Source organism: Coffea arabica, chromosome 2e, assembly GCF_036785885.1.
Source record: "Coffea arabica cultivar ET-39 chromosome 2e, Coffea Arabica ET-39 HiFi, whole genome shotgun sequence".
Lineage (NCBI taxonomy): Eukaryota > Viridiplantae > Streptophyta > Magnoliopsida > Gentianales > Rubiaceae > Coffea > Coffea arabica.
In genome coordinates, this window is record NC_092313.1 from 35,385,688 (window position 1) to 35,457,776 (window position 72,089).

At 35.9% G+C, this 72,089-nt stretch overlaps 4 protein-coding genes and 1 long non-coding RNA gene across 8 annotated transcripts; 3 read left to right on the forward strand and 2 right to left on the reverse strand.

Moving 5' to 3' along the window:
• Positions 1 to 9,982: 9,982 nt before the first annotated feature.
• LOC140036258 (uncharacterized) lies at positions 9,983 to 12,416 on the reverse strand. The gene is made up of 4 exons (XM_072077598.1): positions 12,268 to 12,416; positions 10,910 to 11,092; positions 10,683 to 10,844; positions 9,983 to 10,529 (listed from the first exon to the last, which is right to left on the reverse strand). The coding sequence occupies exons 1-4, from the start codon at positions 12,414 to 12,416 to the stop codon at positions 9,983 to 9,985; spliced, it is 1,041 nt and encodes a 346-aa protein (XP_071933699.1).
• A 17,235-nt stretch (positions 12,417 to 29,651) lies between these two features.
• On the forward strand, positions 29,652 to 32,341 carry LOC113732478 (uncharacterized). Of its 2 annotated transcripts, XR_003458765.2 has the most exons (4): positions 29,652 to 29,838; positions 30,535 to 30,775; positions 31,220 to 31,397; positions 31,924 to 32,341. It is a non-coding gene; the product is annotated as an uncharacterized lncRNA (long non-coding RNA). The 2 variants fall into 2 exon arrangements; XR_003458766.2 differs by lacking the exon at positions 31,220 to 31,397 and having other exon boundaries at positions 29,662 to 29,838.
• Positions 32,342 to 34,922: 2,581 nt separating this feature from the next.
• LOC113732479 (zinc finger BED domain-containing protein RICESLEEPER 2) lies at positions 34,923 to 39,273 on the reverse strand. 3 transcript variants are annotated; one of them, XM_027258257.2, is made up of 5 exons: positions 38,956 to 39,273; positions 35,965 to 37,683; positions 35,528 to 35,846; positions 35,302 to 35,448; positions 34,923 to 35,193 (listed from the first exon to the last, which is right to left on the reverse strand). In XM_027258257.2, exons 2-4 carry the CDS (start codon positions 37,681 to 37,683, stop codon positions 35,330 to 35,332), a joined length of 2,157 nt encoding a protein of 718 aa, XP_027114058.1. In that variant the 5' UTR covers positions 38,956 to 39,273; the 3' UTR covers positions 34,923 to 35,193; positions 35,302 to 35,329. The 3 variants fall into 3 exon arrangements, with proteins under 3 accessions (XP_027114058.1, XP_027114057.1, XP_071936565.1); XM_027258256.2 differs by lacking the exon at positions 38,956 to 39,273 and adding an exon at positions 37,889 to 38,945; XM_072080464.1 differs by lacking the exons at positions 34,923 to 35,193; positions 35,528 to 35,846; positions 38,956 to 39,273 and adding an exon at positions 37,889 to 38,946 and having other exon boundaries at positions 35,308 to 35,448.
• Positions 39,274 to 50,090: 10,817 nt separating this feature from the next.
• On the forward strand, positions 50,091 to 51,254 carry LOC113729011 (uncharacterized). The gene has a single exon (XM_027253341.2). The coding sequence runs from the start codon at positions 50,091 to 50,093 to the stop codon at positions 51,252 to 51,254; it is 1,164 nt and encodes a 387-aa protein (XP_027109142.2).
• Positions 51,255 to 65,021: 13,767 nt separating this feature from the next.
• LOC113729012 (uncharacterized) lies at positions 65,022 to 66,245 on the forward strand. The gene has a single exon (XM_027253342.1). The coding sequence runs from the start codon at positions 65,022 to 65,024 to the stop codon at positions 66,243 to 66,245; it is 1,224 nt and encodes a 407-aa protein (XP_027109143.1).
• The last annotated feature ends 5,844 nt before the right edge of the window (positions 66,246 to 72,089 follow it).

Sequence of the window (72,089 nt, forward strand, 5' to 3'; positions counted from 1 at the left end):
AAAGTTGCTAAAAAATTGAGACAGTTAGGCAAATTTCCAGGTTTAATTTACAAACTTTGGGACTTTGTTTGAGCATCGAAATGAACTTGGAATGGCACCAAAATTAGTATTATTACACTACCATATAAGGGCTATTTCTCTACCAAATTTCATAGGAAAATTCATTCGGGAAGTTGGTTAACAAAACCATCAAAGTTTCTAAATCTCCAAGGCAAAACTGCCTTGCACCACTAGTTTTCTTTTCTCAAACCTTTGGCCAATAAAATGCTTAAAAAATGTCTCATTTATGCTAACCAGGTCTAATAAGGATCCAAGATAAATTTGGTAGGTGATTTACACCAAGAATTTCGAATAGAAAGTCTCAAATCAATATTGGTTACAAATCTATCCAACATGGGAGTTTTCTCCCACAAGATCAGTTTCGAATTCTGGTCATAAATCACTCAATTCAACTCGGAATTGAGCATGGTTGATGGCATTGAAAACTAGATTCTTAAGACTACAATTTTCTAGAAGAAATCATTTTCAAAATCTGTCCACAACTAGCTCACATTTGAGCATTAATTCGCTGCTCAAAACAGAGCTCTCAGTGTAGACACGAAACAGGACAGTCATGTTTAAACGATTGGTACGGACTGCTCAGGTGGAATTAGAATGTGTATTTTATACCGTTAGAAAGATGGAAATGTCTAGTTTCCATTGCCGTAAATGGTACTCGATTATGATATCGGAGTAAAAAGTTATGGCCGAAAGAAAAGGACTGCCTGGGTAATCCGGGAAAATTTTCCAGTTTTGCTAAACCTTTGAAATCACTACAATTGACCAACCAAATCATGTTAGTTTTCAATGAAACTTTCTACACCATTCATATAACATGTATACATCACAAAAAAGTCATTAGAACCTCAAACTTTCGCATCAAAGTGCACGAACATGGTAGGGGTAAAATGGTCACTTTTGTTCGTTGCACCTTCCTTGAATTTCTACCAACAACCCAACATTAATCCACTAATTTAAGCACTAAACCAACATTAATAGCATCATCATTCATCAAATCAGTCCACCCAATCCAAGTGGGAGTTCATAGAGCCCACTCACCAATTTTCCAACAATTTAAAGCTACCCATAAGAAATTATGAACTCATAAGTATTAAACAACTTCCATAAGCTAAGATTTTGGTAGTTGATCGTTGTTTACCTTCCTTGTTGAACAAAGCAGAAAATTTCGGCCTCTTGAAGCTCAAGAAAACCATGAGATGGAGCTTCTTTCCTAGCTTAGGTTGATCACTAAGTGATTTGCAAGTTGTGTGTGAATTTTGAGATGATTTGGTGAAGAAATGAAGCAAGATGATGAAGGAAATTTGCTCCTTCTTGGCCTCCAAGTTTCGGCCAGCTCTAGAGAGAAAAGAGAGAGAGGAAATCTGATATGGAGGGCTTCTCATGGAAGCTTGGTAGGTGGTGACTTTAAGTGCACAAAAGTCAACTCTTCCTAGAGCGCGCATGCGCGCGTTTCGTGCTCGATTTCTCTCGAGTTTGTTTCACTAGTGCACTAAACCTGTAATGCACTTCCATTCATACTATTATTATTCACTCTTAATAGTCTAAAAACAAGTCTCCAAAGCCCCTCAATTAATCGCGCGCGCAAAAAAGCGTACTTCCGTTTTATGCGTGATAGAGTGAAATTTCCAATAAATTCTTATAACAATAGTATAATCAAGTAACACTTGAGTACTTAAACATAAAAATACCTATTTCAAGACTATTGTATAAGTCTTCAAATCTCCAAGTCACTGTACTCTCAAATCGAATATTATCTCCAAACGCGTATTCACTAAATCTCATTAAACGAGCTTCCGAAAATCAAATTTATTAACGGGACATTTTAAGAATATATGCAAGTCATAATTCCATATAAACGGTTCAAAAAGGGTCGAAATAAATTATTCGGAGAAAACGGGTGAATAAATAATTAATTAAGCCATTAAAATAGAATTATAAGTGAGGAAAAATTTGGGTCCTCACATTGTTGACATAGTCATACATGGTGGGGGTGATGAAGAGCAAGCTCATATGTTTGGAGATGAATGCTCCAAGTACGTGAGTTGGCGAAATAAAACCTCTGGTGGTTGGTATGGTCAGGACAATGTAACTTCTGGTTTGATAACTAGCTTGGATCCGATCCATTGTGCTAACATTTGCAAAGCGTCTCGGATCATTCAGTATTGGATTTTATGTCGAATGGATGGTGGAATCATCAATTGCTTAGTCAATGGGTCTCGGATCATATTGTTGCAGAGATTGTTAGTAAGTCAGGCCCAACGGGGGGAAGGGCAAGATTGTGCGGGATAGTAGTTGACGGAGTCAAGGGAACTTTCAATTGCTTCATCTTATCTATTGTCCTGTGGTCAGATGCTTTCTTCGTTTATGTTTGACAGGGCTTGGCATCCTTTATTGCCCGTCAAAATATCCTTTTTCATGGTGCGTGTGTTGCTAGATCGGTTGCCTTTAGTGTCGTCGTTAGGAAGGTTGAGTGTTCATGGTCCATCAAAATGCTTCTGTTGTATGGACTCACAATCCAAATCACTGGATCATATTTTTTCGGAAGAAAACATAGCTCAATATCTTTGGGCATATTTTGGGAGTGCTGCGGGTGTGGTCTACAGAGGGACGGGCGTTGGCTCTCGACTAGCTGGTTGGTGGTGTCAACCAAAACGTCATTCTCGTATGGATACGCTAAATATGGTGTTGTCCAGCGTAATCTACTGGCATATTTGGAAGGCATGGAATTTAGCAAACTTTGAAGGACGGTGCCTGCGTAGACAGACCATTTGTGATCGTATTCTGGAGGATGTAGTTGGGGTAGTCAGTGGGAATGGTGCAGGGGAGTCCGATGGGTTGGTGTCCTGGCATGCCTTTTACTCCAGTATTCATGGATGGAAACCTCGGTAATCCCATAGGGTGGTGTCTTGGGAGAGGCTTGCTCAGGGTTTGTGCAAATTGAATACGAATGGTTGTTCCCTAGGCAGCCCGAGAGTTAGTGGCGGGGATGGTGTGCTAAGGGACTCATCTGGTGCTTTGTTGTTTGGGTTCTCCATTCCATTTGGGGTGCTGACATGTATACAAGCCGAGATCAAGTCACTACATTTTGGTGTGCAGCAGTGCCTTCTACGGGGTTTCTCACATATACAGATGGAGGTGGACTCTCTAATGTTAGTGAACATCCTCCAAGTCGGGTTGCTAGTGGATTATTTGGTCTGATGTAGATGCGCTAAAGGCAGTACAAGGGTTGGAGTGGATAGTGGGATATTGTTTTCGCGAAGCAAACTAGGTGGCGGATGTTTTGTCCAAGGTTGGGGCGCATTCTTCGTCTCTTTATACCTCACAATCGAAATTACCAAGGCTCGGTAGGGGAGCCATGGTTTTAGATAGGACAGGGACTCCTTTCATACGCACTAAAGCTGTTTGCAAATAACTTCTTTGTAACTTTGGTTCCTAGTTTTCTTTGGAGATTTGGGTCTTATGCCCCACTCCACCCAAGTAATTTATGGCTTTCAATAATACAAGGGGGTGGTGTCCCTCCCCGCGCATGGGGTTAGCCAAATATATATATATATATTGTAAAATTTGCATTCATTTAGTGATTTACTTGTTAAGTGATAAATGAGTTTCTTTTGCTTGCTTATTTTAACTTTTGAGAGATTAATTTCTTGAAAATCATTGATTTCATGACTTATTAGTGAATTTGGCCAAAATCCTTGAAGAATATAAGTTAAGATATTAGTAAAGTTAAGAAAGATTTTGAAAGTTAAAAGAAGGTTAGAAAAGCTAAGGATTGATAGCAAGAAACTTAAGTGAAAGGCACTATTTGGACACTATTTAAAGTTGACTTAAAAACCTTTCTTTTGGCTAGTATATTAGCTCAAATGCAACCAAAAATTCCTTCATTTTTCTCTCCTTGATGGCCAGACCTTAGAGAGAGGAAGAGAGAGAGAGAGAGAGAAACTCCAATGCTTCTTAAAATTCTTGAAGATCCAACCTTTCCTTCCACCAATCTACTTGCACTTTTGGAAAATCTTGAGAGAAAAAGGCTCCTAGGAGTGGATCTTGCCATCTCCTTGGGTTAATTTTGCTAGGGTTTGGAACTTTGAAGAGGTAAGTGACTAATCTACTTCATTCTTTTGCTTTTCAAGGAATTTTGGACTAGATTTTGGTAGATTTATGGTATTTATGGAAAACCTATGGTGGATTTGAAAATTCTATGAAAATTTGGTACTAGATGCTTTAATGATCTTGGTATACTTAGATCTTGATATATTTGGCTAGAATTTGTCTCTTGAGATCCTAGGGTTAATGATTGATGAAACCCTTGAGAATTTGAGTGTGATTTATGGTGGATTGTTGGCAAAAATTGGGGTATATATATGTTGAATTTTCTGTTTAGATGGCCAATTATCATGGGCAATTTTCATCTTTACCTTCCATTAATTTGTGACTTGTTTGTACACTTGTGCTGGAATTTTTTTTTAGAAAATTTGATGCTACTTGACTCTATGTATGTTGGTTGAAATATGTTGAAAAATTGGTGAGAAAATGAAATGGTGATGCGGGTTATCTTATTCGAAAAAGTAAAGTTGCAAAAAATGGAAAATATGGCCTAAGCTAGCCAAATTTGAGAGATAAAACTCTAGTTTTAATTTTCTATTTTAAAAACTGTTTTGGGAGGAATTTAACTCAAAAGGTTCTATTGGACTTTGATCTTGGTATATATAATGATTTTAAATCAAAATTTTGAAGTTAAAAGGGAGAAAAGTAAGATTTCCTCCAAAGTTTAGTAGTTGGCAACTTTATGGATTGATTTGACTTTGGATCCTTGTTTTAGTGAAGTTTTGGTCAGTTTAGTTCAAGAAACCTTATTAAACTTTGATCCTTATTTGTAAGATGACTTTGGGACAAAAGTTATGAAGTAAATAATTGAAAAGTGAACCTTTGCTAACTTGTAGGAATGGAAAACCTTGTTAAATACTTTTGCCCTAATGGAAAGTTGTATTTTTACCCGAATTGTCGATTTGAAAGTCTGAATGGGTTGAACTGTCTAGGACACTAAAGTTGACTAATTTGAAAACAAAGCTTTCGTACTTAAGTGAATTGATTTGGTCAACACTAAAGGTTCACTTATATGTTGTAATTGTTTGACAAGGTTGCAATTTGGGCTTGCAGGCGATCCTTCTGTGGACGCTTAAGTGCTTTAGTGAGTGTTCTAAGTGCGTGGTAGCACTATATATATGCTTGATATGTCATTGAGTTTGAGAAAAATGATATGACTATGAACTGTCATTTTTTTAACTTGGTTATGAATGGGCGAATGTATACTTTATCACACTCGACCCTACTGAATTGTTATTACTATAAGTGAACGTGATATAATATTAATGATATGTGAGAGCCCCAAAACCCAATGGCTAGTTATTCGAGATTGAGCCGGCAAGGGTTTGGTCGACTCGATTAGCGAATCTTGGGTAGTGTATATGTGTTGGATCCATACTGTTTTGGGTATACTCGAGTAATACCAATCACTGAAATTTTGTTGGTGTGTGGGCACTGTAGGGGGTGAAAGGTGGACGGAGTGGTGTGAAGTGACGATTCTACATGGACATGAAAGTTGATTGACTGTCAACTACTTGAATTGCTGATTGATCGAGTGGTTTGCCAGTGCTCAGTATCCTTACTGATTTACATATCGATTTTTATTGATGTGCTTATATGATACCTCTTGTTTATGTTTCTTGTTGAATTAAATATGTGAAATAATTGCTTTCTTAAAGTGCATGTCTTTCTTAGACTTTATTGGGCACAAGTTCATACCTTTCCTTTTGTTTTCCTTAGCAGGTTTGGTTCATGATTCGGGAATCAACACTTAGTTTTTGTTTTAATTAGATTAAGTGATTAGGGTACTATATTATTTTGAATGGGAATTGTAAACTTAAACTCTCTTTTGTATTTTAAATTGCTTCGACAGACAACTATATGTATTAGTTGTATTTAGCGTATTTTGTAGTAACATTGGATATTGAGTTTGATTTTGTGGTTTTGTATCGAGTCTCGACGAGAGTTGGACTGGCGACCTACTGATACCTTACGGAATGTTCTTGGAAAAGGTGGGGTCGTTACAATTGGTATCAGAATCTAGGTTTCAGAGTAATTTGGGCCGAATAGGGAACCCTATAGATATGAAGTAATAGGAGTGCTAGAATGACTTGTTAAGTTGGAAATTTTTAAGTGTTAGGGTTTAAACTTGATAGGTAAGTCTAAGTTTCTTCTTCTGTTGTCATGTAGGACATGGAAGGAGGGAACAATGGTAATGAGGATCCAGCGAGGCCACGTCGAGTAATTACTTATCGAGAGAGACCTGGGGGACCTCTCTAGCGTTGGGGATCTGGGCGTCGGGTTCGACCCTGTGATTGTTGAAGGATCTACCCGTATCCTGACCGAGTAGTTCTAGCTGTAGATGATGAGAGGATGAGGTTAGTTGAAGCCAACCGTAGGGCCCAGACCGAGATTCAGAGGATGAGAGGCATCATAAGGATGCAGGCTGATGGGATTCAGGAGCTCCGGGAGGATGTACTGATGGAGTAGGAGAGAATGAATGCTTTTATAGAGCAACTGTAGGCAGTTAATGGCCATCTCACTAGGGTGGTCAGAGAGGTCAGGGACCGAGTTGGGGGTATCATTGACGAGTGTGGAGCGCTACTCCAATGGGTGATTGGCGCTAATGCACCTGTGGAGAGTCAGGGCGATGGAGCCCCTAGAGTGGGTGATACAGCTAGTTCTACTCATGGCAGAGAGTCTGCTAGTTCTGTTATAGACTAGGATAGTACACTTTGAAAGTCCTTCCTTTTTATACATAGGGGATAGTCGTTAGATAGGGTTTCTTTTGATATTTTTGTACTCTTGAAGAAGAATGGATGCTGTATTTTGTGTATTCTACCCTATCTCCCTTGATTTGAAAATTTTTATGAACTCTTTTGATCTGATGTACATGTCTATGACTTGTTATCATGAATGAAATGTTTATTTTACTTTTAATTGGTGTTATAACTTGTACATGTAATTAAATTTTGTTTATGCATGTTTAGACTTGCATTAAAACCATGGATGGTTGAGGTCGAGGTCGTGGTCGGGGACGTAAACAACCCCAAGAGCAAAGGGGTGACCAAGGATCTGCAATTGATCAAAAGCGGGGGCTAAGGGCTGAAGAAGGTGACCAAGTGGCTATGGCCATCAACCGAATGACTGACCTCTTGGAAAGGATAGTGGATAGGCAGGGTCAAGAACCCGTGATTCAACCTGGGGGTCTTGAGGGAGGAGTAGACAAAGCTTTAGAATAATTTAAAAAAAATTTTCCACCTAAGTTCATGGGAGGACTTGACCCTGAGATAGCTAAGAGTTGGTTCGAAAGGATGATCGATATCTTTGCTATCCTAAATTACACTGAAGAGCAGCAAGTGTCCTTCACCGTTTACCAATTAGAGTGAGCTAAAGTTCAGTGAGGTTCCAAATAGCAAGTTGACCATTATTTAAAAGTGAAAGTATCAAAGTAGCGAGCATAACAAGTCAAGAAAATAAGCAATAACACTTCGTATAGCCAATCATTAAGTATTCAACATTTCAAGTAAAAGGATACAGTCGCTTTTGCAACTACCTCCGCCATAGCTTGATCCAGTAGTAGTTGACATTCCGTCAACTTTCAAGTAAAGTAACCAATCCAGTAGTACACCACTTAACTCCAAACTCCGTCCACCAATCAAACCTCTTACCGGGCCCGAACTCCAAGGTAAATATTGGTGGTAATACTCGAGCATACCAATTAGTCAAGAAGATAACACTCCACTCGACAAATCTAGAGACCCAGGGTTCGTTATCTAATCGACTAAACCCTTGCCGGCTCAACTCGATTAACTAGCCACAGGGCTTCTAGAATTCCAGACAGTATGCAAGCCATATACATGTATATCAAGTCAATTGCAACCAATGAACAAGAATATATTACATTAGGGTAAGTGCGATAAAGTACACCCTTGTCCGACCAAACCAATCAAATATTATCCGATCACGTTGGTAAAGCATTTAAATCAAGCATCAAGTTCAATCATGCGCTTGGAAACACTCACCAATGGCTTAATGCATTTCAAAACCACGTTCAGGTGCAACTCGTTGATTGGAGTCCAAATCTGCGATAAAATACCATTTAACGGTTTAAAATCAATTAGGGTTCAAACTATAGGAGTTTCGCTTAAAGAAAATCAAGTAAATGAAACTCACTTACGTAGTATTCATTTTACTTATCAAACTCTAGAAAATTCATGCTCGCTCTTTTGGTTTTGATAAAGAATCGATTAAAACTTTTAAGTTCGCAAATTGGTTTAAAAGACGAGGAAAACGTATTTCTAGTGGTCACTACTTTCGCCTTTTAAAGGGTACGAGTTTTGGCAAAACATTCAGCTTATGTACTGCTACGAAGGGAAACTTGAGTACTCTAACCAATTCAAGTTCAATTCAACCACGAATCACGGTTCAAGTTCCAAATTCACTCGCTTAACCTACAGAAGAAAAATTTGGGCAGCATACCTTTTGTTTTTACTCATTTTTCCAGCCATGAAAGGCTTCAATTTTTTTCCTCAAATCAACCCAATTCAACCTCCACAAGTAAGCATATCAGTATAGCTCTTCATCTAGGCTAAAAACCATCAAAATATACCTCATTTCTAGCAATTAATCAACCAATACCAAAGTTGAAATTTTCTCACCAAAACTGAAATTTCATCTTTTAAGGGTAAAAATCACAATTATGCTCCTAATCACCTCACAAATTCCATATCCAAGCTCAATACCAACTTTTGATAGTTAAACAACGTAATCAAGGCTAAAAATTATCAAAGCCTAGCTGAAATTCCATGAATCACCACCAAACTAGAGTATCATCCAATATATTCCAAGATTCAAAACTTCTATAGCATATTTAGCAAGATTAAGGTAGAAACAAGAAGTGGATGAACTTATACCTTCCAAAAGCCTTCTTGAAAGTGAAAAACCAAGAACTTTCTCCTAAGATTTTCACCACTCCTAACTTCCTAAGCACCAAAGGGTAAGTTTAATCGGTTTGGTTTTTGTTATCTCAACTCAAACAAAGAAGAATCAAGGCTGGAATTGCAAGTTCTCTTCTTTCTTTTCCCTCTCCTTGCTCTCGGCCAACATGAAGAAATGAGGAAGAAAGTGAGCCAAAATGGAAGATAAGAAGGAAGGAAAAGATCTTGGTCAAACTCTCTTGGATGGCCGACACTTGTCGTCTCAAGATTCCTTCTTATTTTTGTTTTCTTTTCTCCCTTTCTTTGGTCAAGATTTTCGGCTGCTTTAGGGGTTAATTAGGGGCTAATTAAACCAAGAGGATTAGGGCAAGAAAGTAGTAGTCAAGTGGTATACTCAATCGGTAGCAAACGGTGCACGTCAGTTCAAGCCGATTTTTCTTAACTCTCGCGTACTTGTGTTTTAACTTATATTAACTAACTTATTAATAGCACTTCTAATCACACACTTCCTCTTATCTAATACTCATTCTTATCCATCAAATTTAGTACACACACCTCACCAATTAATCAGACTACCATAAAATGAAAAAATCCTAATTTACCCTAACTATAAAAGTAAAGGTAAAACTCTTGATTCTATTATTTATTACAACTATTGATGGAGTAATTTAGTAGTAAAGATATTATAAAGTAACTTATTCAAAATAAAAGAAAATTTTAAGAAAATATGGAGAATTTTGCAAGTCCTCACACTCTCTCTCACTTAAAAGAATTTCGACATCGAAATTCATACCTTTATTCGTAAATAGCTCAGGGTACTTATCTCGCATGTCCTTCTCCAACTCCCAGGTTGCTTCTTCCACCTCATGGTGTCTCCATAGAACCTTAACCAGTGAAATCTACTTATTTCTCAAGTCTTTCACCTTCCAATCTAGTACTCGAATGGGTCGTCCCTCGTAGGTTAAAGACTCGTCCAGTTCAATATCCTCTGGTGGTAAAACATGAGTCGGATCCGGGTGATACTCCTTAAGCAAGGAAACATGGAAAACATCATGGATTCGAGATTGACTAACTAGTAACTCTAGTCGATAGGCCACCTTTCCTGTCCGTTGGAGTATACTAAAAGGTCTTATGTATCTTGGTTGCAATTTCTTTCCCTTTCCTGCCTTGATCTTTTCCTTCAATGGAGTAATCTTAAGAAACACCTTATCTCCTAATTCAAACTCCAAATCCTTCTTTCGATGATCGGCATAGATCTTTTGTCGACTTTGAGTCGTTTGAAGCCTCTGACATATCACTTTTACCCTTTCATAGGCTTTCTCAACCCATGGTATTGTTGTCAGATCTATAATCTTCCTCTCTCCTATTTCATCCCAATAAATCAGCGATCGACACCTTTGTCCATAAAATGCTTCATATGGGGCCATTTGAATAGAAGAGTGATAACTATTATTATACACGAACTCAACCAGTGTCAGATACAAAATCCATCGTTATGTGCTCCCATTTTCATTCAGGTATCTCTAAAGGCCGTAACAGATCTGACGATTTTGATGCTCATCTTTCACTAGTTGACACATAAGGCACTTTTACACAAACTGAGCAATCTCCGCTTTCATATTGTTCCACCAATACAGACTTTTGAAGTCCTGGTACATCTTACCACTACCTGGATGCACTGTATACCTAGAGCGATGAGATTCTTCCAAAATCTCCCTTTTCAGTTCCTTATCGTTTGGTACAACAACGCGATTTCGGAACCTTAGAATCCCATTAGGATCTGGTTAAAATCAGGTAATTCTCATTTTTTTACTCTTTCCACCTACTTTTGTACTGTTGGTTCTTTCTTTTGACCCTCTTTAATTCGATCCAATATTGTCGACTTCACCTCAATATTTCCAAAAATAACTTTCTGCGGATCAAGACGAGAGTTCCATTCACAAATATTTCTAATAGGCTCCACTCTCCCACCATCAAACCTGTTAGTTGAGCCTTCCGACTTAAAGCATCTGTTACAACATTGGCCATTCTTGGATAGTAATTAATGGTACAATCGTAATCTTCTAAGAATTCCACCCACCTACGTTGTCTCAGATTTAGCTATTTCTAGGAGAATAAGTACTTAAAACTCTTATGGTCTGTGTATACCTCAAATGTCACCCCATACAAATAATGCCACCATTTTTTGAAAGCAAACACAACGACTGTAAGTTCTAAATCATGGGTTGGATAGTTCTGCTCATAAGATTTTAACTTCCGAGAAGCATAGGCAATTACATTCCTATTTTGCATTAAAACACACCCCAATCCTTCTCTCGAAGTGTCGGTATACACCGTATAGCTATCCTTCTCATTTGGCAAAATCAACACTAGAGCCATGGTCAATTGTTTCTTAAGCTCTTGAAAACTAGTTTCACACTTAGCTTCCCAAATATATTTCCCTTGTTTCTTTGTCAAATTCGTTAGGGGTCCCGCAATTCTTGATAAATTCTTTATAAATCGGCGGTAATACCCCACTAGACCCAAAAAGTTTCGAAACTTAATAGGATTCTCCGGTCGTTTCCATTTGGCAACGACTTCAACTTTAGCCGGATCTACAGTAAGTCCATCTTTTGAGATTATATGGCCTAGAAACGTCATTTTCTCTAGCCAAAACTCACACTTGCTAAACTTGGCAAACAACTGTTGCTCTTTCAGGGTTTGCAATACTATTCTCAAATATTGTTCATGCTCCTCCTTTGTCTTAGAATACACCAGAATATCATCGATAAACACTATCACAAACCGATCCAAATAAGATTTAAACACTTGATGCATTAAATCCATGAATGCCGCTGGGGCATTGGTTAAACAATAAGGCATCACTGCAAACTCGTAATGCCCATATCGGGTGTTAAAGGCAGTTTTTGGCATGCCCGCCTTCCTAATTCTCAATTGGCAATATCCTTGTCGAAAATCTAACTTAGAAAACACCACAACCGCTTGTAATTGGTCAAATAACTCGTCAATGTGGGGCAAAAGATATTTATTCTTAATGGTTGCTACATTCAACCCCTGATAATCAATGCACAACCTCAAACTTCCGTTCTTTTTCTTGACAAAAAGTACTGGAGCGCCCCAAGGTGACTCACTCTCGTGTATAAATCTCCGTTCTAGTAAGTCTTGCAATTGAAATTTTAACTACTTTAGTTCAGTGGGCACCATCCGATAAGGGGCTTTTGAGATGAGAGTAGTTCCAGGTGTTAAATCAATCTTTAACTCGATTTCTCTCTCAGGTGGCATTGACACCAATTCGCTCGGGAATACATCTGGATATTCATTTATCACCGGCATATCTTCTATACTAACCTTTTCTCCTAGGGTGCTAACTAGAAAACCTAGATACCCCCGTACCCCATTACTTAGCAATTTTTTAACTCTATTCCCGAAATAAGGGTAGATGATGCTAGAATACCCCTTACATCTAGTTTTAAAGTTACTTCACCAGGTATGCAAAACTCAACCACCTTTGTGCGACAATCTACCCGAGCATCATGACGAGCTAGCTAGTCCATCCCTATAATAACATCATACCCCTTAATGGCTAGACATATAAGGTCGACTACCAATTTTCGCTCACCAACCCAAATGTCACAGTTTCTATACACCTCATTAGCAAGTAAAAATTGGTTACCCGTACGTGTTTTCACTTCTAAGTCATCCTCTCGACCTTCACATCAATTCCACACATAAAAGTAGGGCTAACAAAAAAATGGGTTGCACCAGGGTCTATCAAAATTTTGGCCAAACGATGAAAAATAGGAATCGTACCTTCCACTACCTCCGATGGTTCAGGTACCGATTGTTGATCGAAAGCGTACATTCAGACTGGCACTCTTGGCCTGGTCCCTCCTATATTGGTTGGTTTAGGTTTTGATTTGCCAGCTGACTGAGCGTCACTAATCAATGGACAGTTGGCGATCTGGTGCTCAGTACTTCCATACTGTAAGCACTTTCGAGCCTTTCGTCAGCAATTATCCTTAGTGTGATTAGATTCTCCATAGTACCTATAAGACACTCGATGGGTGGATGTCTGGCCTCCCTGCGAGGCACCTCTCGCTTGTCCCCTTCTACCTGGGGCTCCTCTCGGAGTAACTTCCCTAGATGTACCCGACATTCTTCCACCGCCAGCTCCTCGATCCACTTTAGGAGGTGGCTTACCCCAATCATCTTGTACCTGCCCCTGACTTCTACTAGGTGCACCCCTTTTCTTTGTATGAAAGGTCTTTACCTGTGCCCTTCCAATTTCTAACCTTTGGGCTTTCTCCCGAACCTCCATGAAGGTGTTAATTTGTGCCGCCGCCAAAGCTTCTTGTATTTCAACATTTAGTCCCTGTACGAACCACCTCACCCTCCTTTGCTCCGTAACTATCAATTCGGGAGCAAACTTGGATAACTTGGTGAATTGAGTCTCATACTCAGATACACTTAGGGTTCCTTGACGGAGCTTAATAAAATCGTCCTCCCTCTTCTCCTGAACTATCGGTGGGAGATATTTGTCGTTAAACTCCCACACAAAATTCAATCAGGTCCATGCTGTCCCCACTCTCTTCCACTTGGCCCTAATTACATTCCACCAAACTCTGGCTGGTCCCTCAAATTGAAATACCGTAAAATGCACCTGTCTTTCCTCCGTATAGTTTAAGGCGGCGAAAATATTGATTATCATCTCCAGCCATCTCTCGGCTACCTCATGGTCTGGTTCTCCAAAAAATTTAGAAGGATAAAACTTTTGGAATCGTTCTAGGGTCCTATCTTCCCTTATTTAAGGGTCCCTAGGCTAATTTACAGGGGTTTGACCCTGCTGCTCTACCAATCGAGTAAGAATATTGGTCATTTGCTGAATCGTCATTGCCACCTGATTCCCTCTTTTAGCTCGGGGTCCAGGTTGTGGCTCAACCGCTGCACCTCCCCCCTCTCTCGGTTCTTGTACTGGTTCTTGTGCCTATCTAGCCCCACGCCACAGTTAGAACAGCGTTCTCGGCTAGTTTGACACCTTTGACTTCTCCTACTTTCCATACCTTTTTTGAACAATAGACTATATAGGTATAAACAAACTAAAGTAGCTATAAAGCGCAATAAAAACATTTCTAAGTCATAAAGTAAAAGCAATAAAACACGTTTAAAATAAACATTTCCTATATACATATCAAAATAAGTCACATAACAAGTTATAGAGTGCTGTACATGCCAACTTCATACAGTCAAAAGCTTATACAGCCAAGGGACATAGAACAAAAACAAGCGCTATGTATATCAGCCTAACACGTCAATATTAAAAACAAAAGATGATGTGTCACCCTAAAAAATGTTCCTAACTATCTCACATAGTCCCTCAAAACCCTAGATCCTTGGTCTAGCTAGTCACCGATTCGACCGACTCTGCCTCCTCTTCAGGTGCAGCCGGCTCCTCCTCGGGGTCCTCCTCAGGAACGCTAGGGGCGGCGTTCTCTTGACCTCCATCCGCCAAGTTCTGCACTACTTCCCCCACCAGGGCCCCACACTCAGTCAAAATATTATTGGTCCGGTCTCTTACTTCCCTTACTACTCGAGCAAGGCAACCATTAGCCTCCTGAGTCTGCTCTCGAAAGGCATTAGTTCGCTCTTACACCTCAAGAATAGAAGTTTCAAGCTCACCGATCCTAGCCGTTTGCATCCTCAATACAGCCTGCAGACGCTCAATCTCCGTCTGGCATCTACGATTGACATTACTCAATCGTCTCTTCTCGTCGGCTATAACAAAAACTACCCTATCGGGGTAGGAAAAGGTCCGCCAGCAGTCACAGTGTCGGACCCTACGTCCTGGAGCCCACCGACATATAGGCCGTCCGGGATGCTCCTGGTAGCTAAGTACTCCTCGAGGTCATTCAACAATCCCATTCTCACCATTCTCTTCCATTGCCTACAGTATAAGTAACATCACAAAAATAAGCAATTTAAACAAATAAAGCTAAGTTAAGTATCTAGTCTCTAGGGTTTCACACTTAGCCAATCATACACAAGTTATATCATGTATAAATCACTCAATCTACCAAGACCAATTCAAACCTAGGTTCTGATACCACCTGTGACGATCCCACCTCCCCCTAGGACGTACTCCAGGTTTTAGCGGACCGTCTGCCCAACTCTCGTCAAAACTCGCTCACTTACTTCCAGTAAAATAGTTTACAACCTCAAGAATAAATGAAATAACAGTTCCCAAATTTGGAACGTACATTTACATTCATTTCTATCTCAAACATTCATACAATCCCAAATATAACAAAAGATTTGAGTTCCAAATACATTCAACCCTAATCGAGCACTAGCGCGAGTACAATCGTAAAAATTCAAAAACAAGACTATGCGAGCCTGTACCAGTCTCACGCCCTCGCTCGCACCCTTTGTAAGGAAAACAAAACTAATAGAGTGAGCTAAAGTTCAGTGAGGTTTTAAATAGCAAATTGACCATTATTTAAAAGTGAAAGTATCAAAGTGCTGCGCATAACAAGTCAAGAAAATGAGCAATAACACTTCGTATAGCCAATCATTAAGTATTCAACATTTCAAGTAAAAGAATACAGTCGTTTTTACAACTAGCTCCGCCATAACTTGGTCAAATAATAGTTGACACTCCGTCAACTTTCAAGTAAAGTAACCAGTCCAGTAGTACACTACTTAACTCCAAACTCCGTCCATCAATCAAACCCCTTACCGGGCCCGAACTCCAAGGTAAACACTGGTGGTAATATTCGAGCATATCAATTAGTCGAGAAGATAACACTCCACTAGACAAAACTAGAGACCCAGGGTTCGTTATCTAATCGATTAGGCCCTTACCGGCTCGACTCGATTAACTAGCCACAGAGTTTTTGAAATTCCAGACAGTATGCAAGTCATATACATATATATCAAATCTATTGCGACCAATGAACAAGAATATATCACATTAGGGCAAGTGCAATAAAGTATACCCTTACCCGACCAAACCAATAAAATATTAGCCGATCACGTTGGTAAAGCATTTAAATCATGTGTCAAGTTCAATCATGCACTTGGAAGCACTCACCAATGGCTTAGTGCATTTCAAAACCACGTTCAGGTGCAATTCCCTGATTGGAGTCCAAATCTGCGATAAAATACCATTTAACGGTTTAAAATCAATTAGGGTTCAAAATATAAGAGTTTCGCTTAAAGAAAATCAAGTAAATGAAACTCACTTACGTACTATTCATTTTACTTATCAAACTCTAGAAAATTCATGCTCGCTCTTTTGGTTTTGATAAAGAATCGATTAAAACTTTTAAATTCGCAAATTGGTCTAAAAGACGAGAAAAACGTATTTCTAGTGGTCGCTACTTTCGCCTTTTAAAGGGTACGAGTTTTGGCAAAAAATTCAGCTTATGTACTCCTACTAAGGGAAACTTAAGTACTCTAACCAATTCAAGTTCAATTCAACCACGAATCACGGCTAAAGTTCTAAATTCACTCGCTTAACCTACGGAAGAAAATTTTGGGTAGCATACCCTTTGTTTTTACTCATTTTTCCAGCCATGAAAGGCTTCAATTTTTTCCCTCAAATCAATCCAATTCAACCACCACAAGTAAACATATCAATATAGCTCTTCATCTAGGCTAAAAACCATCCAAATATACCTCATTTCTGGCAATTAATCAATCAATACCAAAGCTGAAATTTTCTCACTAAAGCTGAAATTTCATCTTTTAAGGCTAAAAATCACAGTCATGCTCCTAATCACCTCACAAATTCCATTTCCAAGCTCAATACCAACATTTGATGGTTAAACAACATAATCAAGGCTAAAAATTATCAAACCCTAGCTGAAATTTCATGAATCACCACCAAACTAGAGTATCATCCAATATATTACAAGATTCAAAAGTTCTATGGCATATTTAGCAAGATTAAGATAGAAAGAAGAAGTGAATGAACTTATACCTTCCAAAAGCTTTCTTGAAAGTGAAGAACCAAGCATTTTCTCCCAAGATTGTCACCACTCCTAGCTTCCTAAGCACCTAGGGTTAAGTTTAATCTGTTTGATTTTTGTGATCTCAACTCAAACAAGGAAGAATCAAGGTTCGAATTGCAAGTTCTCTTCTCTCTTTTCCCTCTCCTTGCTCTCGGCCAACATAAAGAAATGAGGAAGAAAGTGAGCCAAAATGGAATGTAAGAAGGAAGGAAAAGATCTTGGTCAAACTCTCTTGGATGGCCGACACTTGTCGTCCCAAGATTCCTTCCTATTTTTGTTTTCTTTTCTCCCTTTCTTTGGTCAAGATTTTCGGCTGCTTTAGGGATTAATTAGGGGCTAATTAGCTGAAATAAAACCAAGAGAATTAGGGTAAGAAAGTAGTGGTCAAGTGGTGTACTCGATCAGTAGCAAACGGTGCACGTCGGTTCAAGTCGATTTTCCTTAACTCTCGCGTACTTGTGTTTTAACTTATGATTCACTAACTTATTAATAGCACTTCTAATCACACACTTTCTCTTATATAATACTCATTCTTATCCACCAAATTTAGTACACACACCTCACCAATTAATCACACTACCATAATACGCAAAAACCCTAACTTACCCTAACTATAAAAATAAAGGTAAAACTCTTGATTCTATTATTTATTAAAACTATTGAGGGAGTAATTTAGTAGTAAAGATATTATAAAGTAACTTATTCACAATAAAAGAAAATTTTAAAAAAATATGGAGAATTTTGCAAGTCCTCACATTGGGATAAAAGCTACAAAGTAAGTAATTGAAAAGTGGACTTTTGCTATGATTTGCTTGTTTGAAAACTTGTAGAAGTGGAAAGTCTTGTCCAAACTTTTGAAATGTTTTTACCCTAATGGAAAGTTGTATTTTTACTTGAATTGTCGATTTGAAATTCTGAATGGATTGAAGTGTCTAGGACACTAAAGTTGACTAATTTGAAAACAAAGTTTTTGTGCTTAAGTGAATTGGTTTGGTCAATACTAAAGGTTCACTTATATGTTATAATTTTCTGACAGAGTTGCAATATGAGCATGCAGGCGATCCTTTTGTGGACGCTTAAGGGCTTTGGTGAGTGTTCTAAGTGCATGGTAGCACTATATATATGCTTGATATATCAATGAGTTTGAGAAAAATGATATGACTATGAACTATCATTTTTTTTAACTTAGTTATGAACGGGCAAGTGTGTACTTTATCATATTCGACCCTACTGAATTGTTATTGGTATAAGTGAACGTGATATGATATTAATGATATATGGGGGCCCTAAAATCCAATGGCTAGTTATTCGAGATTGAGCCGGCAAGGGTTTGGTCAACTCGATTAGCGAATCTTGGGTAGTGTATATGTGTTGGATCTATACTGTTTTGGTATACTCGAGTAGTACCAATCACTAAAATTTTGTTTGTGTATGGACCCGGTAGGGTGTGAAAGGTAGACGGAGTAGTGTGAAGTGGCGATTCTATATGGACATGAAAGTTGACGGAGTGTCAACAACCTGGAATTACTTATTGATCGAGTGGTTTGCCAGTGCTCAGTATTCTTACTGATTTACATATCGATTTTTATTGATGTGCTTATATGACACCTCTTGTTTATATTTCTTGTTGACTTAAATATGTGAAATAATTGCTTTCTTAAAGTGCATGTCTTTCTTAGACTTTATTGGGCACAAGTTCATACCTTTCCTTTTGTTTTCGAGATTACATTATATCAAGAGTAATTTTAGTGAGAAAATACTCTTCAAGGAAGATTTGTACTCTTAGTTGCATAAATTTCATAGAAGCTTTTCTTGTGTGAGAAGATTACTTCAATAGTGTAGTTTTGTGAGGGTTATCCGAGTGATAGTAAAACTTTCTAGTTTGACTAAGTGTAACTTGGGACAAGGAGGAAGTGATCCTTTCTTTGTACACAAAGATTGATTGTAATTGATCAACTCGAAGAAACTTGTTCTATAAAGTGTATTCAAGTTCAAGAGGAGTTTGGAAGTGATTCTGGTTTGCTATCATTTCTCTACTGCTTACTATATTGCAAATACAAACTGTCTTTCTCTTCTACTCACAAGCAATCTTGATCCCTCATTAATTGCTACATTGTGTGGTCATCTAGAAAAGAGGGTAAGTTTCAAATTGAAGAAAAAGTGTCTTACAACTTGATTAGTTTTTAGATAACCTAATTCACCCCTCCTCTTATGTTGTTTTCGATCCTTATAATTAGTATCAGAACTTGGTCTCCTAAAGATTAAACTCAATCGGTTTTGGAGTAAAAATAACAACCAACAATGCCATATTTTTTAAGGGACAATCCGTCACTAGACCTCCAATGTTTAATGGATCCAATTATTTGAGTTGGAAGGAAAGAATGATCATTTTCTTGCAATTTATTGATATCGAGTTATGGTTCATTGTCAATGAAGGTCCATATGATGCCTCTATAATAGATGAAGTCACTCATAGACCGAAACCAAAAACTAGAAATGAGTTGACTGGTGAAGACAGAACTCACCTTACCTTGAATGCTAAAGCTATGAATGTGTTGTATAGCGTCTTAGATTCAAATGAATCCATTAGGGTCAAGGGTGTAAGTCCGCTAAAGAAATTTGAGACAAACTTAGAGAAATTCATGAAGGGAGTGAGAATGTGAGAGAACAAAAGAAATCTATTCTGGTTACCAAATATGAATCGTTCAAGATGGAATCTCATGAAAATATTGATAAGATGTATTGTAGATTCAATGATCTCATTAAGGATTTAGAGGTGCTGGAAAAGGAATACTCTCTAGGTGAGAAAAATAGAAAAATTCTGAATGCTCTATCCAAGAATTGAGAGAGTAAACTGACTGCCATTGAAGAAGCTAGAGATCTAAATTCCTTGCCTATTGAATCTCTAATTAATTCTCTAATCTCTTATGAGTTGAAACTTAAGTCCAAAGTGCAAGAACAAGAGGATGCAAAAGTAAGAAGGAGCATTGGTCTAAAGGCATCTCAAGATGAAGATGATTCTGCCTCCCTAGATGGAGAAGATGCAGAGGTTGATGACAGTGATCTAACTCTTAGCATAAAAAATTTCAAGAGAATCCTCAACAAACGAAGGTTCAGAAAAGGAGGAAACAGCAACTCATTCCCAAATCAGTTCAGCAATGCAAAAAATAAAGGGAAGCAAGAGTTCAATAAAAAGCAAACTGATAAATGCTTTGAATGCAGCCAACCTAGACACTACGTGAGTGAGTGTCCAATGAAGAAGAAGAAAGATGGAAAAGTTGAATGAAAACCAAAGTTCAACAACTTTCAAATTACATGGAATGATTGCAACTCAGATGGTGATATCGAATAGAAAGAGGAATCTGTTCAAATGACTTTCATGGCCATTGGTGATGATGAGATAACTACTTGCAACTCTCAACCAGTTAGTGATGATGAATCTAAAGATGATGTTGAGTCTTTCATTGAGAGATTGCATAATAGCTTGAAAGAATCGTATGCTAGAAACAAGGAACTAAAACAGAAAATTAATTTTTTGATTCAAGTTAATACAAATCTTTTTTAACAAAATAAAATGCTGAAAGCAGAAAATGACTGCTTGAAAAAGGATGAAAATGTTCTACTTTTTGAGTTTGATAAAAAAAAAAAACAAAGCTGTATGAGTTGCTCAAAAAGGAACAAGTTGACTTGAAAAGAAGAATGGATAGACTAGATGAGTTGCTTAAACACAAAAAATAAGACTGCTTTTCAAAAGATTGAATCAAAACCTCACTTTGACATTCACAAGAAAAGGTTGAATTCTAATGCAAACGAATTCAACATCTATAGAAGAAAGCAAGTTAGATTTGTTAAACCTGTTTCAATAGGAAATTCACTGACTATGTGTAGTTTTTGTTGCCAAATTGGTTACATGAAGAATAATTGCTATGTAAGAAAAAATATGAGAAATGGTATGAATTGCATGTGGATAGTTAGACATAATGCTAACTCTCAAGAATCCAAAAAGTAAATGGGTACCAAATATCATCTTGTGAACTCTTGCGTAGGTAAGATTGGTGAATGTCATTAAGGAATCAAAATGGTTCATAGATAGTGGATGCTCAAGGCATATGACTGGTGATCCATCACAATTCATCAAACTCAAGTTAAAATCATGTGAAAAAGTAACATTTGGAAATGATAACAAAGCCAAAATAGTTGGAGTTGGAGATGTTAGTAAGAATGATCAAACTTTTATTCAAAATGTTCTTCTAGTTGATAATCTAAGTTATAATTTGTTGAGTGTTAGTCAATTGTGTGACAAAAATCTGTTTGTACTATTTAAAAAGCATGAATGTCTTGTTCTTGATTCAAAGTTCAACATTGTTTTCAAAGGAAAAAGAGTGAATGACATTTATGTAGTTATTCTCGAAAATGTTGATTCTTCCAGCCTTAAATGTCTTAAAGCTGCAGATGAAGATTCTTGGTTGTGACATAGAAGGTTTTGTCATTTCAATATGAATTTGTTAAAAAAAATTTTCAAAAAGGAACTTGTTATAGGTTTACCAAAAATCAACTTTGAAAAAGACAAAATTTGTGATGCTTGTCAATTTGGAAAACAAGTTTCCTTCAAACCTAAGAATTGTGTTTCCACTTCAAAATCGTTGGATCTTTTGCATCTTGATTTATTTGGTCCTATAATACAGATTACTAGCCTGGGTGCTAAAAGATATTGTTTAGTCATTGTTGATGATTATTCTAGATACACTTGGGTGATATTTCTTGCTCACAAGAATGATGCTTTCAAAAACTTTGTTTCATTATTTGCAAAAGTTCAAAATCTGATTGGATTGAAAATCATCAAGATCAGAAGTGACAATGGCTCAGAATTTCATTTTTGTGGCTTTCTAGAATTTTGTGATAACAATGGTATTACACATGAATTTTCAATTACAAAAACTCCTCAACAAAATGGAGTTGTTGAAAGAAAGAATAGAACTCTTCAAGAGGCAGCAAGAACCATGTTAAGTGAATGCAACTTGCCAAAATATTTTTGGACTGAAGTCATAAATATAGCTTGCTATACTATGAATAGAGTTCTCTTGAGACCAATTTTAAACAAAATCTCTTATGAGTTAATGTTTGATAAAAAGCCTATTGTTAGATATTTCAAAGTTTTTGGTTGCAAATTCTTCATTTTAAACATCAAGGAACATCTTGGAAAGTTTGATAAAAAATCTGATGAAGGAATCTTCTTGGGTTATTGTAAAAATAAAAGAGGTTTAAGAGTCTATAATCGAAGGACTCTCGTTATAGAGGAAGCTATCCATGTCACTTTTGATGAATCTAATGGTGATATTTCCAAAAGTTGTGGTAAGAATGATGATGCAGGTGTTCAAGAAGAACTAAAGAAACTCACAATTAATGATCAAGACAATACTTCACCAGAAAATGATTCAAAGGGAGATGATTCTCAAGTTAGTCTAGCACTGGAAGATAATGACAGGGATGTTAATACACCTAACGATCTTCCAAGAGTTTGAAAATTTGTTCAAAACCATCCTAAGGAGCTCATCATTGGTGATCCATCCGAGAAGGTCAGAACTCGCTCGTCCTCTAAACAATTGATGGATAATTTTGCATTAGTTTCACATTTTGAACCCAAAAATGTTGTTGATGCCTTGAAAGATGAAAACTGGATTTTACCTATGGAAGATGAATAAATCAATTTGAAAGGAACATGGTTTGGACATTAGTTGAAAGACCTCAAGATCATCCTATCATTGGCACAAAATGGGTTTTTAGAAACAAAATGAATGACAAAGGTGAAATAGTAAGGAATAGGCTAGACTTGTGGCGAAAGGGTATACTCAAGAAGAAGGAATAGATTTTGATGAAACATTTGCACCTGTAGCCAGACTAGAATCAATTAGAATGTTTTTGGCCTTTGCATGTTTCAAGAATTTCAAACTATTTCAAATGCATGTTAAAAGTGCTTTCTTAAATAGCTTTATTAACCAAGAAGTATATGTTGACCAACGTCCCGGTTTTGAAAATGAGATTCATGTGTTCAAACTCTCAAAAGTTTTGTATAGATTAAAACAAGCTCCAAGAGTATGATATGAACGTTTAAATGGTTTTTTGGTTAAAAGTGGTTTTAAAAGAGGCATTGTAGATACCACTCTTTTCACTAAACAAAATTCAAGTGATCTTTTAATTGTGCAAATCTATGTGGATGATATTATATTTGGTGCTACTAATGAGAGATTGTGCAAGGATTTTTCCACAATTATGCAAAAAGAATTTGAAATGAGTATGATGGAGGAATTAAATTTCTTCCTTGGGCTCCAAGTGATTCAAACCCAAGAAGAAACATTCATTAATCAAGCTAAATATACAAAGGAGCTGCTCAAAAGATTTGGAATTAAAATTCAAAGCAAGTTGGAACACCTATGTGCACATCTACCAAACTTGACAAGGATGAAAAAGGTATAAAAGTTAATGAAAAGAAGTATAGAAGTATGATTGGTAGTTTGCTTTACTTAACTGCTAGTAGATCTGATATTGTGTTTGCTGTTTGCTTGTGTGCTCATTTTCAATCTTGTCCAAAGGAATCTCACTTAAATGCAGTGAAAAGAATTTTTAGATATCTAAAAGGAACCTTAAATTACGGCCTTTGGTATCCTAAATGTCATGAGTTCCCTTTATATGGTTTTTCAGATGCTGATTTTGACGGTTGTAAGATAGATAGAAAAAGTACAACTGAAACATGTCATTTTCTTGGTAATTGCTTGATGTTTTGGCTTAGTAAGAAATAAAATTCTATTTCCTTGTCTACAACCGAAGCGGTATATATTGCCCCCGAAGCTTGTTGTGCTCAATTATTGTGGATGAAAAACATATTGAATGATTTTGGATTAATGTATGACTGTGTGCCTATGTATTGTGATAACACTAGTGCCATAAATTTGATAAAAAATCTCATTCAACATTATAGGACAAAACATATAGATATAAAGCATCATTTCATTCGCGATCTTGTCCAAAAGAGTGAAATTCGTGTTCACTATATCTGCTCAAAAGATCAAATTGCTGATATTCTCACAAAGCCTTATCACTGGATCAATTTGTATTTTGAGGACAAAATTGGGAGTTTCAAAAAAAATATTCTAAAAATTCTCTGGTCATTCTTTATCGGACATCCGATGAGTTAGAACGGACGTCCGACAGTGTTCTTGATCACTTTTCCAGAAAGTTCTATTTCGGACGATTGTGTCAGACGCTTCACTTCGTTCGGCCGTCTGACACTCAAAAATTGCGTCTTATAAGATAGTCCATTTCTTCAGTCAGTTTATTTTTTCTTACAATTGTCTCGGACACAACTCTTTATCCTCTCCAAATTTTAAATTCAAAATTCATCTCTCTTCTGAACAAGTTCCGAGAAATTGATTTGTCCAAAACCATTACATTACTTTTGCCCATTCATTACCCCTCATAACTTTCTCTAACTGTCAACTACCCCATAAATTTTAATTCTCACCCGTAACCCTAACCACTCAAAATTTACTCTTTTTGGACGATTCAAGCATTTGTTGTAGTTCATTCGCACTCTAAGTTACTCTTATACACATTTGCATCATACTCCGCAATATAAACATCCTGCATTTCATCATGGTAAGAATTAGAGGAGGGTCTATCAGTGCCGGATGTACTACAAGGTTCAAGTTGAGGGATGAAGACATTGACATTGTTGAGCCATCCACCACCAAATCTCCAAAGAGAGGAACAAAAAAACATGGTGGAAAAGGGAAAGGTTCGGCCCAAAAGAAACATTCAGAGGAACGGCAAACTGCTTCCGTTGAGCAAACTGAGGAACAGCCCACTGTACTGCCCCCTGTCAGTGATAGTGAAGAGGAACTAGAGCAGCCTACTAATGTTGATGCATCCGTCACGAAATCACCCAGAAAAGGGACTGAACCTCAGAGTAAAAAGGGGAAACGGTCTGCTAAAAAGAAGGGGACTGCTCAAACTAAGGAAAGGCAAACTGCTGATCCTTCTGTTGAGCAAATTGAGGAACAGCAGACTACTGAACAAAATGCTGTGAATCAGCAAGCCACTTAGACTTCCACCAGGAAGTCACCAAGAACAAGGTTTGGTGGACAGACCGACGTACATGATGCTCCACGAAATGGAAAGAGGAAACGAACTGCCAGGGAGCAACCTGAGGCTCAGATTGCAGAGGAACCTACCCCACTACCAAAGTTCATTGATAATGATGCCAGGGATAGATTCGAATTGGTCTCTCAGAAGGGCTTCATCACCCAAAGGATAATTGTTCCTCCGGAATTTCATAAGCTTGACCTTGAACCTGTTCTTAAGCTCTTTGAATTCTAAAAATGGACTCACATTTTGAGCATTCCCAATACTTATTACCCTGACATGCTTCATCAATTCTTTGCCAACTTTAGGAAAGGTAGATCACACACTGATCTAGTTTCACGTGTCAATTCTGTTGATATAAAATTAAACCCTGACATTGTTAACACTATTCTGAAAACCAAAATTGAAGATGATTTTAAAGGAAAAATTGTAAATTTTTTCTCATATGAAGAATTTCCTTCTACCTATCATCATTTTCATGTTGCAAAACTGATGGTTTATTTTCAAACTCATTTTAATACTCCTACTGAAACAAGATTGGAGGATCTTAGTCTTCAAAATTTGATCATCTTCTCTATAATTTCAAATCTGTTGTTCCTACTGATGGTTATAGGACAGATGCCAACAAAATGGACCTTTACCTGTTTTACTGCTTTCTTGAAAAAATTCGAATTGATTTCGGCTTTGTTATATGCAAATTCTTACTCAAAATCAGCACTGATAGCCGTAGAAAACTTTTCTATGAAAAATTTCTGACCCCAATCTTTGCTCATTTCAAAATTCGTTTTACTGGCAAATCACCAAAAAAAAGTGCATCCACTGTTTTTTCAAAGGCATATTTTGAAAGAAAATATTTAAAGTTTTTTATGGTAAATGGTGCTACAAGGAAACTGTTTTGGAGTCTAGGAGAAAGAATTATCATGAAACACCTGTCTCCCCTAGGACTGCTCGAGATCAGTCCATGTATGTCTCACCCTTCACTATCCATCCTAGAAGGTCAGCCACTAAGCCCTCTTCATCTAACTCTGAGGTCATTTTTTTGCTTGAGGACCTCAAACAACACATCCTACTCCTTGAAGATGATCTGATGATGACCATGTCACCCGACCAACAAGCCACCTTCATTGACAAAAGGAATTTGCTTGTGTCTCCGGCTCCTCAAGACAATGAGAATGTACACCAAAAGGAACCTAAAACTGAGCCAACTGAGCAAACTCCTCGTACTGAAACCACTTCAGAGTTTCGTGCTTCCAGTTCTCATCCACAAGACAAGGGAAAGACTCCAGCAGCTGAAGAGGAAACTGAAGAGGATGATGATGAGGAAACTGAAGAGGAAGAAGTGGATCCTGCTCAGTTTCGCCTAACAAGGAGGAGGCCTGGATCGTTTAAAATCACCATTTAGGCACTTCTAGGCAAATTGCACTTCATGATTAGGATGGTAATTCATAATAGACTTTTGCATTTTTTACATTTTAAACATTTCACATGCTCTGTATTAAGGATTCTATTTCCTTTCCTCCGCTAGTTTGTAAAACTATTTGGTTATCTTTTATATTCTGAATGATGTTGCTTTTGTGGATTATCCTTCATTTGGTTAACTCTTAATTCCGTTTGGTCTCTGATTTCTGATATTGACTGCCAATATTGATGATATTCATAATGTTGACGATCTTGACTGCTGACAGTGATAATTGCTGATATCACTGTTGAGTTTCGCGTTTCTAGTTGTTGATAATTGCTGATAATATTGATGATGTTGGGTTTCTAGTTGTTGGATACTGGTTTCTGGTTGATCTAATGTTGACAAAAAGGGGGAGAAATGGATATGCAATCTGGTGATAAGTGTAAACTATATGTGAAGGGAAATCATTCTGAGGAGAAGTGTCCAGTGATCTATACGTGAGAGAAAATTATTCTCAGGGGGAGTTTTTTGCCTCAAATTATTTTTCCTCCATCCATTATTTTGTCATCATCAAAAAAGGGGAGATTGTTTATCTCAGTCCGTAGCTTTTGATGATTACAAAACAAATGAATGTTACTAATATCTTCCTAATAGACTTTTTCAGAAATATAACAAAACAGGTTCAAAGACTAAGCACAAAGAATACAGAAGCGGCTGTCGGACGCACAAAAAGACTGGATCAGACGTCCGACATTCATTGCGCAACTTCGGACGCATGAAGAACTCCACTCTCGGACATCTGAAGATATTAAGTTACTTCTTCTAAACTCACTGACTTTAATCGAACGCACATCATCAGAGCACAGGACGTTCGACAAACATTGCGACACTTCGGACGCAAAACTTTGGAGGCACTGGACGTCCGAAAAGAACTGAAGAAGAATTTTCAGTTTCACTCCCTACCGTCGGCCGCATACACTAAAGATACCGGACGTCCGAAATAATTCAAGAAATTTTATTGAGATCACTGCCTGCGTTCGGACGCAAGAAATAGGTCCACCGGACGTCCGACATTACCAACGGCTAGTTGACTCTTCAACTGCCTTCTATCCATTGAAAGCATTTATTGAAAAATTTTTTGGTCTCATATAAATAGAACAAAGTCAACCACTTAAAAACAAATTTGCACATTGAGATTACATTATATCAAGAGTAATTTTAGTGAGAAAATACTCTTCAAGAAAGATTTGTACTCTTAGTTGTATAAATTTCACAGAAGCTTTTCTTGTGTGAGAAGATTACTTCAATAGTGTAGCTTTGTGAGGGTTATCCGAGTGATAGTAAAACTTTCTAACTTGACCAAGTGTGACTTGGGGTAAGGAGGAAGTGATCATTTCTTTGTACACAAAGATTGATTGTAATTGATCAACTCGAAAAAACTTGTTCTATAAAGCGTATTCAAGCTCAAGAGGAGTTTGGAAGTATTCTGGTTTGCTATCCTTTCTCTACTGCTTACTATATTGCAAATACAAATTGTCTTTCTCTTCTACTCACAAGCAATTTTGATCCCTCATTAATTGTTACATTGTGTGGTCATCTAGAAAAGAGGGTAAGTTTCAAATTGAAGAAAAAGAGTCTTACAACTTGATTAGTTTTTAGATAACCTAATTCACCCCCCCCTCTTAGATTGTCTTCGATTCTTATATCACTGAGCGCAAGCTCATACCTTTCCTTTTGTTTTTCTTAGCAGAGTTGGTTCGTGATTCGAGAATTAGCATTTTACTTTTGTTTTAGTTAGACTAAGTGATTAGGATACTATATTATTTTAAATGGAAATTGTAAGTTTAAACTCTCTTTTGTATTTTAAGTTGTCTTGACAGACAACTGTATGTATTAGTTGTATTTAGCGTATTTTGTAGTAAAATTGGATATTGAGTTTGATTTTGTGGTTTGTTATCGAGTCCCGTCGAGAATTGGGCAGGCGATTCGCTGATACCTTAGGGTACGTCCTTGGGAGAGGTGGGGTCGTCACACAAGTGGTACATCTTTAATCTATATATTTAGAGCATTGATATCGTTCACTGCTTTTGTTGGTCTTTGTTAATAGGCCCGACAAACCCAAAAGATTTCAGCCGTAATTAATTTTATTCGCCATATTAGAATTGATTGGCCCTTCAAAAAGGTGGCCTTTATCGAAAAAAAAAAGAAAAAAGAGTGTGACCTTTATTTAGTTCTTTGGGACCCAATGGGTTAATCTTAACTTAATTAACTTATAATCTGGTTGGGTGGATGTGTTGTCTAAACCATGGCTCTTGGATTAGGTTTAATGGACTAATGATAGATTTCAATCCTAAGATAAATTTCAATTAAACTCTAATTACATTTTCGCTATTGTTATCTACAATAATATTTCTTGCACATTGCCACTCTTGCCATTGCACATCATTTTTGTTTTTCTTTTGCTTTTTTGTTCATGCCAAATCAAACAAGTCAGGCCCTTATGTTTATGGGTGTTCATTGGTTGATAATTAGGAGCTCGATAAAACAAATTGGTAATTTGAAAATTAATTTTTTAAGACCAATATCTGATAACCGTTTAAATCTTAGTTTGATAAATTGGATCGGAGTTCTCCTGTAATTCGCTAATATCTGAAATGTGAAATATCAATAGTGAGTTAAAATATTTTAATTTTCTCTAAAAAATTGTCGTAACAAAATAATATCTTATATGTTTTTCCAATAAAATTCAATCAACTCGAACAAACATGATATGGAAAAAAAAGGTTCATAATCCCAAGGCCCAACTAGTAATCTCAATTCTTAAACAACATTGAGATAAATAAGAACTTCAAATTTAATTGTTAAGCTAAACTCCAACGTATCAACTTCCATTAAAAATTTACTTCCAAGTATAGTTAGAATTAAGTTAACTAATTAGTATTTAGTGATAGAATTAAAATTGAAATTCTAAGTGGGCGTAGCATAGCCTGAAGTTTGCTAGTTTAAGATACTTGGAGTCGTACTCCTAAGTCACACACTCACGCTTGGACTTCAATTGTTTGTTCCATTAAAACCATGGTGTGCCATTATTAAAAGAAATTTCACTTATTTATTGTAGCTCCACTGTCCCAATTTGGGGAAGAATAAAGAAACGAGGACGCCACAGTCCTCTACAGCTCCACTTTCCCAAATGAAATCTTTCTTGGTAAATTTCTAGTTGTTTTTACTGTTCTCAAGTCATCTGTGAGTCCCTTTACCCTTTCTGTTCTTTTGGTAAGCTTTGATCAAGAAACAGAGAAGAAAAGCATGTTGAATTCTGTTTCTTGATTAAAATTAGGATTTTCTCTGTTTTGTTTTTTTCAATTGATAAGCAGCCTAGTGTTAGTTTGAGTTAGTGTTGGTTAAATTCGAGTTTAGTTACTTTTATGTTGGTAAGGAAGTTGAGGTTTTGGAAAGGGAAATATGAGTTTCAATTGTTTCAGGGATATGAGAAAGGGAGTTTCAATACCGTATTTCCTCTGTTTTCTGAGGGGATACCAAAAATGGGTTTTCGGGGTCATTCATGATTAAATTCTGTTTTCTTTTTAATACATTTTGCTATTATTTTGATGTAATCAGAGTAGAAAAGGTAAGGGAATAAAGAAGCAAGATGCAGCTATGGAGGGACTCATCCAATTTTGCCACGTCTTTAATGTTTCTTGAAAGAAACTAAGTAGTGGGGTTCTTGTAGTTAGAAAGAGATGAGTGGAAATTTCTTTCTTTCTGTTTTTTCCCTCTGGGGCAATTCTTTTTCTCAGGTCACTAAAGCTGAAGAGCTGAAGTTCTTGTCTTTTAGTGTTCAAATTTTTATTGAACAGTTAAGGTATGACATTTTGTTCATTTCAATTTTGGGTTTTGACAGGTGAATTGTAGGGTAATTTGATTTTTGTTATTGAGATTATAAGTTAAAAGAAGGATGGCTTACCAAAGGAGGGGATCAGACCTCCAACCACAGAGGCATATTCTGCGGACACAGGCTGCTGGTAATCTAGGGGAGTCTATGATGGACAGTGAGGTGGTGCCATGTTCACTGGTAGAGACTGCACCAATTCTCCGTGTTGCCAGTGAGGTTGAGCCAATTAATCCCGGGGTTGCTTATCTCTGTGAGTCCATGACCATTTCAGTATCCTTGTGTTGGTTGTTATTACACAAATATGTGTGTATGACATCTAAGCAATCCATCATCTAAAAACCATTGGTGGATATCAACTAATTGGCTCTAAGAGCTGAGTTCATGTCTAGATGAATTTTAATACTGAAGGTTGTACGGCTGTTCAGCTGATAATGTTGTACCAACGTGGCACGAGAGGAAAATATGAGTTTAAATGGTATTAATTTACTGACTGTTATGCTACGCTTCTTAATCTCAAGCTAGTGTTTCAGTCTTCTCAAGTCATATAGGCATCAAATTCTAGTTAAATGTTGTGGTATTAATGCTATTGCCCTCCCTTTTTGTGACTATAGGAAGGATGATAAGTTGTCTAGACATGCTAATGTTTATATGGTTTCCTCGAATTCAGTTGTTACAAAATTTTGTCTTTTTGTAGTTGACTAGTACTCAAGATTTTGAGGCCATGTATTTACACCATAATACATACTCTAATGGCCTTGCTGGGGGACTCAGGTCGATTCTATGCCTTTGAGAAAGGTCACCGTTTGGATCCAACATCAAATGGATGACGAGTCCATCAGTTCGAAACAGCCTTGATTCAACGTTTGGAAAGGGTAATGTCAAATTTTCATGAGTTAGGCGGTTGTTTTTCTAGGTTCTAATATGATAAGTTTTAACTAATGAGAGAAAGTGAATCGGGGGGAGGGTTGTGTTGGGTGGTCCGGTGGGAGGCATTGTAAAGAAGAGGTGTTGGGTTCAAGGCCTCCCACTTACAAAAAAAAAAGAAAAATAAATAAATAAAAATAAAAAATAAAAAAAGAAAGAGAAAGTGAATAGTTCAGGTTGTCATTTAACATTTGTGGCTATATGTGATGCTTTGGTATAAACTGAAAAGAATGATCAGAAGTTTAGTCTGAATTCAAATGAATAAATTGTGTCTAGTTACTCAGTGTAACTTTAGAATATTCTAGTGCTTGTATTAGCAAGAGGACTTTGTTATCAGACTAATCCACCATATTTGGATTACTCAAACATATTCTTGCTACTTGTCTTCACCCAAAGATGAATGAGCCATTTCTATTCCTACATTTTCCAAGAAGTTTGCCTGAGGAAATTCATATAATTTGGATATTTTGATAGGAAAATGATACAACATTAGCTGGAAGGACAAAGAGTGATGCTCCAGAAATGCAGAGTTTCTATCAGCACTACTACAGGAAGTATATTCAGGCGTTGCAGAATGCTGCTGATAAAGCTGATCAGTAGGTTATCTGCAGTTGTGGGCATTAATTTCTTAATAGCTAAGTGCAGATTCCTTGCTTAATGATTCTTTATGATCTCCTAATCTGTCCAGTGCCCAACTCACAAAAGCATACCAAACTGTTGTACTTTTTGAGGTCTTGAGGGCCGTTAATTTGACAGAATCAGTTGAAGTGGCCGATGAGATGCTCTACTTTCTTTCCTTGTAGGTCATAGATAATCTTGATTGTACAGGAAAGTATACTGGCAATTTGCAGACGAAGTCTTTTCTATGCATCTGCTTGAGGAGGTTTCATCCTGTTAGTTGCTTCAATTCTCCTTGTACATTTCTTCTGCAAAAGAAAAAGAAAAACAGAGGCAATTAAAATAGTTACTCAATCAGTTAATGACAAGTTCCTTTGCTCACGCCTAAAGCAAGCATCTCAATTCATACCCAAAATAGAGTTCCTTTAGTCATAACAATTTGGTTGCTGATTTCTAATTCAATCAATCCGAATTTTAACATGTAACAATTTTGAAGTTTGAAAAGCTCAATATGACCACGCGCATTGAATTTTTGGCCCAATCCTTGATCAATTTGGTCTTGAACATGTATCTCGACCATCCAACAGCAAAATAATGCTAATTAAGACAGTAATGAAGCTAAAAATATATTTGAGTGGAGGTACAAATTAACCATAATTTTTTAAAATCTTTGTAAATCCCACACCCCTTCTCAATTTATACTTTACACAATTAATTAAATGGTAAATTGACATGGGTAAAAATTTAAAATAATTGTAGGATAGGTTAAAGGGTTAAGTGAGGGATAGGATAAGAGTTCACAACAAATTAAAATTCTTATCTAAACCACCAAATAGTGGGTGGTTATTAGGGTTTAGAACTTTTATCAAAACAATAGAGAGAAAATAACACCGTTCCTATTTCTAATTTGTTTGCCTCCTCTTAAAGCAAGAAACAACTAAGAATAGAAGAGAGGGAGAAGACATCATCGTCGGATAAGCAAACAATTAAGTATCTAGATTTGTAAGTTCCGAATGTACGTTAAAATTCTTTTCTCTTAAGTCGTATTAGTTCCATGAACTATTTTTAGAGATTTTATGTATATGCACATTATGATATATTTATGCCTGTACGAGAAATTTAGGAAGATTTATATTTGCATTGATAGAAATAGGGTGTTAAATCTTAGCTATCGGGTAGAATAAAGTTTAAATCTTCATTTTGTTGAAAAGTTAAAAAAAGAAAGAAAGAAAGAAAGAAGAGGAAGCTGCTCGCGGCGCTGTTGCTGAAACCTCTAAAATGTGAAGCTTCAACAACGCGAGACAGAAACAAAAAAAAAAATTAGTAGTCAAGAATTGTGGCGCTGCCAAAGCTGGACCAAAAGCTTTGGCAACGTCAGGTGAAGACAAGAAACGAAAGGGCCAGGCAAGGACCTGGCCAAGGAAAAAAAAAAAGGGTCGCAGCAGCTATTTTTTTGTTGTTGCTGTTGATGGGTTAGGTCCAGAGATGGTTAGGTATGTATGTGGGCTTGTTTAATTGGAAGTTGGGTCAAGGGCAAAGGAGTATTGGGCTAAAGGCTGGAAGAAATAAGAAAATGCTTGGGTCAGAACCTTGGATCGTTATTTAGGTCCCGAAAAAAAAAGAATATAATGGCAAGTATATTTGGGTTAGAAATATAGTATGGGTTTGGTAAATATTTGATAGATAAATTTTAGAAATAACTAGGCCATCTTTTATGGACTAACATAGGAATTAAATTTCAAACCCAACCTAAAGATAATTTTGGAGTTTAAAGATTTAGTCATTTAAGCTTATACTTAATTAATTTAGTCTAAGATATTTAAATGGAAATCTAAAACATCTTAATCTAACCTTGTTAGATAAATTTATATAATGTAAGATAAGTACTAGATTGTTAAACGAAACGCTTAAAATCATAATAATAATAATAATAATAATAATAACAACAACAATATAGATGTGGATGAAATAAATTAAAGAAATAAATGAAAATATAAATACAAGTGGAATAAACTAAAACAATAATTATAATAATAAGTCAATATATATATATACATATATACATTAAAAAAAATAACACCTACACATGCGTAAAAATGAAAGTAAAACAAAAGATAATAGTAGCCAATTAGGAAACCTATGCATTTGATAGGTATGACACAAGTTTAAAGGATCTAAGGTAGTTTCACTCGAGCAGCCAGACAAAGATAGGTGGTACTTACCCTTTTGAGATTTCAAAAGTGCAAAGTGCAATTTTTGTTATCAATCATATTTTGATGTGTTAACTTCGAATATATTTTATTAAATGATTTACTTGAATATTTATGTGAGTTCTATTTTTACTATACAAAGATGGACCATGTGACTTATTTGAAACATTTTGATATGTTATTATATACCAAATGAGATGTATCTTTTATGAAATCAAGAACTATGCATGTGACGTGTGAAATGAATTTATATTAAGTAAAATTCAAAACAGTCATGGAATAGATAGTAGGGGCTATAGTCCTACCTAGTGGTCATGGTAGCCTGGTGTAGAATCCGGCCGATTGACAAGGTCATGGTAGTTTGGTATAGAATTCGATCGATTGACCCATGTATGTAATTAGGGGTGGCAATCAGGTCCAAATCAGGTTGGCGGGTCGGGTCCTGACCCGACCCGCCAAAAAATATATTGACCTGAACCTGACCCGTCAACCCGTGACGGGTCAGGCATGCTGACCTGAACCTGAAAGTTTCAGGTTGGCGGGTCAAACGGGTTGACCCGCCAACCTGAAATTTAATTCCCATTCACTGATTAACCTGCTGTGATTTTTAATAGAATCAACTCCAAACTAAATTAAGACATCATAAGAGTAAAAATAATATAATACATCATCTATCCAAATTTAACAGCTCTAATTTCACACAAGTCAAACAAATTCAACTAGAACAATCTAAACAAAAGTCTACCAACCAAAGTTACAAGTTTAGAGTCAATATATTACAATTCACATGATATTAAATCACAACAAAAGTGATGCTCCAAGGCCAACCAATGTTCTGCCGGTCTGCCTTCATCATCAGCAACAACAACATTCATAATTTGCGTCCTCCAAGCAGCATTCATAGCAACCACTCCAGCTAGGAGAATTATGACCAACACCAAAGAGAAAGAGAGAATTACTTGGATATTAAACCACGTATTAAATCTTATGAAATATTTTTAATCAAATTTAAAAATTAACTCACCATGCATCAAGTATCAATGTATCATGGATTAGAGATTAATAATATTAGAATTTGAATCCTCAATTATTGTTGCATCAACCTCATCCTTGTTGATGTTGAGAGACATGATATTTTGAGTTAAATCCTCCAAATTCATATTTAGAGATCCTACATTATAAGAATGAAAAAAATATATGAGTAACAATACCATAATAGTAAAATATGCAAAAAAAAAAATTGTATTTACCTTCACTTTTATCTCCAAACAACCAGTCCTTAGTGCAAACTAAAGCCTCAACAATTTGGGGTGAAAGTGAACTACGAAATTGATCCAAAATTCTACCACCAAGGCTAAATGCAGATTCAGAAGCAACGGTCGATACTGGAACACATAGAATGTCCCTTGCTAATTTACTCAAATCTGGAAATCGAAATTGTTGAGCTTTCCAATAATCAAGAACATTAATATGTGAGGATCGTTTAGCTCTTGGCTCATCTAAATACATTTCCAATTGACTTTTTTGTGCACTAGAGGCAAATTCAAAAGTGTCAAATTGATCAAATTCCTACATAAGTTACAAGCAGAGATATATTAGATACGATAATAAAACAAAATAGTTAAAAATCATCATCACAATAATAATTTTAGAACGCAATAAAGTTACAAAATTTTAATTTTCATACCTCTAAAACATCAAATGATTGGTTGTCTTCTTGGTCCTTGGCTCCATGAGAATAGACTTCATTGCTGCCTCGAGAGCATGAAGATGATGCACCAGATATGTTGAAAGTCCTCACATACTCATTATAGACATCAAAAAGTGCATTCCTGATCTTGACTAATTCATTAGACCCCGGGCCATATAACTTATTATAACTAAATTCAATAAATTGAAATTTATACCGAGGATCAAATACCACAGCAATTGCCAACAAGAGATTGAACTCGGACCAATATTTGTTAAACTTCACAAACATTTGGGAACCAATCCTCTTCATAAAATCATCCGAACTCTTGCATTCCTCGGACAGCTTCAATTGAATTTTAAAAACTTGAGGAAAGTACAAGTTACTAGTTGGATACTTGGACCCCGAAAAAGCATTAGTTGCCTCATAGAAAACTTGAAGAAAGCTACAAATTTTTTCAACTCTTCCCCATTCTTCAAGAGATGGACAGCACCGAAAATTTGAATCACTTAGTTGTAAGTGACAAAATGCAAGGCGATAATAAAGTGCACTGGACAGCATCCTATATGTGGAGTTCCACCTAGTAGGAACATCTTGAACTAAAGCCTTCTTGGAATCAAGAGAAGTTTGTGTTACACATTCGGTGAACCTTAACTTCCTTGTTTGAGAACCCTTGACATATTTGACACATTCTCTTATTAACTCCACAGATTTATCAATTTCTTTCAAACCATCTTGCACAATCAAGTTGAGAATATGTGCACAACATCGCACATGAAACAACACACCATCACAAACCAGAGAATTTTTCAACTTAAGCTGATTCTTAAGTATTGCAACACAAGAATCATTTGCAGAAGCATTGTCTAATGTGATGGAAAATAATTTCTTTTCAATACCCCAACTACTAGCCAAGCTGTAAATTTTTTCAGCTAAGGCAACACCATTATGAGGAGGAGGCATATAAGAAAAATTCAGAATTTTTTTCTGTAGCAGCCAATTGCTATCAATGTAATGTGCAGTCAAACTTAAGTATCCATCAGTAACAATAGATGTCCATGCATCAGAAGTTAAACATATTCGACTAGGACATCCACGCAATTCACTACCAAGTCTATTAATTTCCCTTGCATGCAATTTTTTAATGTCCGACTTGGCTGTGTTCCTAGTGATATGTTTAATTTGGGGTTCCAAATATGTAAGGACATTTTTTATTCCCTCATACTCCACAAATGAAAATGGCAGTTCATGTCTTACTATAGCATGCACAAGTAATTCTCTAAACTTATCTTGACTGAATTGTGCATTTCGTGTGCCTAGAGCACCTTTGTCAGAAGTGATTAGGTACTGCCCAATGTCCTTTGTTGTCATTTTCACACACTTCTTTATATGTCGATGCAAATTACCTGTCCCACTTTTACTCTCAGCAGAATATTCATTCCCACATTTCTTGCATTGGCACTTCAACTCTTCATTTGGATCCTTTTTGGGAATAATGTTGAAGTAATCCCAAACTTCTGAAGTTAATCTCCTCTTCTTGCCAGGCACACCGATAGTAGCTTTTGGAGGTAACTTCTTTTTTCCAATTGCACTAGTGTCCGGGCATTGAGATTCCTGGTTGGTATGGCCTGTTTCCTTGATGCTATCACTACTGCTCCCGGTATCACTATCTTCTTCAATAGTGACTGAATTTGGATATGTCATACTTATATCCATCTGTTAATCATCAAGATGAACAAACTGATTAAAAGCTGTTAATCATGCCAAGTGCTATGCAAATTACATGAAACAAAAATAGTAAAAGTATTTCACAAGCAATTGCCTAAGTCCCTTTACATCTAAACTATCTCCAGCTGCCTACCGCAGCCAGCAAAAACTAAAATTCACAACTAAAATCAGGTAAAATTCATCATTTGGGTACCTTAAAGAGAATTCTAAAATCTTCCCCAGTTGCACCATCACTATTTGAGATCATCGTCATCTTATTGCACTTCATCTCAATAAAAAAGAATTCAAATAATGTTGTCAAATCCTATATGCCCACACTCTGTTCAGTATCAAATCACCACTAACAAGTCTTTATTTTCCTCATTGTTATAAAAAAGATAATCAATAGATTACTAACAAGGAAATGAAGCCGTTTCATACATTCATTTCATGTTCCCATGAAAATGCAGCACAAAAGGAATCTAAACTCAGTTAACCCATCACTTAACGTATAAGACAATCTAATGCCAGTTGACAAAAGGAAAATTAATGTGCATCAGTTGGCACCTTGGAAAGCATCAAATCGGCATCAATTACAATTTCATGTGTCAAAATGGCAAAAAATAAATGGATGGTTTGGCTTTTCACCATCAGGTTAATGCAGAAATTAACATTAACGATTAATCATCCCAGTACAGTAAATGATTTGAACTCTTTTTTCAAGTTGCCCGGAAGATCATAGCCTCCAGTGATTAAGTAGTGGCCAAACAAAAGTGCAGCTTTGGGATAGGCCAAATTCACTCATAGGTAAAAAAAAAAAAATTGAACTTTTTTTTTTACCAATATAGATTCAGTGTATAAATTTTTTTTTTTTAGCTAATTTAATAACTAAACTTTTAGTCGTTGAAGACTTGAAGTCTTTTAGAACCAAAGTCAGCTCCAGTAGTGAGACAAATGTTAAGACTTAAGAACAAGCCACGCCATGCCACTAAGTCTCATGAAAAAAATTATCAACACAAAAACCCTACACTTGCAAATTGCAATGGCTCAGATCCATGCAAAACATGTTTTTTTTTTTTGGAAAAACATGTTCAAAAAAGCAGTCAAATGATGAAAACCTAACCTTTAGACTTTTGCAAACAACATTAATGTGATTAACATGTTGCCCATTAATTGTATCGTACCATTGCAAGTCAAAATTAGCAACAAAGTCTGCCTTTGTTTTTAGAAAAGAGGGAAAATGCTCAAGAAAAGAAAAGAAGTAAACTACGGAGTACGGACCTTATTGACAGTAGAACAAATGAACTTGCAACCCAAAACAATGTGATTGAGCAAGATCTCGCGAGATTTTGCGTACTTGGACTGTTGGACAGTTGGACTACTCGTTCAATATAAACTTGGTAAAGGTCATCAAATCAGTCCTGTGTGCATCAGTATCATCATCAGCCAGATCTAAATTTGGTTTTGCGTTTAGATTTGTTGAGGAGAAAAGCTGCGTTTAGGGCCGGCTGCGTTTGGAGGAGAAGAAAAGCTGAAAGGGGAAGAAAGATTTAGGGCCGGCTGCGTAGTGAACTACAGAACTAGTGATAACTGATAAGTGATAATTATTAATTGGTATATTATATTTAGTTATTTACATTTTACTATTAAGTTTTTAGATATTTTTTTAATATTTATTTTTTTTTATTTTAAAATCGGGTTAGCGGGTCAACCCGTTTTTAACCCGATTTTGACCTGTTTTTTTTCGGGTTTGTCGGGTCTGACCCGATTCTGACCCGATTTCTCAAAATCGAAACCCAAACCCATTAATTTCGTGTTAGGTTCGTGTCGGGTTTTCAGGTCGTGTCGAAAATTGCCACCCCTATATGTAATGAGACCAATCAGAAGTCATGAAACATATTGGTTGCCTACCTAGAAGGGGTTTAATCTCTAGGTTGAGTACTCAGAAGCCGATCATTGCATGTACTTGTTATGAATTGATATGAAATGACTTATGACTTTATGACTTTCATGTATGATTATGAATAAGATGTTTACCAATTGTGATGTCACTCATCATTACTGATTGTTTTACAAATAATGTTGCTTTCAATTATTATGGATGTGAACAATGTGCAAATAGTTTGGTTTATATGTATATATGTATATGTGGAGTTATGGTTGCATGGTCCAATAGAGGGTTAGATACTACCTACTGAGCGATTTGTCGCTCAACCCAATTTTTACCATTTTTGCAGATTCTGAGGAGTATGAGTTGATTTATATAGAAGACCCTGAGGATGATTTTTATTGGTTCTAAATGGATGGAAATTGGCAGCCTAGCTACCTCTAGCTGTTAGTTTTATTTATTTCCTTTTCTACTTTTTCGACCAGAGAATAAATCTACGAATTTATTGAATACTTGTAGACTACCTTTCATTTGACATTTGTACCGCACTTTATTTAGTTATACTATTTAGTACTTTCTAAATTTAGTGTAGTGTAATATTGCCTTGTATCCTTGAGTGAGACTTGAGGATACGGCGGATGTCAAGTAACTGGCATGTGCAGGCTTGGGGCGTGACATTTTTAGTGGTATCAGAGTTTAGGTTATATGATCTAAAAGTATGTGAAATGGTGTTTGCGATTTTAGGGGCTTTGAGAATTGAAATGAGATAAAAAGAAAAAAATGATTAAAGGAAATAAGAGATTCTCATGATTTTTAATGTTATCAAAGTTTAGGTTATGCGATCTAGATGTATGTTGAATGATGTTTGTAATATTAGTGATTTTAGGAATTGGAATGAAGTTGGATAGAAGATTGTGAAATAAGAGATTTCCATAATATTTACTGATAACAGAGTCTGGGTACGATTTACTCTTTAGAGGAAATACACACTAGGAAATGATCAATGTGATTGAATAAATAGGCTTGAAAATTTGCATGTGTGATTTAAGTTGAAATTGTACTATTGGTGTTTATGATATTCTTTTATTGGATATGATTTTGGCAGTACATTCTAAGTTTAAGATGTCGAACGTGTAAGAAATATTATATATATTTGAAGTATTGTTTATAGGAAATTGAAAGTATCAAGGAATTAAAGTATGCAGCAAGCATGATGGATTAAATAAAGAGACCCAGTTTAAATAGTGTAGGATTAATTGCACGATGGGTGACAACGACATTGGAGGTTATATTGACTTATCTTGACGTGAGCTAAGGCTTCACGGATGAAACCACTTCAAAGGACGAAAAATGAAATGTTGCGGACCTTTTCTATTTGCAAAAGAGCTCTATCAATAGTGCTCTTACCTGGATAGAAGTACTACTGATGCTGCTATTATTTTACTCTTGTTAAACTATTACCACTATTGGTGACAACTAATAGGTGTATGGCTTTATCCCATACAAATTGATATAGTCTAGCAGTAGTATTCCTTTGGTGGGAGATGTGGCCAAGAGTGAATAGACTTGTCTCTTTTTGAGATTTACAACGATTAGATCTAATGCCTCAGACAATTATTGAATTAGTTTATTGGCATTATTACATCGTGCTTAGTCAATAAATATGTTAGAAATTTCTTCGCAGGTTTTGGTTCAGTTGATCCAATCAGGGAGGGTGTCGAAGTGGCCTTTATGCAACACGTTGCGTCGGATACGTCATCTCTTAGCCTCGCTGCCCTCTTCAGTGTCGCACATCTTTCGGGAGGCTAATACTTCCTCCGACTTGATGGCTAATTCACGTTGGGGAACCGATTTCTTTTGCACATCTCATCAGCAACTGCTGAGTGTGGTACGAGCATCTGTACTCCTTGACACTAGGGAGTTCTCATCTGTACGGTACCATCTTACAATAGTGCCTTCAAGGTAGTACTCTCGATAACTGCCTGGCTGAATGCGCACGCTGTACTCTTTCTCTTCCGTTGCTTTTCAATAAAAGAAGAACTTTTTATTAAAAAAAAATGTTAGAAATTTCTTAGAATACATAATCTTACATAGTTCTTGTCTTAAAAAAAATTATTTCACGAACGAATGCTAATCAAGATTTTTGAATAAGTATCTTTATTAAATAAGTATAATTTCTATAAATATGTATGCACCAAGATACATAAATTAACAATAAAAAATGAATAAACACCATAAATAATAATATCCTATAACCCTGAACAAAATGTTTTTATGATGCTCATCCAATCTCAAAATGAGCTATAGATAAATGTGTTCTACATTTAAAAAAAAATCATATCATGTAGAAAGAATATAACAATAATTCTTAATAAATTCTCTTTGTACTCTAAATTCTAATGGTGTAAGAAGTACAATTAACTAACTTATGTGTTTCAAACACTTCCAGGTTTCTAAACTTGTATGAGTTCGAAATTCTATGCATAGATAAATACTTTACCAAAGTTATGATAAAGTTATTATATTCAAATATGAGAATTTGGCGATAATTTTTGTATAAAATTTTGTGTTTTTTGGTATGTTTTACCGTAATATGAATATGTGTTTTGGAAATTGAATTGAGGTAAAAAAAATGACCAAAGGAAATAAGATTCTCATGGCATTTAGTGGTATAACAACTTAGGTTATAGGATTTGGAAATAGCTGTGATGCTATTTGAGGTATTATTGATCCTTTTTTTTTTTGGAATTTGAAATGAGATAGATATGAAATTTGAGGGAAATAAGAGATTTCCATTACCAATTGCAAACACAGTAGGTAGGAACCCATATATCGAAATAATGATTACTTTTTGTGATAGTAGATAAATAAGTTGTGATAGAATGTGTGACAAAAGAAAAAATGGTACTGTTAGTGTTTATGGTATCCTTTCTATAGGTTGATCTTTATGGAGCGCTCTAAACCGATATTTAGAATGCCGAATTTGTAAGAGATATTATAAGAGCTATTGTGTTCATCTAAGCTATATAAATATGAAGATGGAAGATATTGAGAAAAATAAGAATGCGCAGCAGAAGATTGATGGAATTAAATAAGAAAATCCAATTTAGACGTTGTAGAAATAATTCCCAAGATGTATTGCAAGAACATTGAAAATTTTGTTAAATTATTTTGATGTTTGTTTTTTTTTTTTGTTTCGAGGACGAAACCTTTAAAAGGGGAGAGAATGGGATATCTAGTCTAAAAATGAATTGCGAAAGTAGTGTCGGATTGAGATCCTAGATACACGTCTAAATTTTGGTCAATCTACCAAGAGATTATGGAGACTGATTTAAGACTAAGTACCGCATTCCACCCCAAAACGGACAGACAATCAGAAAGGACCATACAAACACTGGAGGGCATGATGAGAGCTTGTGCTCTAGACTTCTCGGATAGTTAGGATAGGTTGGTGAAACTAATGGAATTCTCGTATAACAATAGCTATCATAGCGGGATAGGTATGACACTGTTTGAAGTGTTATATGGGCGATAGTGTAAATCTCCCTTATATTGGGATGAAATAGGTGAGAAGCTAATCACCGGCCCCGATTTGGAGGAAAGAATCTTGGAGAAGATTAAAGTTATTTGAGAGAGACTAAAAGTAGCTCTGCATCGAAACAAGAATTGGGCAAATTTAAAGAGAAGACCTTTAGCATTTCAACTGAGAAAAATGTTATATTTGAAAGTATCCCCCATCAAGGGAGTGATGAAGTTTGGACCCAACTAAGAAAGTATGTATCAGACCCGAGCCATATTTTAGGGGATCAACCCATCAAGGTGAGGGAGAACTTATCAGTGGACGAAATTCCTTTGAAAATCGTGGATCAGAAGGATCAAGTTTTAAGGAGAAGAACTATACCCTACGTCAAAGTACAATGGACGAACCATACACTGCAAGAGGCAACGTGGAAATTAAAGAAAGACATGCGGAATAGATATCCCTATCTTTTTTATCAAAGTATGTAAGTTTCGAGAACGAAACTTTTTGTAAGGGGGTAGAATGTAAAACTCACGCCCCTTCTCATTTTATACGTTACTCAATTAATTAAATTGTAAATTGCCATGGGTAAAAATTAAAAATAATTATAGGATAGATTAAAGGGTTAAGTGGGGGATAGGAAGGAGAAAATATAAGATAAGAGTTCACAACAAATTAAAACTCTTATCTAAACCACCAAACAGTGGATGGTTATTAGGGTTTAGAACTTTTATCTAAACAACAGAGGGAAAATAACACCGTTCCTACTTCTCATTTGTCTACCTCCTCTTAAAGTAAGAAGGAACTAAGAATAGAAGAGAGGGAGCAGACGTCGCCGCCGAATAAGCAGATAATTAAACACCTAAACCTGTAAGTTCCGAATGCACGTTAAAATTTTTTTCTTGTAAGTCGTATTTATTCCATGAACTATTTTTAGAGATTTTATGTATATGCACGTTACCATATATTTATGCATGTACGAGAAATTTAGGAAGATTTATATTTGGATTGATAGGAATAGGCTGTTAAATCTTAGTTATGGGGTAGAATAAAGTTTAAATCTTCATTCTATTGAAAAGTTAAAAAAAAAAAAAGAAATAAGAGGAAGCTACTGGCGGCGCTGTTGCTGAAACCTCTAAAACTAATGGAATTCTCGTATAACAATAGCTATCATAGCAAGATAGGCATGGTACCATTTGAAGTGTTGTATGGACAAAAGTGTAGATCTCCCTTATATTAAGGTGAAATAGGTGAGAAGCTTATCACCGGCCCTGATTTGGTGGAACGAATCTTGGAGAAGATTAAAATTATTTGAGAGAGACTAAAAGTAGCTCAGGACTGAAACAAGAATTGGATGGATTTAAAGAGAAGACCTTTAGAATTTCAACCGAGAGAAAAGGTATATTTGAAAGTATCCCCCACCAAACGAGTGATGAGGTTTGGACCCAACTAAGAAAGTATGTATTAGACCCGAGCCATATTTTGGAGAATCAACCCATCGAAGTGAAGGAGAACTTATCAGTGGAAGAAGTTCTTTTGAGAATCGTGGATCCGAAAGATCAAGTTGTAAGGAAAAAACCATACCGTACGTGAAAGTATAATGGACGAACCATACACTGCGAGAGGCAGCGTGGGAATTAAAGAAAGACATGTGGAATAGATATCCCTATCTTTTTTATCAAGGTACGTAAGTTTCGAAAACGAAACCTTTTGTAAGGAGAGTAGAATGTAAAATAGGTATGTAATCGAGTCGAGTCGAGCTCGAGTATTGCCATACTTGAGCTCGACTCGACCTATTAATAACTTGGCTCGAGCTCGACTCAAGCTCGATCGAGTCGAAAAATCTCAAACTCGAACTTGACTTGAGGAAATCTTTAAAAGCTCGAGACTTGACTCGATAAGGCTCGACTAAAGTTATCGAGTCGAGTAATCAAGCTTTTGACTCGATACCTTACTTGTAAATTCAGTATAAATTATACCCATAACGGTCATTTTATAATTATAATACATATATATTATTTAAATTATATATATTATTTAAATTATATGGCTCAACGAGTAGCCACGAGCTACAACATTCTGACTCGAACTCGACTCGAATGTGTACTCGAGTAGCTCGAGACTCGGTTTGACCGAGTTCAAGCCAAGCCATTGACCTACTCGCGAGTAGCTCGGCTCGCGTACATTAGGACTCGCGAGTAGTTCGGGTCGCATACATCCTTAATGTAAAACCCACACCCCTTCTCAATTTTTACTTTACTGAATTAATTAAATGGTAAATTGTCATGGGTAAAAATTAAAAATAATTGTAGGATAGGTTAAAGGGTTAAGTGGGGGATAGGAAGGAGATAAGATAGGATAAGAGTTCACAACAAATTAAAACTCTTATCTAAACCACCAAATGGTGGGTGGTTATTAGGGTTTAGAACTTTTATCAAAACAACAGAGGGAAAATAACACCATTCCTACTTCTTATTTGTCTGTCTCCTCTTAAAGCAAGAAGCAACTAAAAATAGAGGAGAGGAAGAAGACGTTTCCGTCAGATAAACAGACAATTAAGCGCCTAGACCTGTAAGTTTCGAACGCACGTTAAAATTCTTTTCTCTTAAGTCGTATTAATTCCATGAACTATTTTTAAAGATTTTATGTATATGCACATTACGATATATTTCTGTCTGTACGAGAAATTTAGGAAGATTTATATTTTGATTGATAGGAATAGGGTGTTAAATCTTGGCTATGCGCTAGAATAAAGTTTAAATCTTCATTCTGTTGAAAAGTTAAAAAAAAAAGAAAGAAAGAAGAGGAAGCTGTTGGCGGCGTTATTGCTGAAACTTCTAAAACGTGAAGCTTTAGCAACGCGAGACAGAAACAAAAAAAAAATAGTAGTCAAGAATTGCGCCGCTGCCAAAGCTTGACCAAAAGCTTTGGCAACGTCAGGTGAAGACAAGAAACGAAAGGGCTAGGCAAGGAGCTGGCCAAGGAAAAAAAAAGCGGGGGTGGCAGCGGCTATTTTGTTGTTGTTGTTGATGGGTTAGGTCAAGAGATGGTTAGGTTTTGTATATGGGCTTGTTTAATTGGAAGTTGGGCCAAGGGTAAAGGAGTATCAGGCTAAAGGTTGGAAGAAATAAGAAAATGCTTGGGTCAGAACCTTGGATCGTTATTTAGGTCCCAAAAAAAAAAGAATATAATGGTGAGTATATTTGGGTTAGAAATATAGTATGGGTTTGGTAAATATTCAAGAGTAAATCTTATATACACTATCACCGTTGGATTCATGACATGTGTGCAAAAGTTGAATTTCAAATTTAAATTTTGCGTAGTTGTTATTCATCCAATGCTGACAGTGTAGAAAAGATTAATCCAATATTCAATAGATAAATTTTAGAAATGATTAGGTCATCTTTTATGGACTAACATAGGAATTAAATTTCAAACCCAAACTAAAGATAATTTTTGGAGTTTAAAGATTTAGTCATTTAAGCTTATACTTAATTAATTTAGTTTAAGATACTTAAATGGAAATCTAAATCACCTTAATCTAACCTTATTAGATAAATTTATACAACGTAAGATAAGTCCTAGATTGTTAAACGAAATGCTTAAAATCCTAATAATAATAATAATAATAATAATAACAATAACAATAATAATACTAACGATAACACTAACAATAATAGTAATAATAATAACAATATAGATATGGATGAAATAAATTAAAGATATAAACGAAAAATAAAATGAAAATATAAATACAAGTGGAATAAACTAAAACAATAATTATAATAATAAGTCAATATATATACACATATATACATAAATAATAATAATAACAACTACACATACGTAAAAGTGAAAGTAAAGCAAAAAATAATAGTAGCCAATTAACAAATATATAAAAATGGTAATAAAATAAAATAGTGATGACAAGGACAGTAAAAATTATACTGAATAATAAAAAAATAATAAAAATATATATATGTATAGTAAGACAATAGTCAAGATAATAAATATGATTATAAATAATTATTTTCTTTTAAATTAAGAAACTTTACAAAAAGAGAAGCTGTTTAAATTAAGAAACTTTCCAATTTAAGAAACTTTCCAAAAAAAGAAGCCGTCCAACTTAGGAAAACGTTGCTAGGGTTCATATAGTGGTCTAGACATGAATCTTAAACTTGATCAGAGTTTTTATATTTATGCATATAAGAAATATCAACTAATTAGGAAACTTATGCATTTGATAGGTACGACACAAGTTTAAAGGATCTAAGATAGTTTCACTCGAGTAGTCAGACAAAGATAGGTGGTACTTACCCTTCTGAGATTTCAAAAGTGCAAAGTGCAATTTTTGTTATCAATCATATTTTGATGTGTTAACTTGAAATATATTTGATTAAATAATTTACTTGAATATTTATGCGAGTTCTATTTTTACTATACAAAGATGGACCATGTGACTTATTTGAAACATTTTGATATGTTATTATATACCAAATGAGCTGTAACTTTTATGAAATCAAGAACTATGCATGTGACGTGTAAAATGAATTTATATCAAGTAAAACTCAAAACAGTCAAGGAATAGACGGTAGGGGCTATAGTTCTGCCTAAGGTCATGGTAGCCTGGTATAGAATCCGACTGATTGACTCATGTATGTAATGAGACCATCGGTAGTCATGAAACCTATTGGTCACCCACCTAGAAGGGGTTCAATCTCTAGGCTGAATACTCAGAAGTCGGTCATTGCATGTACTTGTTATGAGTTGATATGAAATGACTTATCACTTTATGACTTTGATGTACGGTTATAAATAAGATGTTTACCAATTGCGATGTCACTCTTTGTTACTAATTGTTTTACAAATAAAGTTGTTTTCAATTATTATGAATGTGAACAATGTGCAAATAGTTTGGTTTATATGTATATATGTATATGTAGAGTTATGGCTGCATGGTCCAACAGAGGTTTAGATACTATCTACTGAACGATTTGTTGCTCAACCCAATTTTTGTAATTTTTGTCGATTCTGAGAAGTATGAGCTGATTTACATGGAAGATCCTGAGGATGATTTTTATTAGTTCTAAGTGGATGGAAATTGGCAACCTAGCTACCTCTAGCTGTTAGTTTTATTTATTTCCTTTTATGCTGTTTCGACCAAAGAATAAATGTACGAACTTATTGGATACTCGTAGACTACCTTTCATTTGAGATTTGTATCGCACTTTATTTAGTTATACTACTTAGTACTTTCTAAATTTAGTCTAGTGCAATGTTGCCTTGTATCCTTGAGTGGGACTTGAAGATACGACGGATGTCACGTGAATGGCGCGTGCGGACTCGAGGCGTGACAATCTTGCTAAAGAAAGAACCCTTAATATCAGTCTACTTGATTATCTTCAATTATTTATTCTTTGCCAAATTGATACAACAGTCATGATAGTAAGATTCATTTCATAATTTAGTAAGACATAAACTGTAACTCTTAAAAAGTTTCAAGCCTACTACAGGAATTTTCTTTTGGTCAATGCCCATAACCAAGGCAAATTGCACCAAAAAAAAGGAGAAAAAAAAGGCATGCCCAGCAATCAAAATTATTCACCTAAGGTATCTACACTACGAAAATAATTTGAGAAATGAAACTTGAACTTCTTGAATTAGAGATTCTGAAAATGTAGGCTAAAACACATCATATGATCACGAAGCCAAAAATACTTCCCAAGAGTTTCACATTTTGTCCGTCAAACTTTTATTTTTGTCTCTGATGTAACAAGGTTTTCTACTACTATCATCTTAGCTTTTGGTTGCACATTCTAGTGCATGGTGATGTCATTTGACTCTTTTCTGCCCTATGTATGTGCACAAATTATGGGAATGGGGCCGTTGTAATACATTTTGAATACCTTGTGCCTCCATATGAACTAGTAAAATCTCATACCAAATACACAATTATTATGTATGTAATCTGCATGAATCGTAACAAAATATTGCACTTTTGTTGTAAGTATGTACAAACAATTAAGAAGTAATTACAACTTGTTTAAAAAGTATTACACTATTTTGGTCCAGCCCCACGCCCCCAATCAAGAAGGAAATTTGAGATTGCCTGCTTAAGCATTTCGATTAGCTTTTGGACATATCCTTTTCTTTTATTTTGTTGTACATAGTTTGCAGCACTAATCCCTTTATCTATGAGTGCAATTCATGAAGCTTTCTTGTCCTTGTCTGTGGAAAAGGCAGTTGATGACTGTATGATGCTTTTAAATACAATAATGCACAAGTTAGGAAGTTCCTTTTTAATGAGATAATATGCCATTTAGAGTGGAATAACCATTTATGGCAAAGGACTAGTACGGCCCGTATGGAGTATAGGTTCTTTTTGCATAAAGGACCACAAGAATACACAACAAATCAACAATCTTTCTTGCTTTTAAACCTCCAAGCAATGTATACTTTTCACAAAAATTTTACTCTGTTTTACCATAATAATCCACTTTATGTAGTTAAGTTTTCTAATGGTAAGGTTTTGAACATATGAAATCGCGTAATTTAACTTATGTTGTAAATCTTAAAACGTATGAACTATTACACATTAATGGTTTATTCAAATATGTGATGAAGGCAAGTCAGATAAATCAAGAGCTTAAAATAGCATAGATCTTTTTGCCTTTTTTTGGGGTTTTTTTAACGGGTACCCAATGGGCACTCATCAGTACACTTAAATCACATCTATCCTACCACATCTATCATATGAATTTACATATTAGTAATTATTACTCTATCTTGTATTTATATGTTTTTTGTAATTAACATTATTTTTTCAAAATATGAACACCTGAACTCCGTCTCAACGTATCCATTACAGACCATTTTTTTAAAAATGTTGTGTGAATAAATGAGTTACATTCACTACATTGTTAATATATGTGTAAATTTAAAAGATATGGATGTTATCCACGAATTGGCATTCTTATTCTTTGGAAGCTGCAATCCCATTTAAAACCCATGAAATTCCCATTCAGAGACTTTATTGTGGATGGGAAGTGGGACTCGGTGGGACTAGCACAATATTTCCCAAGGGATATCACAACTATGATCCTACAGCATCCGACCCCAGAGGGTGAGAGCCCTGATGAGGTGGTGTGGGTGTCAACTACTTCAGGATCGTTTTTGTTATCCTCCGCTTTTCATGAGGTAAGGCAAGCTCGGAACCCCTCTTGGATATTTTCCCACATTTGGCTCCCCCAGCTCCCCCTAAAGGTTTCATTCTTTATGCTCCGTCTATTGATGCGGAGGCTCCCCTTGGATGATATCTTGGGTAAGCTTGGTTTTCAATTACCTTCTAATTGCTTCTGTTGTTCCATGGCGGCTGGGGATTCTATTGAACATATTTTCTCAACGGGACAAATAGCGGCAGAGATTTGGGGTGTCTTTGGATCCCCATGCGGTATATGTCTACCGGAGGTATCATTGCGAGAGAGATTGGTTGCTTGGTGGATGTCCGGGCGTTCGGAACCTCAAAGACGTTTCGTTGTCTCCATTCTACCAAGCTTCATCTATTGGCATGTCTGGAAGGCACGGAACAAAGCAATCTTCAAAGGGGTCAAACTGACTAGTGGGGAGATTTGCCATGGCATTCTCCGGGACATCTCTGCTGCGGTTGAGATTAAATTTCAGCATGGGATTGTAGCGCAGACTTTTGAACAGTTTTTTTACAGGCTCTCTCAGTCACCACCAATATGTCGGGTCCATTTGGTCAAGTGGCAGGCAGCGGGGAGGGGGACCTTCACCCTTAATACGGATGGGTGCTCAAAGGGGAATCCAGGGATGAGTGGTGGGGTTGGAATACTACGGGATTCAAATGGTCCGGTGTTAGTGGCATTCTCAGTCTCCCTAGGGATCAATACAAGCTTGCGCGCTGAAGCATTAGCACTTTTAATGGGCATTCGCCTATACTTCCAGCAAGGCTTTGAGCAGGTTCGAGTGCAGACAGATTCGCTGGTTCTAGTGGGTATTTTACAACAGAGGTTCCAGTGTCCATGGCACATTCGAAGGGAGGTACGTCAAATATGGCGGCTAGTCACGGATCCTACGCAGGTTTCACATTGTTTTAGGGAAGCCAACAAAGTGGCTGACATCCTAGCTAATGTAGGTATCTTGCATCCATAGGAGCATGTAAAGGTCTATCACCAACTCTCTCTCCCACAGCTAGTGAAGGAGGAAGTTAGGTTGAATATGCTAGGCTTTCCTTCTATTAGAACTATTAAAGGATTGTCTTGATGACCGGTCCTGCTCTCGGCTTGTAAGTTTCTGATTGGGCAATAAAGCAATATTAAAAAAAAAAAAAAGAAATTCCTAAACGTCAAACAAATAGAAACCAACCAAAGCCGTGTGAATTTGCTACGCAATTTCATGGAAGCTAAAAAAAAAAACCTTAATCCCCACAAAATATTCCTCTTGAAGAGTGTAAACCTTAAAAGTGCCAAAATAAATAGGGGATAATATCAGAAACCTCCCTTGAGATTTCTCTCCATATCATTTAGCACCCCTAAAATTTTAAAAATTTTACTTATCTCCCTTTTGTTATTTGTGCAACAAAATTTTTTAAAACCCTAAACTATTCTTTTGCTCATTTTACTAAATAAAAAAAAAATCCTAAACTACTTTGTTTACCAAAAAAATCACAACTTAAAAAACAATCTCTAGTAGTACCACCATATCACAAACTATAGTCCATAAAAATATAAATTTGAAAAATAAAAAAAATATTTGCAAAGAAATACATGAGCACTAATTTAACTCTATCTGTTCAAAATCGATTTCTTATTAACCATATTTTTTCCCGAACCTCTTCTCAACCCATGCTATAAACCTTTAAGTTGTACTAAATTACTATAAAAATTTATTCAAAATACACAAAGAAATCATATCCTACTCTATCATAATCATAAAAAGAAAAAGGTAAAAAAATTAATTGACTATGCTTACAAATAAAAAATTGCATAATCATCCAAAACAATGAGTAGGAGAAAATATTGGAGAAAGGAGAAAGAGAAGAAAGTGAATTTTATTTCTTTTTCTTTAATTTTTTTGAGTTCCATTTATTAGATATGCAAATTATGTATTCAGTGAAAGTTTATATAGTCATTTTGCACTTATGAAGGGAGAGGTAGGTGATTATTTTTAAAACGCAAGGAGTGCCAAGTGACATTTGGAGAAACCTTAGAGAAGGTTTCTGATATTATCCCAATAAATAGCCACTCTTTCTCCTTTGGCCTATCTTTGGTCACTATTACTGCAAGCAAGTACTAACAAACTCTAGTCAGTTCGGTTGGGGGTTGCCTGCCTTAGCTTCTTTCTTGCCCATGTTTTTGCTTACTTTGATCAGTTTCATGTCAGTGAGGTGCAATGTTTTAAAACTCCAACTGTTAGTTGAACCGGTGAGATGTTCGAGTCAAGGTTTAACGGATCGGACCGGATCAACCCTGACTCAATGAATTTTTTAAAATATAATTTATATAAATATTTATATGCACAAAAGAAGACATGCAATGGACTAATTTAAAACTTTATATGATGAAAAGTTTAATATTGAAATTTCAAAGACCTTGGATTTCAAAAATAAAATTTTTAAATATAAGTTAAAACAAATAAATTTCATCTCAATCTCAATTATATCTACCAAAAAAATAATCTTAAATCTAACACAAAAATATCACAATATTTTGAAATTATACAAAATTCTCGTCTACGGGAATTAGATATTGTGAGTTTAAATTTTAATTCACGATTTTGGGATTTAGAGATTACAACTTGTAGACACCAAAATTTTGTTAATTTTAATATTTTCTTGAATTTTATCTATGAGTTATTTATTTTCTTGTATTTTAATGTGCATTTTTTTTCATTTTTGTAGGTTGATTTTAAGAAAAAAAAAGAAGAGAAAAAAAGAAAATCAAGAAAATAAAAATCATTCTAATCATTTTGTTTCACCAAATGTACTATTAACCCATTTTTACACTCCATGTTTCCATTCACCTTTCTTTTCATTTGGTAAAGGCCATCATTTTTGGACTAACAACTCTCCACTTTTATCCTCCCAACCTGACTTTTCTCTCTCGGCACTTGCACACTTGTACTAGACACCATCAAACACAAAAAGGGAAGAAAAAAGAAGGGAACAAAAGGACTCTCTCGCCCTCTCTATCCCTCCCGGCTCTCTCTCAATTTGGACCTTAAAAAAAAAAACTATCACACACTACACAAAAGAAAGAGAAGGAAAACATCCAACAAAACACAAACAACTCAAACCCAATACCCCAACTCTCAGTCTCTCTTTGCCTCGCTTAAGTTCACACACCCATCCACAAATCAAACAAAAAGGGGAACAAGCGGTCAGACCATTGAGGTTTAGGAATTTCACCACAAAGCTCAACCAAGTGACTGCAATATTCTAGAGGTATTTTTTCTTCTTTTTTTCAGTTTTGTTTTTCACATTAAATTCATATTTGGTTGCTTATTTCCTCCTATTTTTGCTGTCTTGCATTGTTGTGGTGTATTGTTAAAAATTTGGGAAATGGCTTGAGCTAGATTAAGGAAAAGGAAATTTTTTGTGCATGCATGCCAAGTATTTGAAAAAATGCTTAAATGGGAAACCAAATTAAAGTACCCATTATTGTGCATATTTTTTGTTAAAATAGATGATTATGGTTAGTGCAAGGCCTGAAAACGTGGGGTTGCTCAAACATTTTGAAGTTTTGAACTTTAGAAGCATTGAATAATTTTTCTTCATTTTTGGACTGTTTTATTTTAATTTTGCCATATTGTTGTTGCTTTTTATTGATTTCAACTCATAGTTATGTTGTAAAAATCATAAGGAGTGTTTTGGTATAAAATTTATGATTTTTAGTGGTGGTTATAGTTTTAAAAAAATAAAAAATTGGGCTATTTTTTGGCATTTTGGCCACTTTCGAGTCATTTTTTGTAAAAACTAACTTCAAAAACGAATTGTACGTGAATAATCGAGTGAGGGGGTGGATTTTGGTGAAATTTTGTAATCGAAAAGCCGCCGGTGGCAGCTGCCATGATTGCCGGTGGCTGGAGCTTCAGTTGACCCGAGAAGAAGAAGAAGAAATGGAAGCAAAAGGGGGGGAAGAAGAAAGCAAAAGAAAAGGAAGAAAAAAAAAGAGAAGAAGGAAAGAAAAATAAAGAAAGACGAATTGGGCTTTTTATTGTTTCTGGTGGGCTTATGTTTTTTTTTTCCGTTGGACTTAAGGTTGGATTTTGGAGCTAAGCCCAACGTTTTATTATAGATAATCTTGTCTAAATTTTCTTGGACTTATTTGTTCTATTTTTGGTAGAATAGCCTGTGTTTTCTCTTGAACTATAAAGGGTTTGGCCCAGGCCGAATAAACAAAAAAAAGAAAGAAAGAAGAAGCCCAGATCAGATTTTTTCTTGCCTAAATCAGAAAATGAAATTTTCACTTTAGCCCCTAACTTTCGATTAATTTTACTATGGCTCAGAGAATTTTAAATTTCTTTCAATTAGGCCCTTCATTTAATTGTAATTTGGTCCTTGAATTTTATCTTTTGTTCAATTTTGACCCCTGAACTTTTGAAAAATTGTATTTTGCCCAAAAATTTTCTAATTTTTGCAATTTAGTTCCTAGTGACTTTTTGACTCTTTCTATTATGATTGTTTATTTTCTTTAATAACTAATTATGTTACTTTTGAATGTATTTAACTTGTAATGTTTAGATAGCCTTAAGGTTCTTTATATTTAACGTATTAACATGAATTTAGTACCTTTATTGCTATTATCATTATTAATTTCAATTAAATTGGTGTCATGATTCTTTTGTTCATTTTGAGTACAAATAGGACAATTTGACTCCATTTAGTCACCACTTCAAAAAGGAGGTACCCCTATTATTATTTAAATGTCAATTACATACTTTATGTGCTCCTACATGATCCTATGTGTTTATATATATTTGCATGCTTTGTTATATTTAATTCAAATGTTCATTTAGATTTTTTTATGCTTGTTTAGTTAATTTTATAATTATTTCGGAGGTATTTAAATACCTCAAAATGTAATAGATAGGTAATATTCTTTACAAAAATTGTAATTAGATAGCCTAATGTAATAGATAGGATAACTAGGTTTATTTTATCATATCTTTCCTATTTTAGATTGTAATTAGGTCCCTTATTGTAATAGATAGAGTAGATAGGATTTTTTATTTCCCCATTTTAGATTGTAGTTAGATTTCCCACTGTAATAGATAGGTTTTTGCGTGTTTATATGGCTTATGTGTTATGTGCTTTATCCGCTTTTCTTAGGATTTTTGCATCTAGATATTATGCTTATGTGTTACGTGCTACGTGCTCTTTTATGTTTAACTGCTTTAATGTATGCCTTATTTGTTTTACTATATATCATGAATGCATGACGTCACCACACTAGTCTAACGCTAGTTGTGATTTTTTCCTCCGCTTACTTGCTAGTCCAACGCTAGTAAGGATTTTTAGAAATGGATTAGTCCAACGCTAAACCCTTAGATCGTTCATGTGTTAGATTCATTTTTGTGTGACATTCATTATATTTTCATGCATATTCTTATTTTAGGATCTTTTCTCATTTGCATAATATTTCCTATTATATTATCCTCTACCCTCTATATGTGTTAATCATATCATTTAGAATTGCACCTCATTTAAGAAATTATAAAAAATAAGTTTGTTCATTTGCTTGTCTAGATTAGGAGCATTACTCTTTGAACATGGAATATAGGCGATTATAACTTTTTTAGTTTAAATATCCTATTAATCTCTATATAATAAAATTATGTCACGAGTTTTTTCCTTCCATACCCATTATGCTGCATTCGTTTTCCCTTGATCACTTATACCTATATATATAATTTAATTTAATTTTCTTTTATTTTAATTTCATCATTCGTATACTCATGACCCCCTTCAAGGAATTATTTTGGCTTTCGTAATTAATGCGATTGGTATCAATTAAACTCTTGAATGGATAATTTGCCCTTTTCGATACTTTTTATAAATTTAAATTTGCATCCATGTAGGAATCATCCAAACGTGATAAATTTAAGGGTTAGATTAGGAAACTTTTGACTAAACCTCGCAATTAGCTTAGACTAGATTGAAAATGTGCCTTAGGCTTGAGTTAATCGAACATTTGCCTTCCCTTTCTTCAATCGTGACTTCCGAACTCATTTTCTCTTGTTTTAAAAAATCTTGAGTTGTCGAAAAGGGTTTTATTTTATTCTATTTTTAAATTTTATTTAAATTTTGTTAGAAAAACATTTTGGGTGACTTGGTATACTCAAACTCAATACCAAGTGGCAACTCCTATTTTCCTTAAAACCCGTTTTAGACTAAATTTTGGGTCCAAACTGTCACATTCTTTAAAGTCTCATTATAGGCTCTTTTTCTTTATTTATTCTCCAAAATTAAAAACGCATTTTTTCACTCACCTTTCAATAAAAATTCATTTCTTTTGTAAATGCCTAAATCTTATCTTTCAAAAAATGGGGTGCGACAGCTTGGTGACTCTACCGGGGACGTTAGTGAGTCCAACCACTTGATTTAGCTGTCTTTTCTCTTTCTAACCCTTTCACTTATCATATTTAGATGTCTTAAGTTGCATTTTTTTTCTTTTTCTTTTTAGAATGTTTTGCATTTCACACTCGTACTCGTTCCTTGTTCTTCATATATGTGATGATTGGTTTGTTTATTTACTTTTGTTTCTAATATTTGCTTAATCGTATCGCGCTTTGCATTTGGGGATGAGGAGCGATATTACCCTAGATCTTTCATGCATATTTAATGGTATTGCTCCCTCCCCTCAATAGAGCACTTCATACGTGCATACGTTATTCCTTTTAACTCTTTATCTTATTTTTCTTTAGTTGTTGTCACACCACTCCTCCTTGTTAGGATTAGGATCGATCCACTTGGACATGTGGCGGTGGCACGACGTGCGCGTAGCAATGTTTGGAGGATCACTCGAGCCACCGACTAAGGGTTTTGGGATTGATGACCCTTCGCTCTTTTGTCTGAAGGCTTGGGCACCTGAAATCTTATCGAATCTAAATGCATTAGTGAGATCAATCTCATGCATTCATTTAGAAATCACCTAAGATAGAGCCTTTATCTACCCTATTAAGAGCACTACACACGAGGAGAGGGATTCTACCCCTCTTCCTATTTCTTTATCTTATATTTTTGTATTATTTTGTTGCTCCAATCTGTTATGTATTGTTTATTAAACTAATCATTGTTTTATTTTCTTATATTGCATTCATAAGCCTTAAAAATAAGGGTTCTGGCATGGTACTCACTTAGGACAGACTGCCTTTTGTAAATAGCACGTTTAAATTTCAGTTTATCGTATTAATACTATGTGTATATATATATATATATGCATGTCATTTTAGACTTACCTCGACATATAAATGGGGCACCCTTAGATCATATTTCAATTACCGTATTGCATAGTTATCCGTTTAATAAACTGGCATCATGCATTAACCCTAGAGAGAATGTCATTTAGGGAATCTCATCTTAGGAATGTACCAACCTTGTTTTCCCTGGGTAACTAATCCTCTATGGGATATTCATGTTTAAATTTTTGTAAAACTGGAGAAGTGAGGCCTGTAGGTAAGGTATTTAATCGAGATTACGTGCTTCAGATAGACAGACCTCAACGAATCAGTCAGTTGTTAACGGTTCCAATTGAGGTTCGAAGATGGCCAGGGCTTCTCTCATTTAGTGAGATCAATCAGGTTGCCTCCCACCTCGGCCCAATTGGAGATTTCAAAGACATTAAATCAGATGGGTATTTGGTAGATGCTTTAATTCAACTGTGGGATCCCAACGGTTCAACATTTAGGATAGAAAACAAGGAGCTGACACTGACGATTGAAGAGGTCGCCGGTCTTCTGAATTTGCTAGTAAAGGGTACAGCAGTGATATTTTCTGTTGTTTCTGGCAAGACCGAGTTTTGCCATTTTATTGGGTTAAAAGAGTCTGTAGTGCGAGGAACAGATCAGAGTATAGATGTAAAATTTTTATTTGATAGATTCGCAGTGAAAGACAGATTTGATAAGCATTCGGAGGATTTTTCATTGCATCTAAGGTAATATGGGAATGTAAGAGGCCGCTGATATATGGACTGGTGATGGCAGGGATTTATTTATCCCTAGAAAAGATAAGAAAATTGGTTTCAAAATTACTAAACTTCTATCTGACCTATTTTTTAGGATTAAGGATCGACAAGCCTCTATAATACCGGTTATATTGGCTGACATTTTTGTTACGTGTACCAACTGCCAAAAGGGATCAAAATTCTTTTATGGGTCAAATTGAATCTTACATATATGGATCATGGAACATTTTCGGAGACAGTTGCCTGCTCTAGATGGTCTATCATTGATTGGGTATAATTGGATAGCTACCCATCCTAAGAGAGTTGACAAAAGCAATTTACCAAGAAATACATCAGAGTGGTTGGACTTTCTGAGGGTATTGCCAGATCAAAAGATTAGATGGGTACTAGACTGGACCGACTGTTTCAACCCCGCTCTACGCGCCAAGTCATCAGATTTTATACCGCTATTAGGAACTTAAAGCATCATGGGATAGACTCTGAAAAAGTTTCTCAAACAGTTAGGGCACATTCAAGGAGTACCACTCATACCTAATTTGACCGATTTCACCATCAGTTTTGACAAAGGGATCTATCCAGACAAAATTCTGATGAAAATACCAATTGTCGAAACTTGGGAAACATTGTCTGATGATGAGAATATCGCTTATGTTCCATAACTTAAACATATGGCTTTAGTCACCCCTCAATACGAGGAGTGGCTCAGAGACTCTAATGCTAAGCGACCACCGATGGAACAGTCCGAGGAAGTTAAGAAATTAATGGCTATCATTGAGGCAAAGGACAGAGAAAATGCACAATTAATGCAGTCTATGGAAGTGAACAAGGGTCTGGTAGAGAAGAATAAAAGACTGTGTGAAGAAATGCAGGAAAAACACCAGGAGTTGAAAAGAAAGTGTGGCAAGTTGTATGATCAACCTGAACACATGCAGAATCCTTATTCCAGAAAGTCAAAAGACGTTGTGATAGATAGATTGAAAAAATTTAATGATCTTGAACGAAATCAATTTCGAGAAACGATATAGATGATGAATGAGATTTTGAAGTTCATCAATGAAATGATCCTTATCTTTTGCAAAGTTACTTCTGAAACACAGGTTTTGTCAACAGGCCTCACTTCGAAGGTGTTGTATCATATTAGGCCTACCCTTTGCAGAAAAAGGCTCCCCATAGGACATGTATCCGAATTATTTGAATATTTTTTAACTTTTTTCTTTTTTCTTTTTTGCTTTCGAAATAAAAGTTCAGCAGGTCTAATTGAGAATAAATTTCTGAACCAGTTTCTCCTCTACTCTCTTAGGTATTCTTAAACATAGTTTCACGAAGAAACCCCATTGTCACCAGGTCTCGAACCAAAGTCTTAAGACAGTCTGTAAACATGAGTTCAATGCCAGAAGTTTCGAATAGATCTTCCCTAGTTGTGTCATCAAATTTGACTGCTTTGGGAGTTTAGTTAAGTGAAGTACTTAGCAAGTTTAATGAATTGAGTGCTGAAATGGCTGCACAAAAGCGGGTAATTGATCAGTTGGTTGTAGGCAATAGTGGCGATGGTGTCCCGAATGACCAAAAACCTGTTGATAATCACCCACCTGTATAAGACCATCAACCGCCTCACATATCCAATATCCAAACAACTTTCCTTCCACCTTTTACTAATCCTCTCGACAATACCTTTACCCAACTAAATCAAAACCTTTTCGATGTGTATCCGAATTACACGATGATGAAACCAACCACTAGTCAAATCCCTCAAACCATTCCGCAAGCCAATCTGAACATTCCTCCCAACCCTCAGGGACACGACCACCATATTACAGAACTCTTTGTGTGGGATACTGCATCTCAAGGAAAGGCGGCAATGAAGGAACAACCCGCACCTATTGACAAGAACCTGCTGTGAAGGTTGGATCGATTCGATGAATTTATGAAAAAGAATCAAGGATTGAGCAGGCTAGCAGGTTGGACTACGATGAATTGTATCTTTTCCAGATATTCAGCTGCCGTTGGGATTCAAGACCCCCAAGTTCAGTAAGTATGATGGAACTGAAAATCCTAAGATGCATCTCAAGATGTTTGCCAACAAGTTAGGTAAACTTGTGGATGATGAAATTTTGCCTATCCGTCTATTTTTGGAAAGTTTGGAGGGAGATGCTTTAGATTGGTATTCAAATTTGAAGTCTAGAGAGGTCAAAACCTGGTTAGACCTGTCAAAAACTTTTGTAAAATAATATGAATTTAACTGTGAGTTGACATCGACACGAACAACACTAGAGGGTATGAAAAAAAAGCCATAAGAAAATTACAAGACCTATGCAAAGCGGTGGAGAAAATTAGCTGCCAAAGTGGAACCTCCTATGACTGAGGAGGAGATCGTTCGTACTTTCATCAAGGCTCACGATCCACCTTATTTTGAAGAGATTTTTCATATGATTGGAAGTTCGTTTGCTGCTATTATTAACAGGTTGGAGGAGTACGATGAATTTGTTAAAATAGGAAAGATTGTTAATATATCGACATTAAAGTTGCAATTGGATACTCTGCAGAATCAAACAACAATGGAAAAAAGCCCCGTTCAAGAAGAAAGAATGAGAAACTGCTTTTATATGGGATCAAGACCCGTCTTTCAAACCCAGAATTCGAAACCATCCTGCCTATTCTGTTCCTTACCCATATTACCCTAACCCTCAACCGGTCTACCACACTACTACCCAATTCTATCATTCTCGGCCAAATCACTTGAATACCTCAGTGTTACCTCCAACCTCACAATCTATCTTTCAAAATTTCTCCCGTCCCATTTATCATCCCAGACCAATCCTACAAAACGATAACCCCACTCAAAATCTTTTTCAAACCAGTGAAATTCAAACTCAGAAGTAATTTCGAACATTCACCAACTTGGGCCGACCTATTGATCAATTGTATGAGCAATTAAAAATAGCTAGAAAAATTGGCACCGTTCCTCCCAAACTCTATACCAGAGGTCCTCCCGCCGGTTATGATCGCAAGTAATCTATGTTTATCATTTTGGAAGTCCAGGTCATACCACTAGCAATTGTTGGGTTCTAAAGCACAAGATTCAGGATATGATTGACTCTGGAGACATCCTTCTTAGAAGAAAGGGAGAATAGGGACCGAATGTCAGTAAGAATCCTTTACCTGAATATGGGAGCACTTAAGAGTTATCATCGCTGATGAAAATTTTATCGATCCCACTCAGTACATTTAGATGAAACTGGGGTGTTTGGCATAATGGAAACTGATCATGCAAGAATGAGAAAACTGTTGTCTGCTGAAAAGTCCATGACTAATGATAATGTTGAGGAAAAGTTGAAATCTCTTGTGTTTGAAAAAGAGGAACCATTTATAGTAGAAGGAGAGTCTTCCAAGGTTGACAATTCTAAAGATCATTTTATTCTGAATCTACCATTTTTTGAATGGAATATATCAGAACCTGTTATTCTCAAATTTTCGAAAGAAATGCCTGTCAATAACTTGCAAGAGGTGCCATGGAACTACAAGGAGCCTATTCTGTTGATTGAAGATAAAAAATGCTTGAAGGAAGAGTATCTACTATTATCAGGTCTGAGAGAATTGTGGGAAACCCCGAAATCGATGTTCAATCCTGAGCCAAGGATAATTCTCCACTGCCCAAGCTTCTTGTGTCTGAAAATGAAGATGTGAATTTTCTAAAGATGCTGAAAAGAAGTGAATACAAAATAGTAGAGCAGTTGGATAGGATGCCTGCTTAGATTTCTTTTGTAAACCTTCTCTTGACCTCCGAGTTACATAGAGAAACATTACTCAAAATCTTGAATGAGGCTCAAGTGTCTAAAGATATTTCTGTGGATAAATTTTCTAACATTGTGGGGAATGTACTTGCTGCTAATCATATTGCCTTCTCCGATGACAATTTGACTGCAGAAGGGATTGGGCATAACAGAGCTTTACATATATATCAGTACGCTGTAATAGAAAGCTGTTGCCTAGGGTCTTAGTGGATAATGGGTCAGCGTTGAATGTCTGTCTATGGAACACTCTCACTAAACTTGAATTTCTTGACATTAAATTTCGCCCGTCTACAACTGTGGTTAGAGAATTTGATGGTTCAAGGAAGGCACCTATGGGTGAAATAGATCTATTATTGGAGATAGGCCCTACTTAATTCTAAGTTACTTGCCAAGTCATAGATTTCTCCAGTGTTTACAATATTTTGCTTGAAAAACCTTGGATACATACTTCCAATTCAGTGTCATCTTTTCTGCATCAAATATTGAGGTTTATTGTGAATGATCAGCTCATTACTGTGTTTGCTAAGGATGACTGTACCATGATCATTGATGCAAAATTCAAAGGTAAAGACAGGAAAATGACTCCAATTTCATCTCATCATATTGCTGATATCGTCTCTGTGAGATGAATATCCAGAGATAAGTCGCTGACTAAATCAAATTTGCCAGAGGCCAGCATCATGATGGCTAAAGAGATGATCCGAGGCGGATATGAAATAGGAAAAGGTGTTGGGCGGGAATTACAAGGAATTTTGGAACCAATAGAGATCCCGACGCAAAAAAATATATTTGGACTGGGATTTCATCCAACTGCTAAGGATAGAAGAGAAATGCAAGTTCGAAAACAAACTGAAAAGGAGGGTAAGCAAACTGTCTTATATGTCCCACCGCTATATCACACCGTCAGAGGTAATTGTGTCAGAAAAGGAGAATCTCGTCGAAGAAGTTGAAGTGGACTTATTTCAATATTTGTTGGGGCTATTTGTGGGAAGGAGCCATCAGAGAATTAAAAATTTTTGCCAATTATCGAAAGAGCTATCCAAAATTGGACTGCTAATTATCTTTTCTCTTGAAGAGAATTTTGATAAATTTAATGGGATTGTCTTTTGTCTAGATTCATATCCAGATAGGACGGTAGTCTGGATCTTTTGTTAAAAGAAATTACTTTCATTTTTGGACCTTTATTCTGGTTTCAGTTAATATAACTTGTTTTATTCAAGAAAATTGTTGAAACGGAAAGAAAGGTTTGGCCTAGATGTGTCTTTAAATAGCAATCATATCTGTATAATTATCATTTTGTGAAGTCTCAATGCATTTTGAATTTAATGAAATGAAAGACTTCTCTTGTATTTTAAATTATTTTCTATTTATTTATTACGTATGTTCTATTCTATTTTCAAATGGCCATAAATAAAATCGTTTGACCCTTTGGATGTCACCATTTTGGAATTCGACGGCTGCAACCTCGATATCTCTTATGAACTTGAAATCATGCAATCTGAAATTCAAAATGAGAACGATGCTGAGGAAGAATTTGAGTCCATTTCAAGGGATTTAAAATAGTATGAAAAAAATTCAAATCGAATTTAGAAGAAACAGAAATCATCAATATTGGTACTAAGACGGAGGTTAAAGAAGTTAAAGTCAGCATTCGTTTGAATAAAAAACAGAAGGAGGAAATGATTGAATTCTTAATACTATTTCAAGAAATGTTTGCTTGGCTATACAATGATATGTCAGGGATCTCTACGGATATAGTGGTTTATAAGTTGCCAAATGATCTGAATTTTTCACCTGTAAAGCAGAAGCTGCATAAATTCAAACCAGAAATGAGTCTCAAGATAAATGAACAAATTGTGAAACAACTCAACGCCAAGATAATCATGGTTTCTCATTATCTCATTTAACTCTCAAATCCTGTGCCAGTACTTAAGAAATCTAGAGAGGTGCGAGTATGTATTGATTACAGAGATTTGAATAAAACCAGTCCAAAAGATGATTTTTCGTTGCCAAATATTCATATTTTTTTGGATAATACTGCTGGACACGAGATTGAATTTTTTGACGATTGTTTTGTTTGGTATCATCAAATCTTGATGGCAGAAGAAGACAGAGAGAAAACTTCTTTTATTACCCCATGGGGAACCTTTTATTATCGAGTGATACCTTTTGGGTTAAAGAATGTTAGGGCTACTTATAAGAAGATCATGACTACCTTGTTCCATGACATTATCCATAAAGAAATGTAGATTTATGTGGATGATATAATAATTAAATCCAAGAAGGTCAATGACCATTTGGTTGACTTAAAGAAATTGTTTGAAAGGTTGAAAAAGTATAATTTGAAGTTAAACTCTGTGAAATGTGCTTTTGGAACTCCGGTTGGTAAGTTATTGGGATTTATTATCAGCAAAAAGGGTATAGAGATAGATCCTGCGAAAATAAGAGCAATTCGAGATATGTCCGTTCCAAAAACTCAAAAAGATGTGAAAAGTTTTCTTGAAAATATCAATTTCATTGGCCGATTCATTGCACAGTTAACCTCTACCTGTGAATCTTTGTTGAAAAAGAATGCGCCAATAGATTGGAATGAAAACTATCAGCAATCTTTTGATAAGATCAAGAATTACTTGTTAAATCCTCTGGTCTTAATGCCACCTCAGCCGGGAAGACCTCTAATTATGTATTTGTCTGTTCTTGATGAAGCTGTTGGATGCGTTCTGGGATAGCATGACGAATCTGAGAGGAAGGAACAAGTCATCTATTATCTGAGTAAGAAATTTACAACATATGAGCCCAACTATTTTTTCCTTGAGAGAAGTTGTTGTGCTTTAGCATAGACAGCTCAGAAGTTGAGACATTATTTGCTTGGTTATACTACGTACCTGATTTCTCGTTCTGATCCTCTAAAATACTTGTTGAAAAAGTCGATGCCCACGGGACGTATGGCTAAGAGGCAAATGATCCTTTCTGAGTTCGACATTGTCTTCACAACACAAAGGGTAGTCAAGGGCCAAACCATAGCAGATCATTTGGCAGAAAATCCAAGAGAGGATGATTACCAGCCATTGCATACCTACTTTCCTGATGAAGAAATTCTATTCATTGGAGCAGTTGAGGACATGAGTGAGCAGTATCTTGGATGGAAGTTATTTTTCAACGGTGTGCCAAATTCTTTTGGAACTGGAATTGGAACAGTTTTAGTGTCACCAAGGAAACACTATCCTGCTATTGCCAAATTACGGTTTCCTTGTACCAACAACATGGCCCAGTATGAAACTTGTATTTTTGGATTGAAAATGGCATTGGACATGGAGATCAAGGATCTGATAGCATTCAGTGATTTCGATTTACTTGTGCACCAGACACTTAAGCAGTGGGTAACTCGAGATTCAAAAATTATGATGTATCATTGTAGTTTGCTTAGTTTGGCCAGTAAATTCAAGAATTTGGAACTCAGACATATTCTTCACACTCGTAATGCCTTTACTAATGCTTTAGCTACTCTGTCTTCGATGATCCAACATCCAGATGAGCTAGTGATTGAACCTATACAAATTCAACTTCAGGATAGGCCAGCGCACTGTCTGGAAATGAAAAGGGTCTCTGATGTTCGCCCTTGGTACAATGATATTAAGGAATTCATGAAAACGGGATCCTACCCTCCTGATGCTGATTCTGTTGTAAAAAGTTTCTTATGCAGATTGTCATCAAGATTCTTTTTGAATGGAGAAGTGTTACACAAGAAAACATCTGATTTGGGCCTTCTGAGATGCATCAATGAAGAGGAAGCCGATTATATGATGAAGGAAGTACATATTGGAGTTTATGGGCCACACATGAATGGGCATCTACTGGCTAAGAAAATCATGAGATCAGGGTATTTTTGGCTTATTATAGGGCATGACTGTGTAAATTTTGTCAGAAAGTGTATCAAATGTCAAATGCAAGGTGATGTTATACGCGCTCCTCCTACAGAGTTGCATAGTATGACTGCTCCGTGGTCATGTTCGATGTGGAGAATGGATGTGATTGGATCTATTGATCCTTCTGCTTCAAATGGACATCAATTCATTCTAGTGGCGATTGAATATTTCACTAAATGGGTTGAGGTCGCGTCCTATAAGCATGTGACTAAGAAAGTGGTGTCAGATTTTTTTGAGAAATAACATCATCTGTCGCTTTGGTGTACCGGAAACATTGATCACGGATAATGCTAAGAATCTCAATAATGACATGGAGGATGGGTTACGTGAACAGTTTAAGATCAGGCATCGAAATTCTACCATTTACAGGTTTTAGATGAATGGAGCCGTTGAAGCTGGAAATAAGAATTTGAAAAAGATCATTCGTAAGATGACTGAAGTACACCAGGATTGGCATGAGAAACTGCCTTATACATTGATTGCGTACAGAACTACGATCAGAACTTCTACCGGTGCAACTCCTTACTCTCTTATGTATGGAATGGAAGTAGTGTTGCCTGCAGAAGCTGAAATTCCTTATGCATTTTAATGGAGGTTCAGATAGAAGAAACTGAATGGGTCAGGGAACGCTATGAGCAGTTGTTTCTAATTGATAAAAAGAGGTTGAATGCCGTCTGTCATAGACAATGTTATCAGCAAAAAATGACCTGTACTTATAACAAAAAAATTAAGTCTCATTTGTTTGAAGTCGGAGATATGATTTTAAAAAGAATTCTTCCAGCGCAAAAGGAGGTTAAAGGAAAGTTTGCTCCCAATTGGCAAGAACCATTCATAGTTAAGAAAGTGTTACCCGAAGGAGCGCTTATCCTTATGGAAATCGGCGGACAAGTTTTTTCACAACCAATCAATGCAAACATGTGCAAAAAGTTTTTCATTTGATTATAAAGTTTTTCTTTAAAATTACTGCAAGAAACAGATTTAATCCAGACTTTCTCTCCTTTTTTCATTTCGATATCATATCCCTAATTTTTTCCTTTTGACTTTTCAGAACAACCTTCCTTATTCGCTTAGCAGTCCCTTAAAATCACTAACCCCATACTGGGGCAATTTTATTTCTTTGAAAAAAAAGAAAAGAAAAGAAAAGAAGAGAATAAAAAAAAAAAAAAAGAAGAAGACAAGAAAAGAAAAATAGACAAGTTTGGTTAGAATTAAACCGGGGCAAAATTTTATCTCTTTCCAACCCTATATCGCAGTAAGTTTTTTTGAAAGAATACTATCTCAAATGATTGCAAACCCATCATATGATTCACTTTCAAGTCTTAACCTTTCCTTTAATACTCCATCCGATCCTAATTAAAAGAGTCAAAAGTTGCTGACTTTCATCTTTTTGTAGTATTTTGAGGAAAATTTTTCTTAATCAATTGGCAAATGATATAAATACAACTTTTCTGAAACATATCAGAGAGAATTGTCTCACTGATGCCATTAATTATCAAAACATGACTGACTTGATACAATTGGGGTTAAAATTGTCTTATCTATATCTCAAGGTGAAATCCTGAAAGGGCACCTTAAAAAAAATAAAACAAAAAAAACAAAAAAAAGACTAAAAAAAGAAAAAATAAAAGGGTCAGGATAACCTTAGTGAAAACCTGAAAGGGCTCTAAGGTAGGGTTTCAGAATACAAGAGGATCATCAATGAAGAAGAAGATGCTGAGTTATGAAAGCTGGTGACTATGTTGATTTGGGTCTCTTTCCTACTGTTGTTCTTTTGTCGAAAATGAATTCTAAAATGGATGATGTCGAAGGGGTCAGATGGAGCATTTTTCTTCATCAAAAGCCGTCCTCTAAATATGTATCCAACTTTTGATCTTTGGACCCATGTTCATAAATCCAACAATTTTGTTTTGCTATTCTATCTATTATTTTATTCATTTATTCTGTATCATTATTTATTCCATATCAGCATTATTGCATGATGAATAATACATTTTTCAATTATTTATATTTCTCATTTCTTGGGTCTCATTCAAAAAATAATCCCCTATAATTTATCCTAAAGGAGTCATGAAATTGAAGATCCTTTGATAATAAGGCATGGATAATTGATGTTAGAAAGTTGCAAAGATTCTGAAGGGGTTGTGGACCAAATCTAAGGGAGTGACCAAATCTAAGACACCTTTCGAATTTCTCTCCACTATCAAACCATAATCAAGTTATAATTTACATAAACAACAACAATCAAGCAATAAGACTTCAAGTCAGCTACCTAAAGGCCTCCTCAAGACCGCTAGCCTAAAATTTAAAGCAAGATAAATGTTTCCTCAAGTCCACGAACCTAATAACTTGATTAGGGTTTCAAACCCATGAAAACCAGCCATCAATCTTTGTATAAATTGAAAGATTAAAGAGGGTGAATGGGGTTACCTTCCAAGCAACTAAACCCTAGATGTAAGTGAGAGTTCCTCCAAAATTTCACCAAGCAACTCCACAAGATAGCACCTTTCTTCAAACTAGAGTGAAATTCCAAGTGGTTTGTGAGTTGGATGATGAAAAGCAAGCAAACTTGGAGCTAGAAGATGAAGTTTTCTTCTTCCCTTTGGAGCTTCTAGGGCTGGCCGAATATGAGAGATGGTGAGGGAGTGTTGGTGGTTTGATTCTTGGAGAGAAAGAATGAAGAAATGTGTTGAGGAAGTTAACTTAAAGTTGTACCAAAAGTCAACTCTTAATAGTAACTAAATAGGGTTTTGTACTACACTTTCTCTCTTGTTAGCTACACTTAAACACTAATCCTCCAAGGTAATTCCTATAACACTGTAATTATTCATACTTATTAATCTAGTACTAAATCCTCAAATCTCCAATTAGTCGTACCGGCGCGACTTTCGAGAAACTATCGACGCACGTGCTGTAAAAAACTTAAATTTTAACTCATTCACATATAATCCCTCAATTAACTTTTTTTCATCTACTATTGATTATTTTTAATTCTCCAAGACTAATGTACCCTGGGATCGAACTTGTCTCAAAAAACGTGCATTCGCTATTCCTTACTGAACGAACTGCAGAAAAATTAAATTTGCTAACGGGACGTTTTAAAAATATAATTGAGATATCGGTCCAAAAAAATGATTTTAAAATGGTTGAAATAAATTATTCTGAAAAAACGGGTGAATAAATAATTGAATAAGCTAGTAAAATAGAATTAAAAGTAAGTAAAATTCGGGTCCTCATATCCTTCCCTCCTTAAAAGACGAAATTCACATCTAGGATAACATCATACCTCTTAATAGCTAGGTTTATCAAATTGATCAACAACTTACACTCTCCAACCCATATCTCACAATTTTAATATATCAAGTTGGCCATCAAACATTAGGTCCCAGTTTCAACCCTAAGTTTTCGATCTTTGGTCCACTTCCGATCCCTGGTCACCTCCAAGACCTTGGGGTTGTCTACGCCCTCAAGTACGGTCTCGACCACGTCTACTACCGTTCATGTCTTATCACCAATCTAAAGGTGTGGGACAAGTTTAAATATACATGTAAGCCATAAGATCAATTAAAAATAAAGTAAAATTTTATAAGTCATACAAGATTATAATAATTACACCAAGCGAGGATAATTCATCAAATCATTTCAAAAGAAAGGGGATACAAACAAAACCATAGAAAAACGTGCTAAGTCGCAAATGTACAAAACAACAAAAGGACTTTATCCGCTACACAAAAGATTACTACCTCTAAAAGTGTCAGTCTAGATTAGGGTAAAACTACAACCCCAATCGCTCAAGTGGAGTCAGATCCATCCCCACTCGCATAGTTTTTACTACTTGGATCCCTCTCACAGCCATTAGCATTAATCACCCCTTTTGGCACTCAACTGCTTTGTAGCTGATCTAGCAGGTTGTCGGGTATTTCCTCTTTTTAGAGGTATTACGGCAACTTGAAATCTGATGTTCAGCACTACCACAACTCAGACATTTCCCATGTTTCTCCAACACATGGCCTCAGTGTGATTAAACTTGCCACAATATCCACAAATCACACGAGAAATCATGGCCTGACCAACTTGAGAATTTTCTTTGTATTTCTTCTCCAGTTCCACGTTCTTGTGTAGCAACTCAATTTTCTCTGCATATTCTTGTTTCCACCGTCCGTCCCAGTAGTCAGCCAATTTCTTTTGAAATTCTATCTCCTTTCGAAGAATGTCCATTTTCTTATACATCTCTCCCAAATTTGTCATCTCACAGGTTGGTTTAAGTCAAATGCTAGCCTGCCAGGCAAATCAAGGAATCAAAATGAGTAACTATTCACAATGAAAACTCTGGCCATTTTGCTCTTTCATTCTTTTGCTTATAGGTTATCTCGGAATATAAATCTTAACTATTCTCTGTTTAGTATGGATGAGCTCTTGAGTCTCCACAAGATTACTATCGTCATTTATAAACATAACAAGATACGAAGACCTTATTCCTTAATATAAAAGTTTCACACTCTAGCCCATTCTTCAATACTCACTTACAAAGTTGCTCGAGAAGAAACCCTAACCCCTTACTCTCATTGGTGCCTTATTTCATCCCATCAAACTAATTTCTATTGTTTCAAGATTAGACCCTCCATGAAACTTAGATGGGCAAACTTCAAGAATCGCTCTATTCTCACACCTCTCTTGGTTCCTAGGTTGGTTGATTGGTTTAGGGCTTTGGTACTCATCTAACTGTGCTAAGATATCAATCATATGGTTTATAGCAGTAGCTACTTGGTTATCCCCTTCATTCCTAGGATTTTGGTTTGGTCCAGTTGCCGTTCCTTAATCATTTTCTTGAACTTGGGTTTGCCTAACCCCTCGCCCTCGGCCCCTTTCACTTCTTCGGCCGCCCATAAATTTAACATTTATAAAGGCATGACATAAAATAAGTACACATAAGCGAAATTTGAAAATGACACTTTGATCATGCAAAACGAAAATAATACGGGAGACACCAAAATAATTGTAAATGTGTACAACCCATAGCATAGATTTGAAGTCATAGAGCAATAAAGTCAAGCACTTCATAAGTAACGTTCAATTGCTTCAAAAGATAGGAAGCATAGTTAAGCAAAATACAAAATGCAATGGCCTTTAAACAAGCACTACCCCAATTATCCTTGACAAAAACTACTAAAGTAGACCAGATCACTAGCTTAGTGATTAGTGGAGTCAGAAGTCTCTGCTACTTCAGTAGGATCATCCTCATTTTCTGCACTAGGAGTTTTCTCCTCATTTTTCCCGTCAAGTATCTTGCCATCCTCCACTTGTTCGACCAAGGTAATACACTCGGCTATCATTCTCTCAATCCGATTTCTAATTTCATGTGCTACCCTAGCAAGTCAGCTCTTAGCCTCCTGAAGCTGCTTACGAAGAGTTTCAGCCTTTTTTCTCTCCTCCCATACATCGATCTCCAATTCATGAATTTTAGCAGTCTGGACATCCATAGTCGTCCTCAGTCCTCGATTATCCTCTCAGATTGCCCTATTTTCCTCGGATAACCGTCTCCGGTCATCGTTTACTGCTAACACCACGTTATTTGGGTACGAGTAACTCCTCCGACAGTCACATGGAGTCCTAGTTAGGCAGGCTGGGTTATATCTCTAACGAGCTCCCCTAGATGGCGCCCCTGAGACGGCTCACTACCACCATTACCTTCCATAACCTATAATTAAAATTAAAAACTTAGATGGATCCAAGTATATTAAATAAATTAGATTTGATCATTTCGTACTATCTCACATATTTCGCACAGGATCAAGACTCCTAATTGTCCACTAATTCAAACCTAGGTTCTAACTTTCATCCCTACAAGCGATCACTTAATTTTCAAACCAGTCCCACAGTCCGGCGTCCTAAACTTCAAGCCTAGGATACACGACAAGATCTGAAACCTAAAACTCTGATACCAACTGTGACGCCCCCACTACTCCCTAGGGCAAACCCAAGGGTATCGGTGGGACGCCTGCCTAGCTCTCGCCAGGGTCAATACAATAAAATTTAAACTTAAAGGTAACCAAACAATAGCAAACATCAATATAAAGAAAATCGTTTCCT

Excerpts from the sequence above, each read along its gene's own strand:
- LOC140036258 (XM_072077598.1), bottom strand. The coding sequence starts at position 12,416 with ATGCCGGTGATAAATGAATATCCAGATGTATTCCCGAGCGAATTGGTG. Across the intron at positions 11,093-12,267 it reads ATGGTGCCCACTGAACTAAA|ATGCTTTAAGTCGGAAGGCT; the intron begins GTAGTTAAAATT and ends ATGTTGTAACAG. Across the intron at positions 10,845-10,909 it reads AAAGAACCAACAGTACAAAA|GTTCCGAAATCGCGTTGTTG; the intron begins GTAGGTGGAAAG and ends TGGGATTCTAAG.
- LOC113732479 (XM_027258256.2), bottom strand. The coding sequence starts at position 37,963 with ATGAAGTGCAATAAGATGACGATGATCTCAAATAGTGATGGTGCAACT. Across the intron at positions 37,684-37,888 it reads ATTTTAGAATTCTCTTTAAG|ATGGATATAAGTATGACATA; the intron begins GTACCCAAATGA and ends GATGATTAACAG. Across the intron at positions 35,449-35,527 it reads GTTTGGAGATAAAAGTGAAG|GATCTCTAAATATGAATTTG; the intron begins GTAAATACAATT and ends CTTATAATGTAG.
- LOC113729011 (XM_027253341.2), top strand. The coding sequence starts at position 50,091 with ATGAAATTCCCATTCAGAGACTTTATTGTGGATGGGAAGTGGGACTCG.
- LOC113729012 (XM_027253342.1), top strand. The coding sequence starts at position 65,022 with ATGGCTAAGAGGCAAATGATCCTTTCTGAGTTCGACATTGTCTTCACA.